This window comes from Pseudophryne corroboree, chromosome 3 (assembly GCF_028390025.1).
Source record: "Pseudophryne corroboree isolate aPseCor3 chromosome 3, aPseCor3.hap2, whole genome shotgun sequence".
Taxonomy (NCBI): Eukaryota; Metazoa; Chordata; class Amphibia; order Anura; family Myobatrachidae; genus Pseudophryne; species Pseudophryne corroboree.
This window is the reverse complement of record NC_086446.1, coordinates 531984857-532046563: the sequence shown is the minus strand read 5'-3', so window position 1 is coordinate 532046563 and position 61707 is coordinate 531984857. Positions and strand designations below refer to the sequence as shown.

The window sequence follows — 61707 nt, the reverse complement described above, 5'->3', positions numbered from 1 at the left end:
CTGTCCCAGCAGATGCATTCGTAACTATGACTTTCTGACTGACCCACAGATGTTCCTGTGTGATTCTTTAATTCAATGCCATTTTGAGTATAGGATCTGGCTGCTATGCTTGTGGGCCTTTTTAATGAACAGACAGGAGATAGAAAATTATAACTTTTTTGTGAATGTTGTTTAATTACATAAATGAATACTAATGATTGTATGTATTTTTGTGTCTGGTAAATTCTCTCAGCTTTGAGGTAACCTGCTTATTTGTGTTGAGAATGGGGAAAGCATTTGCTTCTTTCTGACAGGGAAAGGGTTTATTGCACTACACACAGCTCTCTCCCACTCATCCAGTAGCTGCCTCTCATTCCAATCCAGGCTCACGTTCGGACAAACGCCAAACAAACACCTCATCTCATGGTCCTTGGAGAAGGGGCATGAAAACACATGATAAGAAGTGTGGGAAAAAAATCTGCAACATTGATTATCAGAAAGTCTCTGGTTCTGGAACAGTCACTGGCATTAGCTCATTTAGCTGAGAATGTCATCAACACTGTTTGAGCAGAGCGGTTAAAGACCTTGTGAAATATGAGAGGAATTCCACGGGGTCTCCCATCCACAGAGATAAGTGACAGGAAGGTAGCAGAGCTGGGGGCTGGGTGTTCACTAAGCGCACACCTGTGATGCACTTTCACTCACATTACTAACTGAAATATACTGTTTGAACGATGACTACATGAACAGATGTCCTTAATACAAGGGGCGTGACGAAGCACTGCTTTACAGAAGTGTGACATGGATAGGACTGCATTTATCATACAGGCACAGATAGGCCAAAAGCCTAACACAATAACATTGTGCAAGTTTGGTCTATGCCAATCATTTGTTAAACCAGCTTAAACTATTTATGTGGCATGATCATATATAGTGTGCTTGTAGGTTACTCCCCGTCAGGGGTGGTGTTCAGTATGCCTGCTGCTGGGATCCTGGCACTCAGTATACCAGTGGCGGAATCCCGACACCCGGCATACCAACAAGCATTCTCCCTCTTGGGGGTCCACGACCCCCCCTGGAGGGAGAATAAATAGCGGCAGCGTGGTGAGTGCAGCGAGCCTGCAAGGGGCACATTTGCGCTCGCCCAGCTGCCGGCATGCGGGCATTCGGGATCCCGGCGCCGGTATTCTGGGCGCCTTGATCCCGGCCGCTGGCATAACATACTACACCCCCAGTCAGAACTACTGATTATTATTAGAGATGAGCGGGTTCGGTTTCTCTGAAACCGAACCCGCACGAACTTCATGTTTTTTTCACGGGTCCGAGCAGACTCGGATCTTCCCGCCTTGCTCGGTTAACCCGAGCGCGCCCGAACGTCATCATGACGCTGTCGGATTCTCGCGAGACTCGGATTCTATATAAGGAGCCGCGCGTCGCCGCCATTTTCACACGTGCATTGAGATTGATAGGGAGAGGACGTGGCTGGCGTCCTCTCCATTAGAAATTAGATTAGAAGAGAGAGAGAGATTGTGCAGAGTCAGACAGAGTTTACCACAGTGACCAGTGCAGTTGTTGTTAGTTAACTTTTATTTATTTTAATATAATATATCCGTTCTCTGCTATATCCGTTCTCTGCCTGAAAAAAAACGATACACAGCAGCAGCCAGTCACACAGTGTGACTCAGTCTGTGTGCACTCAGCTCAGCCCAGTGTGCTGCACATCAATGTATAAAAGGCAAAGCTTATAATAATTGTGGGGGAGACTGGGGAGCACTGCAGGTTGTTATAGCAGGAGCCCCCAGGAGTACATAATATTATATTAATTTAAAATTAAACAGTGCACACTTTTGCTGCAGGAGTGCCACTGCCAGTGTGACTAGTGGTGACCAGTGCCTGACCACCAGTATAGTAGTATATTGTTGTATGTATTGTATACTATCTCTTTATCAACCAGTCTATATTAGCAGCAGACACAGTACAGTGCGGTAGTTCACGGCTGTGGCTACCTCTGTGTCGGCAGTCGGAACTCGGCAGGCAGTCCGTCCATCCATAATTGTATTACAATATATACCACCTAACCGTGGTATTTTTTTTTCTTTCTTTATACCGTCGTCATAGTGTCATACTAGTTGTTACGAGTATACTACTATCTCTTTATCAACCAGTGTACAGTGCGGTAGTTCACGGCTGTGGCTACCTCTGTGTCGGCAGTCGGCAGGCAGTCCGTCCATCCATAATTGTATTATTATTATAATATATACCACCTAACCGTGGTTTTTTTTTCATTCTTTATACCGTCATAGTGTCATACTAGTTGTTACGAGTATACTACTATCTCTTTATCAACCAGTGTACAGTGCGGTAGTTCACGGCTGTGGCTACCTCTGTGTCGGCAGTCGGCAGGCAGTCCGTCCATCCATAATTGTATTATTATTATAATATATACCACCTAACCGTGGTTTTTTTTTCATTCTTTATACCGTCGTCATAGTGTCATACTAGTTGTTACGAGTATACTACTATCTCTTTATCAACCAGTGTACAGTGCGGTAGTTCACGGCTGTGGCTACCTCTGTGTCGGCAGTCGGCAGGCAGTCCGTCCATCCATAATTGTATTATTATTATAATATATACCACCTAACCGTGGTTTTTTTTTCATTCTTTATACCGTCGTCATAGTGTCATACTAGTTGTTACGAGTATACTACTATCTCTTTATCAACCAGTGTACAGTGCGGTAGTTCACGGCTGTGGCTACCTCTGTGTCGGCAGGCAGTCCGTCCATCCATAATTGTATTATTATTATAATATATACCACCTAACCGTGGTTTTTTTTTCATTCTTTATACCGTCGTCATAGTGTCATACTAGTTGTTACGAGTATACTACTATCTCTTTATCAACCAGTGTACAGTGCGGTAGTTCACGGCTGTGGCTACCTCTGTGTCGGCAGTCGGCAGGCAGTCCGTCCATCCATAATTGTATTATTATTATAATATATACCACCTAACCGTGGTTTTTTTTTCATTCTTTATACCGTCGTCATAGTGTCATACTAGTTGTTACGAGTATACTACTATCTCTTTATCAACCAGTGTACAGTGCGGTAGTTCACGGCTGTGGCTACCTCTGTGTCGGCAGTCGGCAGGCAGTCCGTCCATCCATAATTGTATTATTATTATAATATATACCACCTAACTGTGGTATTTTTTTTTCTTTCTTTATACCGTCGTCATAGTGTCATACTAGTTGTTACGAGTATACTACTATCTCTTTATCAACCAGTGTACAGTGCGGTAGTTCACGGCTGTGGCTACCTCTGTGTCGGCAGTCGGCAGGCAGTCCGTCCATCCATAATTGTATTATTATTATAATATATACCACCTAACTGTGGTATTTTTTTTTCTTTCTTTATACCGTCGTCATAGTGTCATACTAGTTGTTACGAGTATACTACTATCTCTTTATCAACCAGTGTACAGTGCGGTAGTTCACGGCTGTGGCTACCTCTGTGTCGGCAGTCGGCAGGCAGTCCGTCCATCCATAATTGTATTATTATTATAATATATACCACCTAACCGTGGTTTTTTTATACCACCTAACCGTGGCAGTCCGTCCATAATTGTATACTAGTATCCAATCCATCCATCTCCATTGTTTACCTGAGGTGCCTTTTAGTTCTGCCTATAAAATATGGAGAACAAAAAAGTTGAGGTTCCAAAATTAGGGAAAGATCAAGATCCACTTCCACCTCGTGCTGAAGCTGCTGCCACTAGTCATGGCCGAGACGATGAAATGCCAGCAACGTCGTCTGCCAAGGCCGATGCCCAATGTCATAGTACAGAGCATGTCAAATCCAAAACACCAAATATCAGAAAAAAAAGGACTCCAAAACCTAAAATAAAATTGTCGGAGGAGAAGCGTAAACTTGCCAATATGCCATTTACCACACGGAGTGGCAAGGAACGGCTGAGGCCCTGGCCTATGTTCATGGCTAGTGGTTCAGCTTCACATGAGGATGGAAGCACTCAGCCTCTCGCTAGAAAACTGAAAAGACTCAAGCTGGCAAAAGCACCGCAAAGAACTGTGCGTTCTTTGAAATCCCAAATCCACAAGGAGAGTCCAATTGTGTCGTTTGCGATGCCTGACCTTCCCAACACTGGACGTGAAGAGCATGCGCCTTCCACTATTTGCATGCCCCCTGCAAGTGCTGGAAGGAGCACCCGCAGTCCAGTTCCTGATAGTCAGATTGAAGATGTCAGTGTTGAAGTACACCAGGATGAGGAGGATATGGGTGTTGCTGGCGCTGGGGAGGAAATTGACCAGGAGGATTCTGATGGTGAGGTGGTTTGTTTAAGTCAGGTACCCGGGGAGACACCTGTTGTCCGTGGGAGGAATATGGCCGTTGACATGCCAGGTGAAAATACCAAAAAAATCAGCTCTTCGGTGTGGAGGTATTTCACCAGAAATGCGGACAACAGGTGTCAAGCCGTGTGTTCCCTTTGTCAAGCTGTAATAAGTAGGGGTAAGGACGTTAACCACCTCGGAACATCCTCCCTTATACGTCACCTGCAGCGCATTCATAATAAGTCAGTGACAAGTTCAAAAACTTTGGGTGACAGCGGAAGCAGTCCACTGACCAGTAAATCCCTTCCTCTTGTAACCAAGCTCACGCAAACCACCCCACCAACTCCCTCAGTGTCAATTTCCTCCTTCCCCAGGAATGCCAATAGTCCTGCAGGCCATGTCACTGGCAAGTCTGACGAGTCCTCTCCTGCCTGGGATTCCTCCGATGCATCCTTGCGTGTAACGCCTACTGCTGCTGGCGCTGCTGTTGTTGCCGCTGGGAGTCGATGGTCATCCCAGAGGGGAAGTCTTAAGCCCACTTGTACTACTTCCAGTAAGCAATTGACTGTTCAACAGTCCTTTGCGAGGAAGATGAAATATCACAGCAGTCATCCTACTGCAAAGCGGATAACTGAGTCCTTGACAACTATGTTGGTGTTAGACGTGCGTCCGGTATCCGCCGTTAGTTCACAGGGAACTAGACAATTTATTGAGGCAGTGTGCCCCCGTTACCAAATACCATCTAGGTTCCACTTCTCTAGGCAGGCGATACCGAGAATGTACACGGACGTCAGAAAAAGACTCACCAGTGTCCTAAAAAATGCAGTTGTACCCAATGTCCACTTAACCACGGACATGTGGACAAGTGGAGCAGGGCAGGGTCAGGACTATATGACTGTGACAGCCCACTGGGTAGATGTATGGACTCCCGCCGCAAGAACAGCAGCGGCGGCACCAGTAGCAGCATCTCGCAAACGCCAACTCTTTCCTAGGCAGGCTACGCTTTGTATCACCGCTTTCCAGAATACGCACACAGCTGAAAACCTCTTACGGCAACTGAGGAAGATCATCGCGGAATGGCTTACCCCAATTGGACTCTCCTGTGGATTTGTGGCATCGGACAACGCCAGCAATATTGTGTGTGCATTAAATATGGGCAAATTCCAGCACGTCCCATGTTTTGCACATACCTTGAATTTGGTGGTGCAGAATTTTTTAAAAAACGACAGGGGCGTGCAAGAGATGCTGTCGGTGGCCAGAAAAATTGCGGGACACTTTCGGCGTACAGGCACCACGTACAGAAGACTGGAGCACCACCAAAAACTACTGAACCTGCCCTGCCATCATCTGAAGCAAGAAGTGGTAACGAGGTGGAATTCAACCCTCTATATGCTTCAGAGGTTGGAGGAGCAGCAAAAGGCCATTCAAGCCTATACAATTGAGCACGATATAGGAGATGGAATGCACCTGTCTCAAGCGCAGTGGAGAATGATTTCAACGTTGTGCAAGGTTCTGATGCCCTTTGAACTTGCCACACGTGAAGTCAGTTCAGACACTGCCAGCCTGAGTCAGGTCATTCCCCTCATCAGGCTTTTGCAGAAGAAGCTGGAGGCATTGAAGAAGGAGCTAACACGGAGCGATTCCGCTAGGCATGTGGGACTTGTGGATGCAGCCCTTAATTCGCTTAACAAGGATTCACGGGTGGTCAATCTGTTGAAATCAGAGCACTACATTTTGGCCACCGTGCTCGATCCTAGATTTAAAGCCTACCTTGGATCTCTCTTTCCGGCAGACACAGGTCTGCTGGGGTTGAAAGACCTGCTGGTGACAAAATTGTCAAGTCAAGCGGAACGCGACCTGTCAACATCTCCTCCTTCACATTCTCCCGCAACTGGGGGTGCGAGGAAAAGGCTCAGAATTCCGAGCCCACCCGCTGGCGGTGATGCAGGGCAGTCTGGAGCGACTGCTGATGCTGACATCTGGTCCGGACTGAAGGACCTGACAACGATTACGGACATGTCGTCTACTGTCACTGCATATGATTCTCTCAACATTGATAGAATGGTGGAGGATTATATGAGTGACCGCATCCAAGTAGGCACGTCACACAGTCCGTACTTATACTGGCAGGAAAAAGAGGCAATTTGGAGGCCCTTGCACAAACTGGCTTTATTCTACCTAAGTTGCCCTCCCACAAGTGTGTACTCCGAAAGAGTGTTTAGTGCCGCCGCTCACCTTGTCAGCAATCGGCGTACGAGGTTACATCCAGAAAATGTGGAGAAGATGATGTTCATTAAAATGAATTATAATCAATTCCTCCGCGGAGACATTGACCAGCAGCAATTGCCTCCACAAAGTACACAGGGAGCTGAGATGGTGGATTCCAGTGGGGACGAATTGATAATCTGTGAGGAGGGGGATGTACACGGTGATATATCGGAGGGTGAAGATGAGGTGGACATCTTGCCTCTGTAGAGCCAGTTTGTGCAAGGAGAGATTAATTGCTTCTTTTTTTGGGGGGGTCCAAACCAACCCGTCATATCAGTCACAGTCGTGTGGCAGACCCTGTCACTGAAATGATGGGTTGGTTAAAGTGTGCATGTCCTGTTTTGTTTATACAACATAAGGGTGGGTGGGAGGGCCCAAGGATAATTCCATCTTGCACCTCTTTTTTCTTTTCTTTTTCTTTGCATCATGTGCTGATTGGGGAGGGTTTTTTGGAAGGGACATCCTGCGTGACACTGCAGTGCCACTCCTAGATGGGCCCGGTGTTTGTGTCGGCCACTAGGGTCGCTAATCTTACTCACACAGCTACCTCATTGCGCCTCTTTTTTTCTTTGCGTCATGTGCTGTTTGGGGAGGGTTTTTTGGAAGGGACATCCTGCGTGACACTGCAGTGCCACTCCTAGATGTGCCCGGTGTTTGTGTCGGCCACTAGGGTCGCTAATCTTACTCACACAGTCAGCTACCTCATTGCGCCTCTTTTTTTCTTTGCGTCATGTGCTGTTTGGGGAGGGTTTTTTGGAAGGGCCATCCTGCGTGACACTGCAGTGCCACTCCTAGATGGGCCCGGTGTTTGTGTCGGCCACTAGGGTCGCTAATCTTACTCACACAGCTACCTCATTGCGCCTCTTTTTTTCTTTGCGTCATGTGCTGTTTGGGGAGGGTTTTTTGGAAGGGACATCCTGCGTGACACTGCAGTGCCACTCCTAGATGGGCCCGGTGTTTGTGTCGGCCACTAGGGTCGCTTATCTTTCTCACACAGCTACCTCATTGCGCCTCTTTTTTTCTTTGCGTCATGTGCTGTTTGGGGAGGGTTTTTTGGAAGGGACATCCTGCGTGACACTGCAGTGCCACTCCTAGATGGGCCCGGTGTTTGTGTCGGCCACTAGGGTCGCTTATCTTTCTCACACAGTCAGCTACCTCATTGCGCCTCTTTTTTTCTTTGCGTCATGTGCTGTTTGGGGAGGGTTTTTTGGAAGGGACATCCTGCGTGACACTGCAGTGCCACTCCTAGATGGGCCCGGTGTTTGTGTCGGCCACTAGGGTCGCTTATCTTACTCACACAGCGACCTCGGTGCAAATTTTAGGACTAAAAATAATATTGTGAGGTGTGATGTGTTCAGAATAGGCTGAAAATGAGTGTAAATTATGTTTTTTGAGGTTAATAATACTTTGGGATCAAAATTACCCCCAAATTCTATGATTTAAGCTGTTTTTTAGGGTTTTTTGAAAAAAACACCCGAATCCAAAACACACCCGAATCCGACAAAAATAATTCGGTGAGGTTTTGCCAAAACGCGTTCGAACCCAAAACACGGCCGCGGAACCGAACCCAAAACCAAAACACAAAACCCGAAAAATTTCAGGCGCTCATCTCTAATTATTATGCAGCCTTTGTGCCTAATGCCTCAATTGTGTCACTCTTTCTTAGTTATGCAGTGGCAGGTTTAGAATGTCGAGTTCAAAATTCAATCAGGGGAGCCACACTGCTTGCAGCATTTGGTGGGGAAGGGGGGGGGGGGGCAGTTGGTAAGGCTCCTCTATTTGAATTCTGTACTGCGCTGCATCTGGAGATTTCACTGGTTACAGTATATAATGTACTGACATACTGAAATAGCAGCCTCTGCTGTGCGTAACTACACCCTACACCAGGCCTGTCTAATGCCCATCAGTCCACATTGCCCGTACACATTGGATTGATGTTAATGATCTTGTTTCATCCTGCATTAGCATACTAAAGGATGCTAGTGATATTGTCAGGTTTGATGTACGGCACATCAAACTTGACGTAGCTAGCAACTGCTGGTACCCGTATATCGGGTATACACACTGCTCGTTATATACGCCAATGTGAGCGATATGTCAGTTGTCAGATCTGCCGTATAAGACAACATGTCCTTCAGTGTGTACCCAGCTTAAGAGTAGACATTGCAAGACAAATTGTCATCTTAATCGCCCTATAAGGGTCAGGCAAAGGAAGTGAAAAGAAGTGGATGAACTGGTGCTGTAGAAACATATAAAACTAGAAAATTCACTTACCTTTTCCCCCTTTCTGAGGTACACCCCCCCCTCCCCCTCCCCCCCCCCATTTTATAGTTAGGAAGGGCTAGGAAATAGAGAATTGGTACAATGTTTTGTAAACTTGATGTAAAGTTAAAAAAAAAAGTATAAGAAAAATTGAAATGGAGACCCTCCTTAATGACATGGGTAAAGAAATATAATAAATAAATTACTTGAATATATAATAATAAATATATATATTTTCAAATGTTCCAAGTTGAGTTTGGCTTATTGGTTGTCTCTGTAAAAAGTACAGTTCATTTTTGGGGAGAATGAAAGAACCTGGCTGAGCAGTAATACTAAAGGGTACTCATCCTAAGTATTGAGTTATTACACCCTGGTTTTATAGTTACCATTGGGACAGATGTAGCAGAGAGGGCAAAATATGCAGGGAGGGGTGTCATTGTGGCATTGTAGAGCGGGTGCAGGTGGCATGATCATATATATGTGTTACGATAAAGTGGAGACTAATAGTGTGCAAAACTGCATTAGCGCTATCATAGGGATGCTGTTACATACTCACTACGTAAGGATCTTAGTTTACGTTACAAATAATTTTTCTAGAAAAAATGTGGAAATGTGCATTTAATATGAGATTCATTTTCCTCCCCTTTCGCTTTCTCATTAAAACTTTATGACACGTCTAATCTGAGATTTATTTACCATCCACTGAATGCAAGCAGCGTGCATCCTGCAGAGGTAAATATGCTATATTATGATAATAGAAGTTTATAAAGACATCCAGATGGTGTTTTCTCATGCAGCCACAACAAAGCATCAATACAGGATATTGATAATTTCTCTTGTCCTGTTTGCTGATACTAACTGATATGGAGATTCGTGTTTCCCATAGAAATCTTAAAACCAGACAGTAGTAGATGTAATAATAACATCCCTACTTCCCTATTGCTAGCAATCACATAGGTTCTGAAATTCCCCTTTACCCTGGTGTTCCACCAAATCTTCAGCTTATCCATATAGAAAGCTTCCAGAAACAGGCATAGAGATGGGAGTCCAAAGGCTACATCTCCTACTTCAGGGACCCCAAAGCCTGACCTGCTACCTCATCCAAGCACACAATGTATGTCACACACACACACACACACACACACACACACACACACACACACACACACACACACACACACACACATAAAACACCAAGGAGGTTCATATATGGGACCTGATTCTGAGTCGTACTGAAAGTGCCAGCATATGCGGACGCCCGTAGCTGCCAAATCTACTACTGCATGCTAATGCAGTATCCGTACATATATGTGAGTTTCCGTCCATCTTCATGTGCATGCATCACTCCACCCAGTATTTTCATGCACATCTGTAAGTCTTGGCATAGCATCGGAGCATACATCCACCCCATACTGGTTGCAAAAGATCTGTTGGAAATAGACATCCAATCTCCATCTCCATGCACGTCTTGGCATAGCATCAGAGCTTACATCCACCCCATGCATTATTGCACAAGATCTGTTGGAAATAGGCATCCCATTTCTATCTGCAAAAAGCACAGAAGACTGGCTACATGCCTATGACATGTCCATAGATAGATCTGTTCTGTGCATATGCACGTCAGCCGCCAAGTTGTCACCCAGAACAGCCCTTTTCACAGAACGAGTGATCCAGCCACACACACAGGGTACCGTCCACTCTTCTGTCCTCCATGAAGGCGCATTTGCATGGTGCAGCACATGCGCAGTCTGAAATTGCTTCTTGAAGAACATGTGCAGCCTGCTGATAAGTACCTACTGGTGGACTTGCATCAGACTCAGTATAAGGCCCATAGGGGGAGATGTACTAAACCTTGGAGTGTAACAAAGTGGAGAGCGTTAAAGTACAAGCCAATCAGCCCCTGGTTGTCATTTGTCAAACACTCCCTGTAGCATAGCACTTAGGAGCTGATTGGCTGATACCTTATCTCCATATACTTTATCTCTCTCCAAGGCTTAGTACATCTGCTCAATAGTGTGGTGTATCTGCAGAGTGATGTGAGTTCAAAAGGATTTGTGTCTTCTTGGCACTTAAATTGTCCCAATTACCTTTGTGACAATATTAGCTGGTATGCCAGTCCGGAGTGAATGGGTGAATTTCTAATGCATAAAAATGACACCTGTAATACTGTACAGATAGCTATACATATATTTTGCTACTGCTAATTTTAAATATATGCTCCTTCTCCTTGCATGCTCTCCCGTACGGGACAGGATGGGGCAGAGTGAAGGAAGAAAAGGGTTATTGTTATTATACATTTTTCATTACCAGTAAGAAATGAGAGCCCAGATTTATCAAGCCTTGGAGAGTGATAAATAGCACAGTGATAAAAGTACGTTGCCTGGACCACACACCCAAAGCGGCGGCCCAACGCCGCTGGCCTGCCCCCTCCTGCCCAGCAAATGCCTCTGCTTGTCAATCAGGCAGAGGCGATCGCTTGGCTGAGATGCCGATCGCATCTCTGGCATGCGCAGGTGCCGCAGTGCGCTTGCGCAGTTCAGACCTTATCACCCGCTGTGCAAAAAAAATAGGTTGGGGAAGCTTACTCTGCTGCAAGCTTCTCACGTGAGAAACTTGCAGCACTTTGATGGATGTTTTAGAGTAACCTTCACCCACATATAGTGAAGTTGCAAGCGCTGTTTACTGGTTTTATTTATTCACATTGCCCAGGCATATAGCCTATATTTAAATATTGCTGCATTTCATTATAAAGCTAGGGCAAATAGTGATAAGGATGATCAAACTTATTGCTGCAATATACTGTATGAATAAAGTATACGTAGCAAGGGTACTGTAACTGAGCGATACTCAGCTGCCCTGACAATTTGGCCCAAAGCAGTATGGGTTCATTTACAGCTCCACCAAGTCAGTCTGCAGGGCAGTGTCGGACTGGGGCATGAAGGGCCCACCGGAGGATGCTGTTGTAGGGGCCCATGCTTAAAGGTGTGGCCAGGCTCCACTTGGGCGTGGCCAGCCACAACAGAAGTTTGGCTAACCGTTACAGAGTGCATGTTCTGTTCCCCTTGGTAAATATGCAATAAACCATATTATTGTTAAGTCTAATGTAACATATGTATAATACATAATTCAGGTGCACCTGGATAGAGTCTGGAACCTTATCCCTAGAGGAGGAGGAGGGCCTACAGGCAGTGGGGCCCACCGGTGGTTTCCCCTGTGGGCCAGTCCAACCCTGCTGCAGGGTAATGCCCATGTGTGAGCCAGATCATGCATGTGCAGTGGAACAGAAACCAGATTTTGGGATGATGTATGAAGCAGTGAGAAACAGTGGAGAAATTGGCCAGTGGAGAAGTTACCTATAGCAACCAATAAGCTTTGAGCTAGTACAGACAACAAAAATATAAAAAAAAGATTTAAAAAAAACTGTTTAACATTGAAGAATATCTTATTCAAATAATAAAGCATATATTTATTTCTGTCATTATCACCACCAATCACTCATGGTGTGTTGTGGGGTGGACAGGGGCGAGGGCAGTACTGAGAGAAAAGGTGGTGGTGTCCGAAAGTCCATAACCATTTTAAAAAGGGATGAAGAATAAACTTAATCGTTGATGTTGTTACAGGTGAGATTTGTCATTGCATAAAAGCCTATTAATAGTCAGTGATGATATCTTTAACAAATATGATCATCAATAACACACTCATATAAATATACATTTTTAATTATAAACTAGAATTGAAACATTTAAAATACATACTAATTTCCCCTTAATTTCCACAAATCAGCAGTATTTAACTTAATGGTGGAAAGGGGTATGGATTATTATGTCGACAGTCACTAGGTCGACACCACATGGTCAACAGTGACTAGGTCGATATGGTTATGAGGTCAACAATGTGCATGGTCAACACACATAAGGTTGTCACAGGTTTTCAGGGGTTCTTCTGGGATAGGGAAGGCATCTGGGGTCACCGTCAATTGAAACGCGCCCCTCGCAGGGCTCGCTTCGTTCGCCATGCTTCGGGCACAGTGGCTCGCTATGCTCGCCACAAGGATTATAACCAACTCTATGCCCACTTGGATAGAAAAGGCATGCAAAAGTCCAAAAAACCCCAAGCCCTCCTAAAAACCTGTGTTGACCTTATGTGTGTCAACCATGTACATGTCGACCTAATGACTACGTCGATCTTCCAACCATGTCCACCTAGTCATATGTCGGCCTTCTGTCAGTGTCGACCTAGACACAGTTGACCTAGCAACCAAATAACAGTGAAGAGGGGGGATCCAAATTCATAGACAGCTAGCAATTCTCTCTCTCCTCTCCTCCCTCTCTCCCCCCGTCTCTCCCCCGCTCCCTCTCTCTCTTCTCCTCTCCCTCTCTCGTTCCCTGTCTCTCTCCCCCATTTCTCTCCCTACCTGCTTCTCTCCCCTTATACAGGAACTCCATAAGTTTAATGTTAATGCTTAACTCATTGATTTTTTTCCCGCTAAGCTACATGTACTGAGCAAGAGAGATAACTGAACAGGAGAGATAATTAAATTCTTGCCAATTTGCTACCTGCAACGACTGGAATTTCGATCTATCAGTAATAATGACAGTGGCATAACAAATATGAGAGAGTTCATTTGAGTGCTGAGTTGCCAGAGTAACAGGTATAGATTTACACATTTAAGTTTCAAATCTGAAAATATTAGGCTTGCATCCACCCCACACACATTAACATTTTTATTGTACAGACCTACTGGGTGTACTGAGCAATCATATTGTTACAGCACAGATGCTGAAATCTGATCATAAGAGAAATGCCATCCAATTTATTCTATTGCAATTCTATTTCTTTGGCCACATATACTAATATTTTGGAGCCAATACTGGTCTATTGCCCTGATGTTCTAGTGTTTCATCCTACCAAAGAAAATGGATACTGATGCTCAGATCCAGTGTTCAAGATGTAAACATCTTATACAAAACAATTTTATTTTTCTGTTCAAATAAATGTGCATGGCTTTAACATTTGCAATTTGATTAAATTCCAATGAATTGTAAATTTGGAGAATAAATTCTGTGTTTTAATACCAAGATGTCATACAGCCTCATAGCCAAATTCAGGGTAGAGATGAGCGGGTTCGGATTTACTCGGTTCTTAACGCCAAAATTATCGCAAGTACTTTTTTTCTGGGTTTTTCTTATTAGCTAACCAAAACACATGACGTCCGTGAGCCAATAAGGAGATTCGGGTAAATCTGAGTAAAACCGAACCCGCTCATCTCTAATTCAAGGGGTTTCCAGTTGCCTGGAACTCTTGCCCCACTGGCCCAGTTAGTAGCTGAAATCATGACCACAATAGCAGGGCATTGAAACATTCATTGGACCCAGGTACTGAGGTGGAAGGGCCCCCCTCTGGAAAAAAAAATCATTGTAAAATATTATTATGGGATGTTTAACCTTTTCCTGATAACTTATGTTATGTATATTATATAAATAACAGTGAATGTTTTAATAAGCACCACATGTGGATGTTTTAAATTGTGTCAATCAGAAATGAATACACCTATGTACCAACCAAGAGATCTGGAAAACATGCACTATTGCATGTCTCTGAGGACTGAGTTTGGGAAACAGTGCTTTAAATCTGTAGTATTAATTCTATATTACATAAACTATCTAGTGTGCAAATCGCAGACTCAGGTGTACAAGTAGACTAATGCAGAGGCGGAACTACCGGCAGTGCAAGCAGTGCGTTGCACTGGGGCCCGCCTCTGTTCAGGGGCCCAAGCATGTAATGAGTCAAACTGACTCATTACATGCCGCTGTGCTCTGCGGGCAACCGCTGCCCGCAGCGCACAGCCACCCGGAGAGAGAGGAGAGGAGCGGCGCGCACTGCAGCGGTACGGGGTAAGGTGGAGGACGGAGGTGAAGGAGGGAGCCGCAGCAGCGCTTTGTTACTGGTGGAGGCGCTGCTGCTGCTGCTCCTCTGCTTCACTATAGGCTGTCTCTGAGAACAGCCTATAGTGAAGCAGAGGGGCAGCAGCAGCAGCGCCTCCACCAATAACACAGCGCTGCTGCGGCTCCCTCCTCCACCTCCCTCCTCCTTCTTCTCTACTGCCCGGGAAGCTGCACAAGGAGCCTGAGCCAACAGAGAGGGTAAGTATAATTTTTCTTTCTTTCTTTCTTTCTTTCTTTCTTTCTTTCTTTCTCTTTCTTTTTTTATTTGTTGGGACTGCCTGCCGCAATGTGTAAAAAGGGGGAATCAGCCTGCCGCAATGTGTAAAAAGGGGGGACTGCCTGCTGCTATGTATAAAAATGGGGAATCTGCCTGCCGCTATGTATAAAAATGGGGAATCTGCCTGCCGCAATGTGTAAAAAGGGGGAATCTGCCTGCCGCAATGTAAAAATGGGGAATCTGCCTGCCGCAATGTGTAAAAAGGGGGAATCAGCCTGCCGCAATGTGTAAAAATGGGGAATCTGCCTGCCGCTATGTATAAAAATGGGGAATCTGCCTGCCGCAATGTGTAAAAAGGGGGAATCTGCCTGCCGCAATGTAAAAATGGGGAATCTGCCTGCCGCAATGTAAAAATGGGGAATCTGCCTGCCGCAATGTGTAAAAAGGGGGAATCAGCCTGCCACAATGTGTAAAAATGGGGAATCTGCCTGCCGCTATGTATAAAAATGGGTAATCTGCCTGCCGCTATGTGTAAAAAGGTAGAATCTGCCTGCCGTAATGTGTAAAAAGGGCACGCTGTCTGCCGTTATGTGTAAAAAGTGTATGCTGTCTGCCTTAATGTGTAAAATGGGGATGCTGTCTGCCGTTATGTGTAAAAAGTGTATGCTGTCTGCCGTAATGTGTAAAATGGGGACGCTCTCTGCCGTAATGTGTAAAAAGTGCACGCTGTCTGCCGCTATGTGTAACGAGGGCACGCTGTCTGCCGCTATGTGTAACGAGGGCACGCTGTCTGCCATTATGTGTAAAAAGTGTATGCTGTCTGCCGTAATGTGTAAAAAGGGGATGCTGTCTGCCGCTATGTGTAACGAGGGCACGCTGTCTGCCATTATGTGTAAAAAGTGTATGCTGTATGCCGTAATGTGTAAAATGGGGACGCTGTCTGCCGTAATGTGTAAAAAGTGCACGCTGTCTGCCGCTATGTGTAACGAGGGCACTCTGTCTGCCGCTATGTGTAACGAGGGCACGCTGTCTGCCATTATGTGTAAAAAGTGTATGCTGTCTGCCGTAATGTGTAAAAAGGGGATGCTGTTTGCCGCTATGTGTAACGAGGGCACGCTGTCTGCCATTATGTGTAAAAAGTGTATGCTGTCTGCCGTAATGTGTAAAATGGGGACGCTGTCTGCCGTAATGTGTAAAAAGTGCACGCTGTCTGCCGCTATGTGTAACGAGGGCACGCTGTCTGCCGTTATGTGTAAAAAGTGCACGTTGTCTGCCGTTATGTGTAAAAAGGGGAATCTGTTTGCTGTAAGGTGTAAAAGGGTCTCTACCTGGTGTAGTGGTGCTACTGTGCGGCGTAATTTGAAGAATGGAGACTACTGTGCACCGTTTTATGAATTGGTATTATTTTGTGGACACACCCCTTCCCCACGAAGCCACGCCACTATGTATTTTTGCGCGCGTCTACGGCGCGCACTGCCCATGGGGTGGACTTGGATGGGATGGGGGGGGGGGGGGCCCAAAGCATTTTGTCGCACCTGGGCCCACCGCTTGCTTGTTCCGCCACTGGACTAATGTTACATATATGCATACCTTTCAACTATCCCGATTCCAGCGGGACAGTCCCGCTATTTGGACGCAGTGTCCCTTGGGCGGGGGGCAGTTGGGGGAGCCTTTGATTTTCAGCTGCTCTGCTTTGATCTCTGAATACATGCGCATCTATTCAGTGCTGGGAGGGGAGCAGGGGCTGCCCAGCTGCTTGGGGAACGCTGGGCACGCTCCCAAAATGACAGAAAAATGGTTACACAGAGCAATGCCACGCCCACTGTGCATAAGTCACGACCCTCCCATCCAAGGACATGCCCCTTTTTTGGGGTCGCACGTGGCTTTGCCATGCAAGGGTTGAAAAATTGGGAGGTATGTATATGTACATGTCTTAAGTTCTTCTGACACTCCCCAATGCACTTTGTATGAGGCAGACTATAGCTTGTTAAGTGGCCAAACTTGCTCTAAAGTTAAGGTTTTGGAAACCCACCTCTAGAAATCCTGCATTTGCCCCTACAGGCGTGCATATTGGAGCTTCTGTGTTTATAGAGAATCATAGATTGCTTGACGTAACCCTAAGATTTCTCTAATACTGAAACATCAAACATGGATAAAAAGTAATAAACATTTTATTTGCTGTTCAATTCTATTTAATAACATATATAGGAGAATCCTACTGCAGATTGTCCAACATACAGTAGCCTAACAAATATTCTGTATGAAATGCTTGTAAATCTTCAAAATACTGTATACCAAGTGGTGCTATATAAACATATACAGTATACATAGCATACATACTGTATATACATATAATTAATAGAAGTGTAAACTGTTGTTATAAGTCAATCTGTTGAAATATGAATTCAAATTAACAATTTGTTTTAAATTAAAATTAGTGTTAAAAATTACACCAGGGCATTTAGGGGGTTATTCAGGTTCATTAGCAAGCCAAAACTGCACACTAATGGGCCAGGTGGGGCAGATGTAACATGTGCAGAGGGGTCTATAAACCTGAATAAGGCTCTTAGGGGTCTATTTACTAAAGGGAGGTACTCGCACAGATCGCGCTGTGCTGAGCGGCGGGAGAGATGTGTGCTGAGCGGTTCGCTCAGCACACATCTCTTCCTGCATCGGCTCATCTATATGGGCCTTAAGCTTTGGATGGAGATAAAGTGGACGGAGATAAAGTAGCAGCCATCAGCTCCTATCTGACATTTTGCAAACGCAACCTGTGACATGGCAAGTAGGAGCTGATTGGCTGGTGCTTTATCTCCGTTTACCTTATCTCCATCCAAGGCGTAGTAAATAGACCCCTTATTAATTACTAAGCACTACTTGGTGTGTTTGCGACTGCAATTTAAAAGGGCAATGCTTTTATTAGCAAAACATGCAGCTACTAAGGATGGAAGGGGTTAAGCCGTCTCCAAGCAGATTTGATTTATGTGTCTGATTGGGTGTTTGCTGTAGCCATCTCCCATCAGATTTGGGTAGAGTCCCTGTTGACACTTTCTATTTATCTTTAGGTAAACTTTAAACACTACAGTTCACCTCTGGCACCCTGGGAAGGCCATGCTGACTGCAAAATGTGCCTCTTCCCACCTACGTCACAAGGTTTGTGAGTACCTGCCAAATGCTCTAAGGTCAGGATGCAATATTGGCCTGTAACATTGGGGACTGATACCAGCAGTACAGGCTCTATATTAACTCAAAGCCAGCTAGCTACATTGTGAAATATACAACCTATTGCGTATATAATCAGCCTATTGATTCTGTATATTACTTTTTCATTTCCTTTTATAATGTTTTAGTTTTTAAAAATTAAGGGGTCTATTTTCTAAGCCTTCGATTGAGATAAAGTACCAGCCAACCAGCTACTGACTGTTATTTTTCAAACACAGTCTGTAGCATGTCAGCAGCTGATTGGCTGGAACTTTATCTCTGCCCACTCTATCTCTGTCCAAGGCTTAGTTAATAGACCCCTTTAAGTTTACAAAAAATAAATTAAAATCATTTAAGCACGTGATCCATTCATGTATCTGTTTACACATTGAGTCATAGGCATCTGCTTGTTTTAGGTGTTATATTGTATAAGAGTTCACGTAAAGGCTTTAGGGGCCTATTTATCTGACAGGTGATAAAATCGCCCCAACTTGCACTGCGATAATTGATTACATCACAGGGATGTATCAATTATCGCATGCAGGAACAGAGCCTGCGGTCAAGGTCTGTCTCTGTGATGCCTCGTCACTGCATCATCGGGGTATTTTTCATAAAAAGTACCCTGATGTCCTGCTACCGCCGCTGCCCGGTCGACCCCCCTGTTGCGACTACCCCCATACTCCACGGACCCCCCCCCCCAGAAGATCACTGTCACCTTTCCAGAGAGCCGGTCCGCGCTACTTCAGAAGGCTGCCGGGCGCCGGGTCCTTCTCCGGCGCTGTATCCCCCGGTGCTGTAAAGTGCACTGCAGTTTTGCAGCGTCACTTAACTGCACCGGGGTCACAGTGCAGCATATGAGGGACCCGGCGCCCGGCAGCGCTCACTGGAGCGGCGGACACCGGCTGCCTGGACAGGTGAGTATGTTTGTTTGTTTTCTTTACTTTTTTTTATTTTTAAACTGTGATCAGCTTGTGTGTCCATCCATAGCTGATCACTCCACTATAGGACAGTAGCATTTGGCTATCCTTACTTTCCATAGTCCTCAGTGGTTGTGGGATTCTCATTTACCACCTAGGGGTGTATTCAATGCCTGTAGGATCCGTTCCGATGGAAAGGTTCCAACAATGCATTATTCAATCCGAGAGGACTTGGCCGTTCCCGACAATGCCAATCTGACTTTTTTTTATTTTTTATATCGGACTGACATTGTTGGAAACGGGGCTAAAACCTGTTGGATTTGGCCGCGTTTCCGAAAAAACACGTGGATCCGCGGCTATTCCACCAATCCACATGTTTTCCAACAAGTAGGAATTGCCGACTTGTTGGAAAAACGGCAGGGGGATTGAATAGGTTGGAACAGTTTCCGACCTAAAAAGTTGGAAATGGCCGTCTTTTGGACAAGAGTGTGCAACCTTATTTCCCTGCCTGAAAAGTCCTTAACCATGTCAATAGGCACACATAGGCAAATACAGAATTGAACTTTTGGGCCTTTTCTTTCCCTCGTATGTGGTTTGTAATTTGTCCTAAAGAGAAAGCTTCTACCCACCTTAAAGTTTTCAGTTAGGGTATGTGATCATTGGACACAGGTTTGCAGTGTTCTTGACCACAAAGCATTAAAAAAAATGGACAAAGCATAATATGAGGTTTTTGACTAATATAGCACCACTGCAATGTTTCCCAGGCTAACATTTGCTCTTAGTCAGCTTTCATCATTTATAATTTGGACCCTACTATAATTTAAGGATGCATTCTCATCCATCTACTCTAGACACTTTTGGCTTACTCTCTCATGTTTTACAGAAAAGCAAGACCTGAATTAGCTTAATTGGGAGAAGAATATGAGGGATACTGTCGACTTGGAGGACTGGGAGAAAATTAGAGAGTCACCATCACCAATAATTGCAAGCCATGTATAGTAATGTCTCATTCCAGCTTGTCTATGCATGGTTCCCCTGGGTACATTGGGCCTCTGCTGAAAGACTATACAATCAGATGGACACTGTAGGGTAAATTTACTAAAGTTTTTAAAAATTAAAAAGGTTATGTAGCCCATAGCAACAAATCAAATTCTGTCTATTATTTCTCAATTGCATCCCAGAAAATGATAGACAGAATCTGATTGGTTGCTATGAACAACATCACCTGTTTTAATTTTTAGAAGCTTTAGTAAATTTAACTCTGTGTCTGGTTTGTGCTACTAGAGGCATCTATTCAGAAGAAACTTGAATCTCCATCGATAACATCTCTTATTGGCAGAGTTTGGCACCAATTAAACTCTATTACCAGCATTATACACGATCACCCCAAGAAATGTCAGAGTACCTTGGTCTTTTTGGGTTGTCTACTATTATGCCTCATCCTAAAATATATAATTCTATATTAAGGACCTCTAGTCTGGACACCCTTAATCCCAACCTGCCTTCCTATAACTAAATAGCCATACTTTCCTCTCTTCTCACAACAACCCCATTATCTTTACTCATAAACTAGGAGTTTACACTCTGTAAATCCTTTGGAAACCTCACAGTGTTGTTTACCATTGAGTACTCACACCTGTTGATAATGCTTATCTCCGCCTAGCCTCCATCCTTTTTTCTCTTCTATACACCTTCACCGTCAAATATAATGTTTAGGGCTGGCAACCTGATAAAAGACTAAAATGAGTTAGGGTAAATGTGTTACATTCAGCTACACATAGATCATGTAAGGGTTAAATCCCTGACTGTGCACCTGCAGCAGGTGAAATCAGATAGTTCTTTGCTTTGACCTCAATCTGTGGGCGAAACCCACAGAGTCAATCAGACATCGAATGCTGGATTTAAAACAAGAACGTAACCCTTTAATTATGTTCCTTGTTTTTCTCCCCCTTCACAGTTATCAGTCTCTTTGAAGGGGAGAGAAAGAAGGAGAGAGATCAGTATGAAGGGATAGGCAAATGTGTAGCCTCTTTGTTCGCTGTGAGCAGGTACACTGATGGCACCTTGTCCTCTCCCTCTCCCCTCTTAATAGGCCCCGTCCCGCTCTCTTAGAACCTCTGACAAAAAAATAGGCCTCAGGAGTTTTGCGCTGCACAGCCAAGCAATCACGCTGTCCAAAATAAAATTTTCTTGTAAGCACTTGAGCACAGAGACCTTCAGAATACCAAAGTTTATGGATAAAAAAGGAAGGCTGGTAAGATTAGCGGCCTACAGAACTGTGGCATACAAGAGAACAATCATCATGTTGTTTTGCTGTTATGAATGGATCTTAAGAAAGATGTCCTTGGCCACTATATAATAGTACACACCTTAACCTAGCTCTCTCTATATAAAGTCCTCTTAAGATATAATGGCAATAAGACAAAGCACAATGCACTATAAAAGATAGGACTGTGGCTTATTTAGGCTCAGTCACATTCAGGATGCACTGCACTTCAGCAGATGTTCGTTTGATCACCCAGATGCCACTATACTCAGGAGTCCTCTTTATGCCACACTATTAATATGGAATTAATACTATTTGCTACAGTGTTTGCTGCTTGCTTCGTTATACGCAGGATTTCAGTTTACACAAGTGGAATTTCTTAAATGATTTTAAGGTTAGTTTACAAAATTTTCGCATAGGTGGATACTTGAGGAAAAACAGCCAAACTGATTTGTCACTTATTTTTGAGAGAAGAACTACGTAGGATTTTACAAAAGAAAAAAATTCCATGCACGTCTTTAACAGAAGCAAGCTAAACAAGACGTGTAGTTATGTCATGGATCACTTACTATATTCTCCATGGTCAAAAGATTAAACTCTCAGGTAAGCATCCACTTTAAAGTTTGCTACTTTGGTACTTTATACGTAGTCATAATGTCAACATTGTGAATGTCATCAGTCAGAATGTCAACAACCTAACTCTAAGCCTGACCTTAAACCTAATATGCAGCCTAACTCTAACCTTAATGTAATGCTAACCTTAAATGCAGCCTAACCCTACCCCTAACTTAATAGAAACAAGAGATGCATGTGCTGTTCGCTTTGAAAAAAATTCCGGACCCACAGAATTTGGGGGCTCAAAGTCACACCAAGTTCCAGTTTGAATCTCTTGAGTTTTCGAGTCAGACCAAGTCCTGGTTTGGGATCTTCCCGTAGTGTCGGATCTCGGATCTTAAATACAAATTTTGTGTTTTGGATTACATTATGGAAATTCTTCATGTGCCATTACGGTGGGCAAAATTGATTGGAAATTACTGAAAATTAATGTTATTGATGTTAATAATACTATAGGAACAAAAACAGGCCCAATTGACATGATTTAGCTGTTATTAAAAAAATTAAAAAAATCCAAAACCAAATCCGAACCAAAACAAAACACTTGCGGGTGGGTTTGCCAAAACCGAAAAACAAAACACTGAGGGTGATTTTGGCAAAACCAAATTCAAAACACGAGGGTCCGCACACATCTCTAATTGATACCTAACCCTACAATCATATGTCAAGATTATGGCTGTTTCACAAAGTTGACCTTATGTTGTATGTTAACATTAAGGGGGTAATTCCAAGTTGATCGCAGCAGGAATATTGTTAGCAATTGGGCAAAACCATGTGCACTGCAGGGGAGGCAGATATATTATTTGCAGAGAGAGTTAGATTTGGGTGTGGTCAGGGCCGTAACTAGGGGGGCTAAGGGGGCATGTGCCCCGGGTGCAGGATTTGAGGGGGTGCCAAGGAGTTACAGAGGAACAGGGTTTTTTTTTTTACGTGTTTTTTTTTTTTTTACCGGCAGTGCTGTGCTGCTCCAGTGAGGCACCAGACAGCACCCTTGGCAATGTCTCTGACCCACCTGTCTGCCCACAGCTGGCTCCAATGCTGTGCAGGTGAGCTCCAGTACCTGGGATCTCTTCTATGCCGGCTACTGTATTAAACTCTCTTCTTTGCCACGCAGTGCTGTGACTAGAGTGCAGTGCACTGTACAAGCTATAGAAGCGCACTGTGCTCTCAGTTAGCAGTATTGAGCTCCGCTTTGCCTCCCAGATGGTGGGATTTGGTGTAGCTTATAGGGGATGTAGTGTAGTGATGTAGTGTACCATATAGGGTATGTAGTGTAGTAATGTAGTGTAGCATATAGGGTATGTAGTGCAGAGCATAGGGGCATGTAGTGTAGTGATGTAGTTCAGCTTGTAGGGGATGTAGTATAGTGATGTAGTGCAGTGGATAGGAGAATGTAGTGCAGTGACGAAGTGTTATGATATAGTGCAATGTATGGGGACACACAGTGGATCATGTAGTTGAACATGCTGGCGGGGCATATGATGCATACTGTAGGGCATTTGAGGCACATAGGGGAATAGTGTACAATAGTATCTCCTTTATTCAAATTTCCTGGTAATCTGATATTTTAGTTTTTTTGGGGGGGGGGGCGCAAACGATTGCCTTGCCCCGGGTGATGAAAATCCTAGTTTCGGCCCTGGTGTGGTGAGTTCAATCTGCAATATAAATTGCAGTGTAAAAATAAAGCAGCCAGTATTTACCCTGCACAGAAACAAAATAACCCACCCAAATCTAACTCTCTCTGCAAATGTTATATCTGCCCCCCCTGCAGTGCACATGGTTTTGCCCATCTGCTAAAAAATTTCCTGCTGCGATCAACTTGGAATTACCTCCTATGTGCATGTCGACATACTAACATGACCACATACTGACTACATCTTATTGTAAACATGATTCCTAAGTGTTATTGCACAAAAATATCAGGCAGACAGTAGTTGCTGTTGCAGTTGGTGCAATGGGATACAGTCAAAATCCTGCCAGTCAGAGGGCCGGCAGCGGGATCCCCAGCGGAGGTTTAGGGTTCCTCTGCGGAGGTGGTGGAAGTTAAAGCTGGCCATACACCTAAAGATTTATCTGTCCAATCTGGCTGGTTGTAATGGATGGGAGCAAATGACAATTGACCATTTGCTCTCAAAAACTGGAAAACAGACAAAAATGGTCAATCAGACAAATTGGTTAAATCCATTTGATTTAACCAGCTTGTCTGAATGACCTTTTTGTCAGTTTTACGGCATTTAGAAGCAAATGGTCAATTGCCATTTGCTCTCGTCCATTACCAGGTTTTCATTCCAACCAGCCAGATTGGACAGATAAATCTTTAGGTGTATAGCCAACTTTAGTGCTAGGCTGCAGATGGGGTGGGGGTTGAGTGGTTAGGGCTAGGCTGTGGGAGGAGGCAGTTTGGGCAAGGTTGCAGCAGAGGTGGGCTAGGATTAGGTGTATTGGTAGGGTGAAAAGATGTACCGGGATCCATTGGGGTTCTGGCTGTCTGGATTCTGCTGTCTACTGCCTGTCAGGATCCTGATTGCCAGTATTTCATACCCAACCCGATGCAATGGCATTCCTTTTCTGCAATGAATTAGTCAATATTTATGCAAATGTTTCCTCTATGTACTCCTTGATGCACTCCCAAATCATCCTGGTGCTTGGCAAATTTGGCCTGTAAGCATCGCCCAAAGAAACCTATAGGGGCTGATTTTGCGATCGAAAATGGTGTGTAGTTCCCCATACATACCATCAGGGCTGGCGACAGGGGGGATCAAAAGGGACACCTGTACCTTGCCCCAAGGATCACAGGGGCCCCAAAGATACACTACTTAGTGCCCATCAGGGATGTGAGCTCTTCCGGGTCCAGCTCTGTTGCAGGCAGTGGGACGTGGCAGTAGCTCCAGTGGCCAGGATTCCCATGCCATGCACTGGCATCTTCTGGTGGGGTATGTGGGCCACATGGTACCTGCTGCACGGTGTTTGGGTATTGATATTGAGTAGTGCAGTGCAGGTGAGTCTCTCCCTGGGGTAAGAGTTTCTTGGTGAGGGGAGATAGGGCCTTGGGATGGGGTGGGGGAGCTTGGAATGCAGCATGGAGTCATTGGGGAGAGATAGACTGGGGTGTATGGGAGGAAGGAGAGAGGGAGACAGACTGTGTGTGGTAGGAAGGAGATAGGGAGACACAGACTGTGATATACATATATATATATATATATATATATATATATAAAGTTTCTTATATAGCGCAGCAACTTCTGTTGCATATATGTATATATATGAGGGGGGGGGGGGGGGGGGGGGGCAACAAGATCAACTGTACCGGGCCCCAATATTTCTGTTTCCGGCCCTGCATACCATACATTCAATGGATACTTAATATTTGCGGATACCCCTGAAAATGGGTGTTTTCGGGGGATATTTTGCAAATATTATTTGACCATAAATAGGACCCATTGTATTAATTATTAATACTGTATTACATACACTATTCAGTGTATACCAAAACCAATGTACATATTTATGTCCAGAGCAACTATTAGATTATTCTGCCACTCCTTTAGACTCCAAGATTTGCCTCAGCGCTTCGCAGAGTGGCAATCTTGGATTGTGGAATGGTGCCCGCTGACAAAAATAAAAAATATCAGCATAAGTAGGTGGGCTGGCCATACTGCCATGCTTATCAACTTTCTAAGATCGCTGATCACCTATAGGTCTACAGTATTGCATACGTTGCACTTTGTGTGATAATTAGCACTTGATAAATGCTAAGTTTACCCCTCTATAAGGTGGCCATACTCACTCTATAATCAAGCATTTGGAAAACTGTTTCCTGTACTTGCATATGCCCAAATGGGTGGTCTTCAGGTTGCCAACTGTCGGGATCCCGGCGCACAGTATACTGGCGCCGGAATCCCGACAGCCGGCATACAGACAGATATTCTCCCTCGTGGGGGTCCACGACCCCCCTGGAGGGAGAATAAATAGTGTGGCGCACGAAGCGCGCCACCGTACCCGCAACGTGGCAAGCCCACAAGGAGCTCATTTGCGCTCGCCACATGTCGGTATGCCGGCGGTCGGGCTCCCAGCGCCGGTATGCTGGTCCCAACTAGTCCCTTCAGCTCTCTTATAGACCTGCCCTCTCATCTACTCTAATTACAGTACCTGCTCCAATTTCTGATCACTTTTTTGGAGCTGCACTCACTCCCCCTTACATGACCTTCCCCAGGCTTACCAACTTGTTAATTTACACTTTACCTGGTGGCACTTTCCTCATGTTCCTCCTACTTTACTAGAGATTTTAAGCTTTCAAGCACCTTGTCTGTCTGTTTTTAGTCAGTCTTGTTGTTTTATTACTGTGTTTGTCTCCAGTTGTAAAGTGTTATAGCATATGCTGGCAATATATACATGGCAATAATAATTAGAATAATAATATCTATCATGTGCTCATGGTTTGGAGAATAGATGTGTGACCCATTAGACAACCTACTGCACTCTGACTGATGGATCGTTCCATCTATTCAATCAATTAGTATGTGACTGATTACCAGATACTCTGATGCTGAATGGCCAGCCTTATAGGTGGATTGTGTTGTCATCACAAATATATTTTTGTCAGAAAATGTTTTAACTATAATTTCTGGCAGTAAGACTGTTTTTTTTTATTTTTTATTGAATCATTTAAAAATCCGTTATAGTTACAATTTAGTTCACAGGGATACTGGACTGGGGCAGTAAGTGACTGAAACAGCAAGTGTTAATGTACCACAGCACTTGGCCAGTATTTGCCTGTATGCACATACAGTATGTGAGACAACGGATGAACAGAGAAAAGTGCTATGGTAAGCAAAAATACTCAGCTTTTACTTAATACTAGACTCACCTTCTGGGGCCTATTAAAATTCTTGTTGCAATAGCTAAAAGTAATATTATTTATTATTATTATTATTATTATTATCCTTTATTTATATTACGCCACAAGGGATCCGCAGCGCCCATTTACAGAGTACATAAATGAAAAATCAAAACAGGACAATAGTGACTTACAGTTGAAGACAATATAGGACAAGTACAGGGTAAATAACACTGACATAAGTATCAGGGAGGCAGAAAACCACAGGATTAGGTGCTGTCGAGGATGTTTACGTAAGAGAAGGATTAGCACATGAGGGTTGAGGGCCCTGCTCGTGAGAGTTTACATTCTAAAGGGGAGGGGTAGACAGACAGGGGTGACACAGATGGGGTAGACAGTGAGCGTCTATTATTTTATTACCCTCAGCGAATTTATTTCTGGATGGCGAGTTTGAGCTTTCTGTTAATCATCAATGTTAAAAAAAGAAAAATTATTTTTATATATAACAATACATATATAATATATGTACTGCCCCCTCCACCGCAGGATAGACTGTTACTGTATAAATGTATGGTAAGAGCCAGTGATACTTAACAAGTTGAGGATTACAATGTGATTCAAGCACAGTTGTGCTAGAAACCCACTGATCCTGAATTCAACCACAAGAAGATTCAGGTGATAGCAATACATTGCATGTGAGATAAAGTGATAACATGTACATGCAGCAATTTGAATAGGACTATTTGCACCTACTCTATACCTTCTATGGGAAAAGCACACATCAACTGCATACTTCCCAACAACATGACCTCACCGGGAGGGACACAGTGCTCTGCTTCTGGACTTTTCTCTAAATTTATGATTGCCGGCACCTGTGTTGAACAGGCTAATGCAGGGGTGGGGAACCTTTTTTCTACCAAGGGCCATTTGGATATTTATAAAATCCTTCTGGGGCCATACAAAAATTATCAACTTAAAAATTAGCCTGCCCCCCCATAGTTATGCCCCCAGTAGTTATTCCCCCAGTAGTTGTGCCCCTTAGTGGTACTGAGTGCGTGCGCCAAAAAATGGGTGCGGCCAATTAAAATGGGACGTGATACACATATGCCTCCAATAGTGCAGTGCCAGATACACATATGCCAGTATAGTGCCAGATACACAAATGCCCCACAGAGCCAGATACACAAATGCCCCACAGTGCTAGATACACAAATGCCCCACAGTGCCAGACACACATTGCCCCACAGTGCCAGATACACATTGCCCCACAGTGCCAGATACACATTGCCCCACAGTGCCAGATACACATTGCCCTACACATGCCCTCCACCCTACTGTGCTGCTCACCGCTGTGTGTCAGGGGAGGAGAGCGCAGCGTGCGCCTCTCCTGCCCCTTAGTGCTCAGTCCGGCGGCAGCAGCATGTGTCATCTGTCAGGGACCAGGCAGGAAGGAGAGCGCAGCTATGTCGGGCGGTAGCAGCGTGTAGGACTTCAAACCAGCCGCCGGTTTGTGAGCCAATCAGAGCTCGTGGACTGGCAGCGGCTGCTCCTGAATGGCTGCCTGCTGCGAGCTCTGATTGGCTCACGAACCGGTGGCTGGTTTGAGATCCTACCCACCGCTGCCGCCGGACATAGCTATGCTCTTCTCCCTGCCCAGACAGCTGAGACACGCCGCCGCCGGACTGAGGGGTGGTGTGTCTCACTGACACAGAGCAGCGGGCCGGAACAAATGGCTATGCAGGCATTATACGGCCCGCGGGCCGGAGGTTCCCCACCCCTGGGCTAATGGTTAAGAAAGGTGTTTCACCACAGGTGATGGCAATCATAGATTAAGAGGGAAGTCCAGGAGCAGAGCATTCTGTCCCTCCTGGAGAGGGTCATGTTGGGAGGTATGCAACTGTACTACTTTTAGTCACAGGAAAACAGTAATTGAATAGGCCCCTAAGGTATTATGAAATAATGTAGGTTACGCTAATACATTTTTAAAAAAGGCATATACGATAAATTCTGATATTTCTTTATAGACTTTCTGTTATGAACTGCAGCAGAACTGTAATAATATTGAACTAAGAGACGCGACATTGCCAGCTGTGACACACTATGAATCAGAAACCCTTCCTGGTTTGACTGGCAGGTGACTGTTAACCAGTTACTTTCTGCAGGGTTTGAGGGAAGGAAATCTGTGCAGTCAGTTTTGAAATCCGCTGTTTAACATCTTGCGGTTAATGATTCACGATGAACAAGTATAGGATTAATTCATGGCACTGACACTTATTTTTAGGTTGTTTTTCTCTCTACTGATGGTACCCTGGCAAGAGTTTAGAGTATTTTTTGGACCTGATGTCTATTTAGGCTTTACAGCCCCACGGCTACTTGTCATTTTATCCTGTTAGCTAAGATACAGCATTTTGTTTTTATTCTTAAATGTCTGGCAATTTGCTACATCTGAAGTCACAATTAATAATTTGAGATTTTGCTGTGCATAATGAAGTTCATGTGTTTCATTGCTCTGATTTTACATCAAATCACTAAATGGCCTTATATATCCAGAGCCGGACCCAACCAATAAGATGCCCAAGGCAAGATTTTGGATGGTGCCCCCTAGCACCGCCGCTAGTTCCGCCTCCGCCTCTGACCCTGCACCCCATTCCCAGCACCATCACCCCTCACCCATAGCAGTCCTCATTTTGGTGCTCCTACCCCCTATATTTTAAATAGGAACATTGCGCACATTTGGCGCACAGCCCGAAAAGGGGCATTTTCTTGCTGGGAAGGGGCATGGCCACACAATAGTACCCCCAACTCAAATTATGCCACACAGCAACTTTATTCACATTTTATCATGCGATAGCGTCCCTTATTCACATTACATCACACAGTAGTACCACTTTACCTTATATACATTACTCCTTACAGTAGTGTCCCTTATTCACATTACATCACACTGAATTGCTCCTTATTCACATTACATCACACAGTAGTACCACTTTACCTTATATACATTACTCCTTACAGTAGTGTCCCTTATTCACATTACATCACACTGAATTGCTCCTTATTCACATTACATCACACCATATTGCTCTTTATTCACATTAGACCACACAGTAGTGCCCTTTCTATAAGTTACACCACACAGTAGAGCACCTTATACACATAATGCCACACATTAGTAATGCATTTATACACATAATACCACACAGTAATGCCTCGTACACATAGGACACACTTTATTAATGTCCTTATAAACATAATAGGGGTATTCAATTGTTTGAAAAGTCAGTTGGGGGTCTGTTTTTTCCTATATAATAGACTTGGAAAAAACAGACACCCAACCGATTTTTTAAACAATTGAATATCCCCCAATGTGCCTTACACATTATGCCAACCTTTATTAATGTCCTTATACACATAATGTCCCTTACACATTTGCCGCACATTATTAATGCCTTCTACACATGATGACACACATAATGGCCCTCATTTCGAGTTGTTTGCTCGCTAGCTGTTTTTAGCAGCATTGCACACGCTAAGCCGCCGCCCTCTGGGAGTGTATTTTAGCATAGCAGAATTGTGAACGAAAGATTAGCAGAATTGCGAATAGAAATTTCTTAGCAGTTTCTGAGTAGCTCCAGACTTACTCAGCCATTGCGATCAGTTCAGTCAGTTTCGTTCCTGGTTTGACGTCACAAACACACCCAGCGTTCGCCCAGACACCCCCCTGTTTCTTCAGACACTCCTGCGTTTTTCCCAGAAGCGCCAGCGTTTTTTCGCACACGCCCAGAAAACGGCCAGTTTCCGCCCAGAAACACTCACTTCCTGTCAATCACTGTACGATCACCAGAACGATGAAAAATCCTTGTTATGCCGTGAGTAAAATACCTAACTTTTGTGTAAAATAACTAAGCGCATGCACTCTGCAAACCTTGCGCATGCGCAGTAAGCGACTAATCGCAATATAGCGAAAATCGGCAACGAGTGAACTACTCGGAATGACCACCAATGTCCCTTACACATATGCCGCACATTATTAGTGCCCTTATACACATAATGACACACATAATATTCCTTTCACATATGCCACACATTATTAGTGCCCTTATACACATGATGACACAAACAAAATGCTACATTACAGTGATTTCCAGGAATACACTGTAACGTAGCATTTCATATGCAGATACAGCCGTAGTCACACACAGAATATAGACATGCCGCATATCATTTTAATCAGCAGAAGCTGCTTGTGCCTCTAGATATATCAAATGCCCTAGGCATTAACCTAGTTTGCTTATGCCTCCGTATATATCACTGTCACTTTAATAAGACATGTTATGTACAGACAGTACAAGCAACCCAACTGCACCGTTTTATTTATTTACTTTTTATTAGTAGCACACCAGGTCCTATTCACGGCAGATTATTTCCTGGCAGGAGGGGGTAGGGGAGGGATGTCACTGCACTCAAAGTGTGCCTAGAGCCGCCCATTGGACCGTAGATTAGCGAGACTCCCCACCCATGCTGAATCATAAACACACTTCAGTCCTAGTTACCTGAGCGGGGAGGAAGGATGTTGGCTGACTGTGTATCAGGGACATGCGGTGAGGTAATTGGCTGAGGAGGAATTGGGTAGTACCCAGGGGCGTCGGAATAGGGGGGGCAAGGGGGCAGCTCGCTCCCCCCAAACATGAGAGAGGCGCCTCTGCAAAGCAGGGAGGCGCTCTCCCTGCTTTGCTACTCTGCAGCTGCTGATTGCCGCTGCGCCTGTCACACTGCATGACAGGCAGCAGCGCTGGCAGTACAGGGATGGGAGGAGGGGTTAGCTTGTACTCACTGAGAGCAGCAGCAGGGGAAGTCCCTGCAACTCACTGCGGTGCCTCGTCTCCTCCCCTCCCTGGTATCAGCAATAAGGTCAGAAGAACATGTGCCGAGCAGTGATTGGAGGAGCTTGGCACATGCTGATTAGAAGAGCCCCTGATTGGAGGAGCTGTCACATGCTCCTCTGACCCCTGGAACACGGAGGATGTCACACAGCATGGCCCTTGTCTAAATGTGAGTAATGTATTCAACCTGACTCCTCTGTCTCCATAGCTCCTGCCTGTCTCTGCCACCCTCTCTATGCAGCTGCTGTCTCTCTCTCTCTCTCTGACTGCTACATGGTTTTCTCTCTGTCAAGCATCTGCCTCCCCTCCTGTCTCTCTGCCCAGCATCTGCCACCCAGTGGCGTAACTACTGCCCCCGCAGTCCTCGCGGTGGCTTGGGGGCGAGGGGCTGCGGGGGCGCCACTGATTACAGCAGACTGACATGCGGACGAGCGCCCGCATGTCAGTCTGCTTTCTCCTTCCCGCCGCCGCTTGTTGGAGGGACACGGACGGCACAGCGTGTGCCTCTCCTGTGTCCCTCCTGCATCATCTCCGGCGGCCGCGGGTCTAATAGGGGGAAGTGCCGTCCGTGAGCTCTAATTGGCTCACGGACGGCACTTCCCCCTATTAGACCCGCCGGCCGCCGGAGATGATGCAGCAGGAGGGACACAGGAGAGGCTGTACCCTCCGTGTCCCTCCAAAAAGCGGCGGCGGCACTGGGGGGGAATATCTGGCACTGGGGGGGGGGATGTCTGGCACTGGGGCATATATGGCACTGGGGGGGAGATGTCTGGCACTAGGGGGGATATCTGGCACTGGGGGCATATATGGCACTGGGGGGGGGATATCTGGCACTGGGGGGGGGGATGTCTGGCACTGTGGGGGGGATATCTGGCACTGGGGGGGGATGTCTGGCACTGGGGCATATATGGCACTGGGGGGGAGATGTCTGGCACTAGGGGGGATATCTGGCACTGGGGCATATATGGCACTGGGGGGGGATATCTGGCACTGGGGGGGGGGATGTCTGGCACTGGGGGGGATATCTGGCACTGGGGGGGGGGATGTCTGGCACTGGGGCATATATGGCACAGGGGGGGAGATGTCTGGCACTAGGGGGGATATCTGGCACTGGGGCATATATGGCACTGTCTGGCACTGGGGGGGGATGTCTGGCACTGGGGGGGATATCTGGCACTGGGGGGGGGGATGTCTGGCACTGGGGCATATATGGCACTGGGGGGGGGGATGTCTGGCACTGGGGCATATATGGCACTGGGGGGGGGGATGTCTGGCACTGGGGGGGATATCTGGCACTGGGGGGGGGGGATGTCTGCACTGGGGCATATATGGCACTGGGGGGGAGATGTCTGGCACTAGGGGGGATATCTGGCACTGGGGCATATATGGCACTGGGGGGGGATATCTGGCACTGGGGGGGATATCTGGCACTGGGGGGGGGGATGTCTGGCACTGGGGCATATATGGCACTGGGGGGGGATGTCTGGCACTGGGGCATATATGGCACTGGGGGGGGATGTCTGGCACTGGGGGGGATATCTGGCACTGGGGGGGGGGGGGTGTCTGGCACTGGGGCATATATGGCACTGGGGGGGGATGTCTGGCACTGGGGGGGGATGTCTGGCACTAGGGGGGATATCTGGCACTGGGGGAATATCTGGCACTGGGGGCATATGTGGCACTGGGGGGGAATATATGGCACTGGCGGCATATCTGGCACGGGGGGAATATCTGGCACTGGGGGCATATGTGGCACTGGGGGGGAATATCTGGCACTGGGGGCATATGTGGCACTGGGGGGGGGGGGGTATATGTGTACCCCTGGCACATGGGGGGGGGCTATATTTGGCACCGGGGGGCATGTGAGTACCTGGCACCGTGGGGGAATATCTGGCACTGGGGTCATATGTGGCACTGGGAGCACAGCCCTAGCATCAAGGACTACCTCCTAGCAACGAGCATGACACCCAGTGCATGAAACACCTGACAACGAGCATGACACCCAGTGCATGAAACACCTGGCAACGAGCATGACACCCAGTGCATGAAACCCCTGACAACGAGAAGGTAATTGAAAAGTAATTAGAAGCCTTACTGTAGGACTTAATGTGTAATGGGCATTACGGTGTGTGGCATAATGTATCACGGACATTGCGGTGTGTGTCATAATGTGTCACAGGCATTACGGTGTATGGTATACTATATCGCGGGCATTGTGATATGTGGTATAATGTCTCAGGGTCATTGCAGTGTGTGGCATAATGTATCACGGACATTGCGGTGTGTGTCATAATGTGTCAGGCATTACGGTGTGTGGTATACTATATCACGGGCATTGTGGTATGTGGTATAATGTCTCAGGGTCATTGCAGTGTGGCATAATACATAACGGGCATTGCGGTGTGTGGCATAGGGTATAACGGGCAGGGCATTGCGGTATGTGTCACAGGCATTACAGTGTATGGTATACTATATCACGGGCATTGTGGTATAATGTCTCAAGGTCATTGCGGTGTGTGTCATAATGTGTCACAGGCATTGTATGTGCTATAATGTATCAGGGGCATTGCAGTGTGTAGCATAATGTATAACGGGCATTGCGATTCCTGTCATAATGTGTCGGGGGCATTACGGTGTGTGGCATAATGTGTCACAGGCATTACGGTGTGTGGCATAATGTGTCGGGGGCATTATGGTGTGTGGCATAATGTGTCATGTGCATTATTGTGTGTGGAATAATGTCTAAGGGCCATTGCAGTATGTGGCATAATGTATACTGGGCATTACTATAAGGAGGAAAAATGACAAATAATGTAAGGGGCATGAATCAGGATTATTTTTCTTTCCTGTGGTGGCCAACGTCTGGGCGTGCAGGTTGCAAAACTGGGGTATAAGGTAGTATTTTCCTGCAATACCACGCCCCTTTATGAGAAACCACGCCCATTCCAACAAAACCACACCCCTTTTTTTGCAGCGCGCGCCGAAGGCGCGCGCATATTTATCCCTTTCTTGCTCCCAATTATGCGGCGGGTGGGGGTGGGGGTGGGGGGGGGGGCGCCAAAGAATTTTTTGGCTTGGGGGAGAAAAATTTCTAGTTACGCCACTGCTGCCACCCCTCTCCGCAGCAGCATCTGTCCCCACCCCTCTCTGCCCATCATCTGTCCCCCTCTCTGCAGCATCTGTCCCCCCTTCTCTCTGCCCAGCATCTGCTCCCCCTCTTTCTGACCATCATCTGCCCCACTCTCTGCAGCATCTGCCTCCCCTCTCTCTGCCCAGCATCTGCCCCCTCTCCGCAGCATCTGTCCCCCCTCTCTCTGCCCATCATCTGTCCTCTCCACAGCATCTGTCCCCCCTTCTCTCTGCCCAGCATCTGTCCCCCTCTTTCTGCCCCCCTCCCTGCAGCATCTGTCCCCCCTCTCTGCCAATCATCTGCCCCCCTCTCTGCAGCATTTGTCCCCCCTTCTCTCTGCGCAGAATCTGCTCCCCCTCTTTCTGCCCATCAACTGCCCCCCTCTCCGCAGCATCTGCCCCCCCTCTCTCTGCCCAGCATCTGCCCCCTCTCCACAGCTTCTGTCCCCCCTCTCTCTGCCCAGCATCTGCCCCCCTCTCCGCAGCATCTGTCCCTCCTCTCTCTGCCCAGCATCTGCTCCCCCTCTTTCTGCCTATCATCTGCCCCCCTCTCCGCAGCATCTGCCCCCCCCTCTTTCTGCCCATCATCTATCCTCCTCTCCGCAGTATCTGTCCCCCCCCCCCTCTCTCTGTCCATCATCTGTCCCCCTCTTTCTGCCCATCACCTGCCCCCCTCTCCGCAGCATCTGTCCCCCCTCCCTCTGACCAGCCACTGCCTCCGCTCTCTCTGCCCATCATCTGGCCCCCTCTCCGCAACATCTGTCCACCCCTCTTTCTGCCCATCATCTATCCTCCTCTCCGCAGCATCTGTCCCCCCCCCTCTCTGTCCATCATCTGTCCCCCTCTCCGCAGCATTTGTCCCCCCTTCTCTCTGCCCAGCATCTGCCCCCTTCTCCACAGCATCCGTCCCCACTCTCTCTGCCCATCATCTGTTCCCCTCTCCGCAGCATCTGTCCCCCCTTCTCTGTGCCCAGTATCTGCTCCCCCTCTTTCTGCACATCATCTGCCCCCCTCTCCGCAGCATCTGTCCCCCCTCCCTCTGACCAGCATCTGCCTCCGCTCTCTCTGCCCATCATCTGCCCCCCTCTCCGCAGCATCTGTCCACCCCTCTTTCTGCCCATCATCTATCCTCCTCTCCGTAGCATCTGTCCACCCCTCTCCCTGCCCATCATCTGCCCCCCTCTCCGCAGCATCTGTCCCCCCTCTCTCTGCCCAACATCTGCCTCCCCTCCTCTCTCTCTGCCTGGCATCCGCCTCCCGCTGATGGTGCTCCTGTATACCAGCGCCTCTGCCCCTGCTCACGCCGGCACTGGGAGCGCTGCGGTTGGATACCTGCCGCGCAGCGGCGGAACTACTGCACCGGGGCCCAAAGCAACAAAGGGGCCCACAGCAGTAGTATGAACAGTACTAATAATGAGTCAAACTGACTCAGTCATTATAGTACTCCAAGTACGCAGCCGGCTGCAGGACATGACAAAGAGGAAGGAGGCGGTCCGGGGGCTTCTGTTTCCTTCCATCCCCTCCTCTCTCCTCTGACCTCCTCCGCTGGTGCTGACACACTGCTGCTTCTGGCTGAGGTCTGACTGTGACATCTGATCTCATAACGTCCCCAGTGCAATTGAGGAGAGGACACCCACTGCAAGGTACCTGCTTTTGCAAGTTTGGCAATATACCAGAAAGCAGCCAGTGCTTACCAAGCACTATGAGATATTAACTTATGTACTGTATGTGGGGCTGAACTGTCAAGCTGACACAGAGACCAGCCAGGGTACAGTATATATTATTCAACTGCCTGCACACTGTCAGAACACCTAACGCTGCATCCCTATGCACAGAATCCGACACCTGGGAGTTATGTGTCCTAACCCTCCCCCTCTACCCCCCTAACCCTCCCTACCTGCAGCCTCACCCTAACCCTCCAATCCCCGCAGCCTAACCCTACCTCACCGCAGTCGAACCCTAACCCCCCGCCCCTCTTTAGTGCCTAACCCTCCCCCCTTAGTGCCTAACCTTCCCTCCCCTCAGCCTAACCCTAACCCTCCCCCTTAGAGCCTAACCCTCCCCACCCCGCAGACTAACCCTCCCCGGGGGTGCATAACCCTAATCCCCCCCACCCTTCCCACTGCCTAAACCTAACCTCCCCCCCTCCCCGCAGCCTAACCCTAACACCCACTTCCCGCAGCCTAAACCTAACTGCCCCCACTTCCACCCTCCACGGCTTACTTCTCTGGTTGCACATCACACAGACATCTAGGATCCGGCGTCGGGATTGTGATCCTATTCGGGATGCCAACGCCAGCATTCCGAGCAGTGTCGGGATTCCGGTGTAGGTATTTCAAATGCCGGGATCCAAACCAGATCCCATTTCTCTGACGTCCTAGTGGATGCTGGGAACTCCGTAAGGACCATGGGGAATAGCGGCTCCGCAGGAGACTGGGCACAAAAAGTAAAAGCTTTAGACTAGCTCGTGTGCACTGGCTCCTCCCCCTATGACCCTCCTCCAAGCCTCAGTTAGATTTTTGTGCCCGAACGAGAAGGGTGCAAGCTAGGTGGCTCTCCTGAGCTGCTTAGAAGTAAAAGTTTAAATAGGTTTTTTATTTTCAGTGAGTCCTGCTGGCAACAGGCTCACTGCATCGTGGGACTAAGGGGAGAAGAAGCGAACTCACCTGACTGCAGAGTGGATTGGGCTTCTTGGCTACTGGACATTAGCTCCAGAGGGACGATCACAGGTTCAGCCTGGATGGGTCCCGGAGCCGCGCCGCCGGCCCCCTTACAGAGCCAGAAGAGCGAAGAGGTCCGGAGAAAGCGGCGGCAGAAGACGTTCCTGTCTTCAAATAAGGTAGCGCACAGCACTGCAGCTGTGCGCCATTGCTCTCAGCACACTTCACACTCCGGTCACTGAGGGTGCAGGGCGCTGGGGGGGAGCGCCCTGAGACGCAATAAAAACGATATAAAAACCTTATATGGCTAAAACAAATGCATCACATATAGCTCCTGGGCTATATGGATGCATTTATCCCCTGCCAGTTTCCTGAAAAAAGCGGGAGAAAAGGCAGCCGTGAAGGGGGCGGAGCCTTTCTCCTCAGCACACGAGCGCCATTTTCTTTCACAGCTCCGCTGGAAGGACGGCTCCCTGACTCTCCCCTGCAGACTACTACAGAAACAGGGTAAAACAAGAGAGGGGGGGCACTATTGGCAGCTAATATAATACAGCAGCTATAAAGGGAGTAACACTTATATAAGGTTATCCCTGTATATATATAGCGCTCTGGTGTGTGCTGGTAAACTCTCCCTCTGTCTCCCCAAAGGGCTAGTGGGGTCCTGTCCTCTATCAGAGCATTCCCTGTGTGTGTGCTGGGTGTCGGTACGATTGTGTCGACATGTATGAGGAGGAAAATGATGTGGAAGCAGAGCAATTGCCTGTGTTAGTGATGTCACCCCCTAGGGAGTCGACACCTGACTGGATGGTAGTAATTAAAGAATTACGTGACAATGTCAGCACTTTGCAAAAAACTGTTGACGACATGAGACAGCCGACAAATCAATTAGTGCCTGTTCAGGCGTCTCAGACACCGTCAGGGGCGCTAAAACGCCCGTTACCTCAGATGGTCGACACAGACCCTGACACGGATACTGAATCCAGTGTCGACGGTGACGAGACAAACGTAATGTCCAGTAGGGCCACACGTTACATGATCACGGCAATGAAGGAGGCATTGAACATTTCTGACACTACAAGTACCACAAAAAAGGGTATTATGTGGGGTGTGAAAAAACTACCAGTAGTTTTTCCTGAGTCAGATGAATTAAATGAGGTGTGTGATAAAGCGTGGGTTTCCCCCGATAAAAAACTGCTGATTTCTAATAAATTATTGGCACTATACCCTTTCCCGCCAGAGGTTAGGGCACGTTGGGAAACACCCCCTAGGGTAGATAAGGCGCTCACACGCTTATCAAAACAAGTGGCGTTACCGTCTCCTGATACGGCCGCTCTCAAGGAACCAGCTGATAGAAGGCTGGAAAATATCTTAAAAGGTATATACACACATACCGGTGTTATACTGCGACCAGCGATCGCCTCAGCCTGGATGTGCAGCGCTGGAGTGGCTTGGTCGGATTCCCTGACTGAAAATATTGATACCCTGGATAGGGACAGTATATTATTAACTATAGAGCATTTAAAGGATGCATTACTATATATGCGAGATGCACAGAGGGATATTTGCACCCTGGCATCTAGAGTAAGTGCGATGTCCATTTCTGCCAGAAGAACGTTATGGACGCGACAGTGGTCAGGTGATGCGGATTCCAAACGACATATGGAAGTATTGCCGTATAAAGGGGAGGAGTTATTTGGGGTCGGTCTATCGGACCTGGTGGCCACGGCAACGGCTGGAAAATCCACCTTTTTACCCCAGGTCACCTCTCAGCAGAAAAAGACACCGTCTTTTCAAACCCAGTCCTTTCGTCCCTATAAGGGCAAGAGGGCAAAAAAGGCCGCTCATTCCTGCCCCGGGGCAGAGGAAGGGGAAAAAGACTGCACCATGCAGCCTCTTCCCAGGAGCAGAAGCCCTCCCCCGCTTCTGCCAAGTCCTCAGCATGACGCTGGGGCTCTGCAAGCAGACTCGGGCACAGTGGGGGGCCGTCTCAAGAATTTCAGCGCGCAGTGGGCTCACTCGCAAGTGGACCCCTGGATCCTGCAGGTAGTATCCCAGGGGTACAAATTGGAATTCGAGACGTCTCCCCCTCGCCGGTTCCTGAAGTCTGCTCTACCAACGTCTCCCTCCGACAGGGAGGCAGTATTGGAAGCTATTCACAAGCTGTATTCCCAGCAGGTGATAATCAAGGTACCCCTCCTACAACAGGGAAAGGGGTATTATTCCACGCTGTTTGTGGTACCGAAGCCGGACGGCTCGGTGAGACCAATTTTAAATCTAAAATCTTTGAACACTTACATAAAAAGGTTCAAATTCAAGATGGAGTCACTCAGAGTAGTGATAGCGAACCTGGAAGAAGGGGACTATATGGTATCTCTAGACATCAAGGATGCTTATCTCCATGTCCCAATCTACCCTTCTCACCAAGGGTACCTCAGGTTTGTGATACAAAACTGTCATTATCAGTTTCAGACGCTGCCGTTTGGATTGTCCACGGCACCACGGGTCTTTACCAAGGTAATGGCCGAAATGATGATTCTTCTTCGAAGAAAAGGCGTATTAATTATCCCTTACTTGGACGATCTCCTGATAAGGGCAAGGTCCAGGGAACAGTTAGAGGTCGGAGTAGCACTATCTCAGGTAGTGCTACGTCAGCACGGGTGGATTCTAAATATCCCAAAATCACAGCTGATTCCAACAACACGTCTACTGTTCCTAGGGATGATTCTGGACACAGTCCAGAAAAAGGTGTTTCTCCCGGAGGAGAAGGCCAGGGAGTTATCCGAACTAGTCAGGAACCTCCTAAAACCAGGACAAGTGTCAGTGCATCAGTGCACGAGAGTCCTGGGAAAAATGGTGGCTTCTTACGAAGCGATTCCATTCGGAAGATTCCATGCAAGAACTTTTCAGTGGGATCTGCTGGACAAATGGTCCGGATCGCATCTTCAGATGCATCAGCGGATAACCCTATCTCCAAGGACAAGGGTATCTCTCCTGTGGTGGTTACAGAAGGCTCATCTTCTAGAGGGCCGCAGATTCGGCATTCAGGATTGGATGCTGGTAACCACGGATGCCAGCCTGAGAGGCTGGGGAGCAGTCAAGCAAGGCCTCTGCTTCAGGGTCAACCGGTATTGATCCAGTCGGACAACATCACGGCTGTCGCCCACGTAAACAGACAGGGCGGCACAAGAAGCAGGAGGGCAATGGCAGAAGCTGCAAGGATTCTCCGCTGGGCGGAAAATCATGTGATAGCACTGTCAGCAGTGTTCATTCCGGGAGTGGACAACTGGGAAGCAGACTTCCTCAGCAGACACGACCTCCACCCGGGGGAGTGGGGACTTCATCCAGAAGTCTTCCAAGTGATTGTAAACCGTTGGGAAAAACCAAAGGTGGACATGATGGCGTCCCGTCTTGGACGCTCTGGTAACTCCGTGGGTTTTCCAGTCGGTATATGTGTTCCCTCCTCTTCCTCTCATACCAAAAGTACTGAGAATCATAAGAAGGAGAGGAGTAAGAACGATACTCGTGGCTCCGGATTGGCCAAGAAGAACTTGGTACCCGGAGCTGCAAGAGATGCTCACGGAGGACCCGTGGCCTCTACCTCTAAGGAAGGACCTGCTCCAGCAGGGACCTTGTCTGTTCCAAGACTTACCGCGGCTGCGTTTGACGGCATGGCGGTTGAACGCCGGATCCTGAAGGAAAAAGGCATTCCAGATGAAGTCATCCCTACCCTGATCAAGGCCAGGAAGGATGTAACTGCAAAACATTATCATCGCATTTGGCGAAAATATGTTGCGTGGTGTGAGGCCAAGAAGGCCCTACGGAGGAATTTCAACTGGGTCGTTTCCTACATTTCCTGCAAGCAGGATTGTCTATGGGCCTAAAATTAGGATCCATTAAGGTTTAAATTTCGGCCCTGTCGATCTTCTTCCAGAAAGAACTGGCTTCAGTGCCTGAAGTTCAGACGTTTGTCAAAGGGGTACTGCATATACAGCCTACTTTTGTGCCTCCAGTGGCACCTTGGGATCTCAATGTAGTTTTAGGGTTCCTAAAATCACATTGGTTTGAACCACTTGCCACAGTGGATTTGAAATATCTCACATGGAAAGTGGTAATGCTGTTGGCCCTGGCTTCAGCCAGGCGCGTATCAGAATTGGCGGCTTTATCCTATAAAAGCCCTTACCTGATATTTCATTCGGATAGGGCGGAATTGAGGACTCGTCCTCAATTTCTCCCTAAGGTGGTTTCAGCGTTTCACATGAATCAACCTATTGTGGTACCTGTGGCTACTAGGGACTTGGAGGACTCCAAGTTGCTGGACGTAGTCAGGGCCCTGAAAATATATGTTTCCAGGACGGCTGGAGTCAGAAAATCTGACTCGCTGTTTATACTGTATGCACCCAACAAGCTGGGTGCTCCTGCTTCTAAGCAGACGATTGCTCGTTGGATTTGTAGTACAATTCAACTTGCACATTCTGTGGCAGGCCTGCCACAGCCAAAATCTGTTAAAGCCCATTCCACAAGGAAGGTGGGCTCATCTTGGGCGGCTGCCCGAGGGGTCTCGGCTTTACAACTTTGCCGAGCAGCTACTTGGTCAGGGGCAAACACGTTTGCTAAATTCTACAAATTTGATACCCTGGCTGAGGAGGACCTGGAGTTCTCTCATTCGGTGCTGCAGAGTCATCCGCACTCTCCCGCCCGTTTGGGAGCTTTGGTATAATCCCCATGGTCCTTACGGAGTTCCCAGCATCCACTAGGACGTCAGAGAAAATAAGAATTTACTTACCGATAATTCTATTTCTCGTAGTCCGTAGTGGATGCTGGGCGCCCATCCCAAGTGCGGATTGTCTGCAATACTTGTATATAGTTATTGTTACAAACAAATCGGGTTGTTTATTGTTGGAAGCCATCTTTTCAGAGGCTCCTACGGTTATCATACTGTTAACTGGGTTCAGATCACGAGTTGTACGGTGTGATTGGTGTGGCTGGTATGAGTCTTACCCGGGATTCAAGATCCTTCCTTATTATGTACGCTCGTCCGGGCACAGTATCTTAACTGAGGCTTGGAGGAGGGTCATAGGGGGAGGAGCCAGTGCACACCAGCTAGTGTAAAGCTTTTACTTTTTGTGCCCAGTCTCCTGCGGAGCCGCTATTCCCCATGGTCCTTACGGAGTTCCCAGCATCCACTACGGACTACGAGAAATAGAATTATTGGTAAGTAAATTCTTATTATTTACCATGTTGCTGGTAATGCTAATAATCATAATGATGCACCGACACATATGCCTTTCATGTCACCCACTGTCACACTGTTCTGGGAATTTAGGGGCGCCAAACTCAGATTATATCTTGCCCCCCCCAACCTAAAAACGTTCTGACGCCCCTGGTAGTACCAGAGCCAGATTTACACACAATACAGTATATGAGTCAAAGGGTACATGTGGGCATTATACACAGGTTCAGCAGTATATAATGGTGGAAATTTGGTGAGTTTTGATCAGAGATGTGTGGAAAAGATAGACAGGTGAGCTACTGCCTCATCTGCTATAGACTTTTTGCTCCAGAGTTTTCACTATAAAAACAAATAGAATAACACAAAGAAGATATTTCTGATATATCCTTTGCATTTTTCATACACTTTATATAATTAAACCTCTGGCATATACATTAATATGACAGAAAAGGCTCTTCCTTACCTCACCCCACGTCACTGCTGTGTACTACGGTGCGGGGAGAGACGACACGATGGACGTCTGTCTATATATTGCTAATGAGGAAGGGGTGTTTGCGGGTGCTATTCTGTATTGCGGAGGGGGGTTGCCATCCTGCTGTCTACCGGGGAGGTTACAGCATAGCAGCACTGCTCTGTACAGGCTACTGACATCCAGGAATGCATTGCGTGGCTGTGTTGCAGGTGTGTGGGTGTACGGCAGGTGCTGCAGGTGTGTGTGCTGTGAGTGGGAAAAGGGATGCTGGTGGCCACTGGTGTGTGTGTCCGGGGCACGGGGGCTTGTAGGGTGTAGGATGGCTGCATATGCGTTTGCCATTATGAGTGGGGTGTACTGAGAGGCATAACCACTCTGGTGGAGACCTGTGTTGGGGGGCCACATATAAATTTTGCTTTGGGACCCACATAGTTCTAGTTACACCCCTGCTGCTGCCCCTGTCTCTCTCCCGCAGTCCCTGCTGTTTCTTTCTGTCCCTACAGCCCTGCTGCCTCTCTCCATCGCTGCTGCTTCTCTCTCTGTCCCTGCTGCCTATGTGTCCCTGCTGCTCCTCTCTCTGCTCCTGCTGCCTATGTGTCCCTGCTGCCTCTCTCTCTGTCCATGCTGCCTATTTCTGTCCCTAAGTCCCTGCTGCCTATCTCTGTCTGGGATGTGGTCACGTGACCAGATCTCGGGATGCCGGCAGTCACCGTTATGAGCTGGAATCCCGGCTGATCACAATGCCGCCCGACAGAATGCCGACACACAGGGTCTATTCCCACTCGTGGGTGTCCATGACACCCTTAGAGAGAGAATAGAACTTGTGGCGAGTGCAGCGATCCACAGAGCCCGCTGTGTGGCTAGTGCAGTGAGCCCGCAAGGGGCTCTGTTGCACTCGCCCCCCCTCCCACCGGCATTCTGCTGCTGGGATCCCGCGGTCGCGGTATGCTGACCGCTGGGAATCCAGGCGCCAGAAACCCCTCTGTCCCTATGTATTTGCTTGCACTCTCTCTGTCTCTGCATCCCTGCTGTCATTTTCTGTATCCCTTCCGCCACTCTATGTCTCTATGCTCCTTCCGCCACTCTCTCTGCTAATCTGAGTTGGGGGCTCCTTAAAAATTTTGCTACGGGGCCCACAAGGTTCTAGTTACGCCCCTGCCTGCACCCATGATAGATATGCCACTGGGATAACATGACATCTGGAGATGACAGTCACCACAGTGCTTTTTTGGAATCTGAAACTTAATATGACCTTTACCTTTCAGTCACAAATTGTTACACTGTGTTATCCTAATCTGTGCGTTCTTTTCCCACCATATGATTAGGAACATGACTAACTGGTAGTTAGCAAACCAGTCTTAAATACATTTTCTGACCTGTAAAAAACAAGGTAGGAACAACATGACAGAGTTTAGGAATATCTAAGTAGAAAGTAATCACAAAATGAAGGCTGACAATTATAGTGATGAGTGATTTTGTTTTATAAAAAAAAAAATCGGTCCCTTTACACCAACAAATTTATTTTAGGCTGAAACTAAACTGCTGAAAACGATCGTGAGGCTACTGTCATGTTTCAGAAAACGGGCATGCTAGGCTGAGTTTGGTCTGGCATTAAAGGACAACCACACCCTGGGCCGGATAGGTCCTGAAGGAGACTGTAGCATAGATGGTAAACTTTCACAGAAGGTAGAAGCACATAAAGGTCAAAATGACTAACATACAAATAGAATAATGAATCCACAATCTCCCCAAAGCCAGAACTCACAGATACTGTGCTAGAATTTTACATCTAAAAAAAAAAAGTAAATAAAAGATTTAAGAAATAAAGTCAAATGATGTAAAACATGAGTCCATATGGAGTATTTACATTTATCCCCCCGGCTCTGTGCTGCCCATCAGATTTTGAGACTCCATGAGATAGAGGACGACTCACTTCTAGACTGCAAACAGAACCATGTTGACCCCGCCTTCTACACTGCTCATAGCGTTGCTGATGTTCCAGATCCCAGAGCCAATGGATCTAACATTAGCACCATTGTATGGAGGCTTGAAAAGTTGAAATGATGCGGCAGGTGGTGGGGCTGACTTTACTTTTTCATTTATGCCAAAATTGCAGAAGACTATATTTACATCAAGTCCAAGTCAATACCTAAAACTTTTAGCTGTACCTGAGGTCACCTCAAAGCTATGAGCTATGGATAGCTGCAAAGATGTATAAAAAACCAACAGCAAAGTGAAGAAGGTCTAATCAATCCCATGTTGAATTTATGACACTAGACAAAGGATTTTCAGTATCTAGGGTAATGAACACCAGTAATAAAGATAAAGAAAGCTTTAGTGTTCTGTACAGTGCCATCCATGCCTCTCCTTCTGTATTTCAGAGATGTACAAGAAATTTTAGATACGATCATCCATCCAAACTTTAGATACGATCATCCTCCTAAACAGACGTGTCAGCTATAAACTACATTTTAAAACAGTAAAATTTTGGGTTCAGTATATGTCAACATTTATTGTGTCGGTATGAGAATCTCTACATTGTTGTTATGTACATGTTGACATTGGACATTCAGCATTAGAATGTTGTCATACTGTTCTTCTTCATTCTGGCTCTAACCCTAATGCTAACTCTAACCATTATGGCAATCCTAATGGTAACCCTAACCCTAATGGCAACCCTATCTCTAAAGGCAGTGATCGCGCTGAGCCTAAAAAAAAGTGGGTCCCAGGGACCCCTCACTTTTAAAAATTGGGGTCCTACCTGTCCTATTCTGGGTCCCATCGGAATGAAGGTTATTATTAATCTTATTAATGATTCAAATATGAAACCCCACAACTTGATTTGGACACTACAAAAGTGTTGCAAGGGGAAGAAGGGGGTGACAGTGCTGCTGGGCTGTGTAGTATACAGAACACTGCTCCAGAGCTGTACCTAGACATTTTGGTGCCCTTTGGCAGAAAGTAAATTGGTGGTCCCCCTCCCATATTGGAAAGTATGGACAGTGCGCGCCTTCGGCGCGCATAAAAAATGTATGGGTCTGGCTTTGTGGGGAAGGGGCTTGGCCACATAATAGTACCAATTCACATTACACCACAGAGTAGCGCCGCTTATACACATTACACCATGTAGAAACACCTATACACACTGCGCCAGGTAGAGCACATTAATACACATTGCACCAGTTAGAGCACATTATACACATTGCACCAGGTAGAACCGCCTATACACACTGAGCCAGGCAGAGCACATTATACACATTGCACCAGGTAGAGTACATTATACACTTTGCGCCAGGCAGAGCACATTATATATACACATTGCACCAGGTAGAAGCACCTATATACACACTGAGCCAGGTAGAGCACATTATACTCATTGCATCAGGTAGAACCACCTATATACATTGCGCCAGGCAGAGCACGTTATACACATTGCGCCAGGCAGAGTACATTATACACTTTGCGCCAGGCAGAGCATGTTATACACATTGCGACAGGTAGAGAACGTTACACACATTGCGACAGGTAGAGAACGTTATATACATTACGCCAGGTAGAGCACGTTATACACATTGCGCCAGGTAGAGCAGTATATAATGGCCACTGTGGGTGTGCATGTGATGGTCACTCTGTGGGTATGTGTGGGGGGTGTATGTTGCCCACAGTGGAAGAATTTGGTGTGTTTATAATGGACACTGAGGAGGTATGGGCAGAGTGTATGATGGGCACTGCCCCATCCTCCATATCTGCATCATTAGCTGCCGACACTCTCTTCCCTCCCACACACATACGCTCCCTATGTTAGTTGATTATAAGTATAACTTACTTAATCCCCCAGGGAGTGCAGCCGTATGCAGCCAGAGAGACACAGGCTTCCTCAATGATTGCGCTGCGCTGGCTAGTGAGCAGCCACTGTGTGTCATAACACAGCCCGCCCCGGCGCCTGCTCGCAGCTGCTTCTTACTGTAGTTTGGAGCAGAACGGCGAGTACGCTGGCGGACAGGGAGGAAGGACGTCACGTCTCAGCCGCACTTGAATGGGGAGACATTGCCGGCAGCGCGATTGGATGGGGAGAAGCTGCGGGCAGCGCGATTGGACGGGGAGAAGCTGCGGACAGCGCGATTGGACAGGGAGAAATTGCCGGCGGCGATTTAATGGCGAGAGAGGCACTGAAGAACGGTATTGGCAGAGACGCACTGGTCAGTTAGAGACAGCGCGTCCTACAGGACCCGCTCATTTTAAAAAAAACAGTCCCCCTCTGCTTGTAGCACGTAAAAACACGCCATAGCACGTATTTTGCAATCACTGCATTATACACATTCCACCAGGCAGAGCACAGGGGAAGGGGGGAAGTTATTACACACACAGGGGAAGGGGGGTGGGGGGGAGGCAGTTATACACACAGGGGAAGGGGGGAAGTTATTACACACACAGGGGAAGGGGGGAAGTTATTACACACACAGGGGAAGGGGGGTGGGGGGGGAGGCAGTTATACTCACACAGGGGAAGGGGGGAAGTTATTACACACACAGGGGAAGGGGGAAGGGGGGTGGGGGGGAGGCAGTTATACACACAGGGGAAGGGAGGAGGGGGCAGTTATTATACACACTGGGGAAAAGGGGAGGGGGGCAGTTCTTATATCCCTCCAGTATTACCCTGCTCCTGTGCCCTGTGGAGCTTCAACAGAGTATCGTGGAAGAGGGGAGCGGGTGACAGGGTTTAGATTACAATACAGAGCGGCAGGTTAGAGGGAATGAATGGGGCGGGTCTGGTCCTGCAGGAGCTTCCCCCTACTCCTCTCCAGCCCATATGACCCTCATGCTGTAGCACCCGCAGCCGCCTCTTGTCCCGCCACTTACCGCTGGCATCTTCCTGCTTCCTCCGCCGTCTGACTCCTGTAGCTCGCTGGAGTGGCACCGTGGATTTCCTCAGCCCGCCCGCGGAGGTCACAGCCCTAGCTACGGCCCACACACACACAGCAGGATGATTCCTGTCATGTGCGGCGCGCGCGGAGCAGACCGTGAGGGGAGGCGGGGCGGGAGAACACACACACACTCTCACAGGGTCTCCTCCCCTTCCAAGTCCCTCCCTCTGCTGCCGTGGAGACGGAATCTGACTGACAGCGCTGCTGGTCAGAGCGCGTCCTGAGGGACCCTGGGTGTTTTTATTTTTGAGTCCCCATAATCAATTATTGGGTAAAATACGCGCCATAGCGCGTTTTTGCGATTACTGTAAAGGTAACCCTAGCGTTAACCCTATCCCTAATTACAACCCTAGCCCTAAAGGTAACCCTAGCACTAACTCAAACCCTGGCAGCAACCCTAGCACTAATGGTAACCCTAGCTCTAATCCTAACCCTAATAGTAACCCTAGCGCTAAACCTAACCCTAATGGCAAACCTGACCCTAATCGCACCCTAGTGCTAACCTTAACCCTAATGGCAAACCTGACAGCAACCCTAACCCTAATGGTAACCTTAGCACTAACCCTAACCCTAATACTAATGGAAGTCCTAGCGCGAACTCTAGTGGCAAGCCTTTCTCTAATGGTAACCCTAGTGCTAACCCTAATGGAAAACCTAACTGCAACCCTAGCCCTAATTGTAATCTTAGCGTTAACCCTACAGGCAACCCTAACCTTAATGGCAGTGCCGTAACTAGACATTTTAGCGCTTTGTGCAAGAAACAGCAACGGCGCCCCCCCTTCATATACAAATCAGGGCCAGTCCGCGCTGTAGCTGCGCTTAAAAATATATAGAGGCGTGGCTTCACAGGGAAGGGGCATGGCCACAGATCTCCTTTTTACACATTACAGCAGGCAGAGTTCCCCTTTTTACACATTACGGCAGCAGAGTCCCCTTTTTACAGATTACGGCAGCAGAGTCCCTTTTTACACATTACGGCAGGCAAAATCCCTCTTTTTACACATTAGGTAGGAAGAGTCCCCCTTTTTTACACATTATGGCAGCAGAGCCCCCTTTTTTAAACATAAAGCAGGCAAAGTCTCCTTTTTACACATTACAGCAACTGAGTCCCCCTTTTTTACACATTACAGCAACAGAGACCCCCTTTTTTACACATTATGGTAGGCAGTCCCCATTTTTTTTTATAGATTATGACAGGCAGTCCCCCTTTTTTCCCCCATAGATTATGACAGGTAGTCCCCTCTTTTTACACATTATGGGAGGGAGGGAGGGAGGGAGGGAGGGGAGAGACAGGGGGGAGAGAGAGAGAGAGTTAGAGAGAGAGAGAGTCATACTCGCCTGCAACGAGCCGGCATGCGTTTCCTCTGTCATCTTTTTGTTCTTGCTCTACGTTGCGCTCTGCCGGCTTCTGTTCCCCTACTGGAGGTGCAACAGGGGTTGGGGAGGCATGGGAAGCACACTCTCTGCAGGACACGAATGCGGGACATGAGGTAGTGAGTGGGCCTAGCTTCGGCTGCCCACTCACACTAACAAGAGTTACGGCTGGAGAGGGGGACCACGGAGGGGGCGGAGCCTGCAGACACTCTGCCCGTGCAGCAGGACATGGATGCGGGGGGGAATTTTAGCTGCCGGCTTCTGTTCCTCTCCTGGAGGTGCCGTGGTTGGGGCTTGGGGGGCACAGGAAGCACACTCTCTCCGTGCAGGGAGGTGGCGGATACTGCGGACGGGCAGTTGCAGCACTGCCCGGTGTCATGTAGATAAGCGGGAAGACACGTGGGAAGGCTCAGCTAGCGTCAGAGGATTTGGAGCTGCCTTAGACAGTAGCGGCCCTGTGGGTTGTGCCGGCAGTCCTGCGCCCACAGTGCACATGCGCTGTGTGCCAGGCACCGCTGGCACACACCTAGTTACGGCCCTGCTTAATGGTAACCCTAATGCTAACCCTAATGGCAACCCTAGACCTAATGGTTACCTTAGTGCTAGCCCTAACTATATTGGCAAATATAACTGCAACCCTAACCCTAATGGTAACCAGTCACTTATCCTAATCCTAATGGCAACCCTAATGGTAACCCTAGCATTAACCCTAACACTAATGACAACCTTGCCTCAGTCTCCCCTCAGTGATCCCAGCAGCGCTGTCATGGCAACTACACAGCAAGTTCCTTCTGTCACAGTGAATGACGTCTCCTGCCCTCCGTGGCCCCCGCCGCCATTAATACAGATTCCCACATGTTAGTTCAGACAGATTTTCCCTCCAGAACCAAACATGGGCGCAGCCATGTTTGGAATCATCACATGTTACTTCACAGCCTATCCACTGCACTCTAAGCTCTGCCTGATTGCTCAACCAATACCTGCTTTCCAGCTGGTATAAATATCCTGCATCAAGGCTGCCTAATAGTCAGTGCTTTGGTTGTCTTTCCCAGTGATACATGTCTGTTCTGTCTGTGGTTGTTCCAGCTTGTGCTTCCAGGTATTCCAGCTCCTGTGACCTTGCTCCACTTAAAGAGACTCCGCACCAGTTACCACCCTGCGGTGCTGCCTGACTCCAGCAGTGTTCCTACACTGTCCCGTGTGATCTGCAGTGACTCATCACCGTCTTCCAGCTTAGAGCGTTGTCCAGTATCGCTTTTAGCTTCCAGCGGTGTTACAACATCACTCCTAATTATCATTGGTGTATCTACATCGCTCCCCGCAAGCTACAGTGATTCTTCACCGGCTTCCAGCTCTCAGTGGCTTCCCAGTAGCGCTTCCAGCTTCCAGCGGTGCTCCTGTGTCACTTCATCTCTCAGCAGAGTTCCTGTATCACCTCTAACTCTAAACTATCGCTATCCGTTCCTTGCGGTGTTCCAGCATCAATCCATCTGTCGGCTCTTTCTCAACATCGAACCACAGTTCACCATCGGTACTCACCATCGGACTCGACCATCATCGGTGAGTTCCGCTGCACCTTTCCATCTGGACCGGTTCCATCCGGCATCCCTGGCAGTTCTCATGAGTTCTTTTCAACCTCTGTGCATCCATTTCAACTCAAGCTTCCAAAGTATCATCTGCTGGTCAGTACCTGCTCGTTCCCCTCTACAGTGGTTAGCTGTAGCCAACGGACATTACATCTCTGGGTCTAGCAGAGACTTTATTACCAACTCATTCTATATTGCCACAGTATCTCGGAACTACCACTGCGCTAAAGGAACTGTACTGTTATCATTGCACAATCTACCGTTGAATTACCTGAACTGCATAGGTGTATACGAACTGTGTGTTTAATAAAGACTTTTATTTTACCACGTTGTCCTGGTCACGCCTTCGGGCTTTGGTGCCTAATCCTCTGCATGTCTAAGAACCCTATTCAAACATCCTGGATCAAGTTCACATCCGCCACTACGCTTGAGGCTTCCCTAGGTCAGCCTCAGCCCTCAGTTGTGACAAAGAGCTACAATAATTATTTATTCACCACATATAGCGCTCCTTTTATTAACCTCTTCTACATTACACACTCCTGGCAATTACATTTCCCCTAGCAACGAGCATTACACACTCCAGGCAACAGGTATTACCACTGGCAACGAGTATAACACACTCGTGGCAACGACATTACCCCTGGAAACTAGCATTACTTACCCAGAGCAACAGGCATTACCCCTGGCAACTAGCATTACACACCTCTGGCAACTAGTATTACACACCCCTTGCAACGAGCATTACCTCTGGCAACGAGCATTACCCCTGGCAATGAGCATTACACACCCCTGGCAACGAGCATGACACCCGTCCCTGAACATGAAGCCTCTGGCAATGACCATGGATCCCAGAGCATGAAACCCCTGGCAATGAGCAAGACACCCAGCGCATGAAAGCCCTGACAACAAGCATGACACCTAACGTGTGAAACCCTTGGCAATGAGCAGGTAATTTAAAAGTAATTAGAAGCTTTACTGTAGGGCATAATGTATCACGGGCATTGCAGTGTGTGGCATAATATGGTGGGGGGCACCCTGCACCATAATATGCCACATACCATATTATATGGTGGATTTTTTTTTCTCCCTGTGGTGGCCGAGGTCTGTTGGTGCAGGCTCAAAAACTGGGGTGTAAGGTAGTCTTTTCCTATGAAGCCACACCCATTTTAGCGAGGCCACACCCCCACTGGGAGCTAAATTGTCTAGAAACAACCCTGCCCTAATGTTAACCCTAGCGCTAACCCTAATGACAAGCCTAACCCTGATGGCATCCCTAGCGCTAACCCTAACGGAAAACCTGTTGGCAACCTTGGGGGTCATTCCGAGTTGTTCGCTCGCTAGCTGCTTTTAGCAGCATTGCAAACGCTAGGCCGCCGCCCTCTGGAAGTGTATCTTAGCTTAGCAGAATAGTGAACGAAAGATTAGCAGAACTGCTACTAAATACTTCTTGCAGTTTCTGAGTAGCTCCAGACCTACTCCTAGATTGCGATCACCTCAGTCCGTTCAGTTCCTGGTTTGACGTCACAAACACGCCCTGCGTTCGGCTAGCCACTCCCCCATTTCCCCAGCCACTCCTGCGTTTTTACCTGCCACGCCTGCATTTTTTAGCACACTCCCTGAAAACGGCGAGTTGCCGCCCAGAAACACCCACTTCCTGTCAATCACACTACGATCACTCGAACGTTGAAAAAACGTCGCTCGAGCTTGTGTAAATCTCCAAAGTTTTGTGTTAAATTACTTAGCGCATGCGCGCTGCGTACCATGCGCATGCGCATTTTCCACCTAATCGCTGCATTGCGAAAAACGACAACGAGCGAACAACTCGGAATGACCCCCCTTATCTCTAATGGTATTTCAAGTGCTAACTCTAACCCTAATGGCAATCCTAACCCTAATGGTAAGCCTAGCGCTAACACTAATGGCAACACTAACCCTAATGGTAACCCCAGCGCTAACCCTAACACTAATGGCAGCCTTAACCCTAATGGTAATCGTAGCGCTAACCCTAATGGTAGCCATATTGCTAAACCTAACCCTAATGGCAAACCTAACCCTAATGGTAACCCTAGCACTAACCCTAATGGCAACCCTAATGGTAACCCTAGCGCTAACACTAACCCTAATGGTAACCTTAACACTAATTCTAACCCTAATACCAAACCTAACCCTGATGGTAACCTAGTGGTGGTTTTAGGTGCAGGCTAGCAAGGTGGTCACACCTCGCACAAAAAAACAGCTGCAGCATGCTGTGTGAGCACCTGCCGGCAGCCGACACCAAGGAGGCTGGTTCGGGGCTTGCATGCTCTGGGTCTCCCCTGATTGGATGCGTGAGATGCCAGATCACCAATCAAGAGACACATGGCTTCACAGAAATGCATGATGACAGGTCTCCTCTGTCTTGATTGGATGTTTCCGTGTCAGCAAAGTGTACCGGTGTCTGATTGGCAAGCACGGTGATTGGCAGCTTCGTGTGTGTGTGTGTGTGTGTGTGTGTGTGTGTGTGTGTCTGCGTTTCCCACCAGGAGAAGTGCTGCTGCATGACTGGCTCTGGTGTATGTGCATTGCAGAGAGGACAGAGGATGCTCACACAATAGCAGATCTGCAGGATGTGCCACAGGTCTGGATCAACACCAGCATGCTGGTCCATCTGCATCGTAGGGCAGGTGCTCACCTGCTTAGAGGCACACCTGCCTTCAGCTACACCACTATTGCACATTCCATATGGCACCCCATAGCTCTCCTGCAGCTCCCATCATGCTCTGCTAGCCTCTGATGGATGGGACATGCTGGGACTTGTAGTTAAGCATCCATAGAGGGTTCTTCCACTGCGACAAGGAGGTTATGAGCTTTGGACCCAGCTGGGTCCTAGATCCATATTGGCTGGAGAGGTGAACCATGAATGCATCTCGGGATAGGGATCACTGATCCCTATGGAGAATTTCCCTATAAATTTTGTATTATACTGATGTGAGGTGACTAATGTGTATAGTGGGTACTGTTTACACTGGAGTCAGTGGTCCGTATTCCCCTGGTAATGAGCAGGAAACCCCAGACAGCAAGCATGAGACCCCTGAAATAAGTAATAAACCCCTGGCAACGAACATTGAACCCAGAGCATGAAACCCCTGACAACAAGCATGAAACCCTTGGAAACGAACATAAGACCACTGACAACAAGCAGGTAATTTAAAAGTAATTAGGAGCCTTACTGTGGAGCATAATTTGTAAGGGACATTATTGTGTGTGGAGCATAAAATGGTGTCAGGAGCATAACTGTATATGACATAATATGTAATGGGCATTACAGTGTATGGCATTATGTGTGGTATAAGGTGTAATGGGCAGTAGAGGATTTACCACAAGGCAACCAAAGCGACTGCTTAGGGATCTGTGGGTCCCATGGGGCCCACCAACAAAGAAGTATAAAGGGCATTTCTGGTGGACTGCGAGCTCCGCCAAAATCTGGACTGGCTGAATACTCCTGGCAAGCTGTCTGTGATTAGACATCTGTAGGGTGCCAGTTCCAGTGATGCAGTATTGTGCATGTGACTTGTCATGACATGTGTGTATGATGTCAGACGGGCAGAGAGAGGTGCTGGGACGTGCACAGAAAAAAACAAGGTTTTTCTTGACTGGTCGTATAGCAATATGCTGTTTATACTTTACGCACTACTGTATAGGAGATGTCTGCTACAATCAGTGGGGCACTGATATATAATTAATGCAGTCACAGTGACTGAGGGGTGTAATAATGGGTATTATTAGGGATGGGGCACCTGCTAGGCTGCCACAATCAGTAAGTATTCAGTCAACACTAATTTGATTGTGTGTAATAATGATAAGTATTATAAGGTATGGGTTCCTGCATTATATCAGTGCCCCCTCCCCCACTAATGGTAGCATGCCCCCAACCCTTATTAGCCGGTCCCCCATCCCAGCCCCACTGATATATAATCAATACAGTCACTGACTGAATATTTTAGGCGATGGGGCTTGCTACAATCAGTATTCCTGGGTCACTCATATACTGTACAATGCAGTCAGTGACAGAGGGTGCAATAATGGGGTATGGGGACCTGCTACATTCAGTGAGGGGAGCACTGATCTAAAATGCAGTAACTGAGTGGTGTAATAATGGAAATAAGAGGTGAGGGGACATGGTGCAATCAGAGACGAAAGAAAGCAATTTACTATAAAAGAATATAAGTAGTAAAAACAACAAAAAATGTAAGGGGCATAAATCAGGAATTAAAATATAGTGTTATAGATTGTTTAAAGGAGGGGGCCCCAAAATTGGTATCTTGCTTAGGGCCCCATGAGATCTAAATCCACCTCTGGTAATGGACGTTACAGTGTGTAGCATAATGTGTAATGGGCATTGCAGTGTGTGCCATAACAGAACTTTTTATCTTACAGATTATGTTTTTGTAATGAACATGTCATAAATACTGCGCAACATTCTCTGTGCTCATTCCAGTTATTCCAAAAATCAGCACCTAAGACATTCACATTGCCTCACATGGATTGAACAGAGCCTTTTCTGCATTTCCCACTGTTCCTGTGTTTGGTTTAAGATCTAGGACCAAATGTAATAGAGTGAGAGTTTCAGAAAGTGAGAGATTTGGTAAGGTTTTGCAGTTTTTTTTTAAAGTGGCAATCATTTACACAGCAAGATCAACCTAGTTTTGCAGTGTAAATGATTGCCACTTTAAAAAAAACCTGAAAAACTTTACCAATTCTCTCACTTTCTGAAACTCTCACTCTATTACATTTGGCCCCTATTGTATCTTGCTCTCTCCTTTCCACTCTTGTCCACAATTTTCACTGTAACTCTCCATAACATTTATATAATTGTTTCTCAAACTCAGTCATCAAGACACTGAACAGTTCATGTTTTCCAGACCAACTGTTGATCTTTGAAAATGTGACAGTAATGAAAACACCTGAGCACCAGCTATGAGATCTCGAAAATGTGAACTGTGCCTGCAGACTTTGAACAGATTTATACATGGGGAAGTATGCATTAAGCAGGTTAGATTGGTATAAATAGAAAGATGCATTTTACCTTGTAACTGGCCACTGGTGGTATCTGCAGGGCTTAAAGTGCGGGGGCGGGATGGGGAGGAACTGAGTTCCATCACCTGTAATGGTAGCTGGAACTAGTTCCACCCCCTTCAAGGCCTTGCACAGTAAATCCAACAGAAAAGCTCAGCCCACTACCCACATCAATAGATGATGCAGGCGGTGTTGAGCTCTCTATCCCTTTCTCAGGTCCTGGTGGCTCCATGGTCCTCCTTCACCTGCAGCCCACCCCTCCTGGTACTCACAAATGCCGTGTCTGTTGGACAGCATTCATCCCATACTCAGGTCCCATCGGCTTCCTTTTGTGGCATGGCGTATGTGATTTCATGCGGTGAAGAAGAGCCATGAAGAGTAGCAGGCTCTGTACATGCTAAAGACAAAATGAGTGTGGGCCGGAGGAACTCAGAGAGGTGAAAAAATTGATGGAGGGACACAGGTGGTGAGTTGCTGGAGTGACAGAGGTGCATATAAGGGGCACTACTGTGGGCATTATGTGTATAAAGGGGATCTACTACTCTGGGATTGTGTATAAGGGGCACTACTGTGGGCATTATGTGTATAAGTGACACTTTTGTGGGCATTATGTGTGTAAGTGGCACTACTATTGTGGGCATTATGTGTAAGGGACACTATTACAGTGGGTATTATGTGTATAAGTAATACTACTACTGTGGGCATTATGTGTAAGCGCCACTACTGTGTGGCATAATGTGTATAAGGGGCACTACTGAGGGACAATGTGACTAAGGGGCATTACTGTGTGGTATAATATGAATCATGGGCACTACATGCAGTGTAATGTGAATAAGATAGTGCTACTGAGTGGCATAATTTGAATTGGGGGTGCTATTGTGTGTCCATGCCCCTTCCTTGTGAGACAACTGTTCCTTTATAAAGTATGGGAGGTAGGGCACAAATTTATGGATTGCAGGGCATGCCAAAAAGCCTAACACTGGCCCTGGCTACACCTAATGAGGGGGATAGGGGGTACGTGGCAGGGGAAATGAGTTCCACCACCTCTCCATGACCACTTTAAGCCCTGGGTATCTGGATGATAGATCTACACTGTCTAGTTAGACAATCAACAGGTCAACACCATATGGTCATCATGCATTATTTTGACTGGTACAAAAAATTGACAGGTACAAAACGTTGACATATGAAAGGTCGACAGTGCTTAAGGTCAATAGGTACAAAAGGTCAACATGCAATGGTCGACACATGTTGTTGTTTTTTTACATGTTTTCCCAACATTTGCTCAATTTACTAGCCACGTGGACTACAGTAGGGAACAGTAACCTTGCCCAAAGTGTAGTAAGCAAAGTAAGCCCGGAAGGGTTTCTACTGATGTTGGTCACAGAGCAGAAAATATACAAGATGTGGTAAAAAACAACCTATAACATGTGTCGACCAATTCTGCGTCAACAATTGTCATGTCGACCTTTTGATCACTTCAGCCTGTACCACTCACAACCTTTCATTTGTCAACCTTTTGTACCTGTCAACCTAATGCATGCCGACCATATGGTGTCTACCTATTGACTATCTAGACAGTGTAGATCTTCTGTACCACACCCCAACTGATAATAGGGTCTATTCATAAAGAAGTGAAAAGTAGTGAGCCAGTGGAGATGGTCCCCATAGAAACTAATCAGCTTTGAAGTAACATTTATCAAGAGCATTCTATAAAATTATACACAGCAGCTGATTGGTTGCCAGTGGCAACTTCACCACCGGCTCACTTCTCCACTCTTTTCACTGCTTCATGAGTAGACCAGAATGGCCCTCTTTCCAAGTTGATCGCACAAATATGCTTTTTGCAGCCCGTGCGATCGACCAGTTGCCGCCTATGGGGGAGGAATTTTTTACATAGCAAGTCTGCGAACGCTTGTGCAGCCCTGCTATGCGAAAAGAGTTTGTGCAGTTTCTATACTCACCGGCTGCGATGTCTTCAGCGTGACTGGTCCCGGAGTTGACGTCAGACACCCGCCCTGCAAACGCCTGGACACGCCTGCGTTGGATTCACCACTCCCAGAAAATGGTGAGTATCCGCCCTGAAACGCCTTCCACCTGTCAATCTTCTTGCGATCGCCACTGCGACGGCCCAATCACACAGCTGCGAAAAAGTGCAGCGTGCGATCGGGTCGGAATGATCCCCAATGACGTTTGCTCTATGCATTTTTGTGTTTATTAAATTGAGAGGTTGTTAAATATATATTTTATATATTCATCACATTCAGTAGGTAGCCTGCTGACAGAGGTAAACTTCTCTATGGGTATCTCAGGTCTAAGCAAGCCGGACATCCAAGCTTTCTTATCTCTTTGCCTTTGGCACAGCATGCAATAACAAAGAGTGGATTATGTTTACCGTTTCCTTGTCATCACCACATTGTTACTGTCTTTACATTATATTTGGCAAGAATCTCATACCAGCACAGAAAGAATCTCTCAGTTAACAAGAAGCTAAGAAAGATGCACTCTACCTGCAAGTGAACCACAACACTATACAAATACAAAACTGCCTTCTCAAAACAATCACAGGAAATTAATATTCCTTTGCTGTTATTATTTGCATTTATTTTTACAGTGTCAGCAGAACTCATGAAGGGAATCACAAAACAAACAAAGGCATGAAACAGGTAGTAAAAAGATCTGCTCAAATAAATTTACAATCTAAAATCTGTTGGGAAAATGATTAAATTAGGTAGCAGAATCCCATTTGCAGCTGTTTGTGGCAAATTTGTGGCTGGCTAAGATTGAAATGTTATCAGTCTACAATATATAAAACAGCCCTTGGTGACTGGCATTTTATGCAGCTTCTGCTGGTGTGGTACAGTTTCTTACTAGAACCCTGCAGTCTGTGTAGGACACCCCAACCAGCACTGCAGCTGATGAAGAGTTCCAAACTTCCAATAAAGGTGGGTACACACTAATAGATATATCTGCAGATCAATTGATCTGCAGATATATCTATGGACGGATCGGGCAGTGTGCTGTGCATACACACTGCCCGATCCGTCGGGGACTGACGCCATGAACTGGGCGGGCGTGTACACACGCCCGCCCAGTTCAGCTGTCAATCACCGCCGGCCGCAGCAGCATGTGTACAGGCGGTCAGCCGACCGCCCCGTACACACACAGCGATGCGCCAATATATCGGTAGATATATTGGCCGACGCGATACGTCTGTGAACGACGAAGTTCACAGACGTATCGGCCGTACACACTGGCCGACGGTCCCGCGATATATCGGCCGTTCAAGAGAACGGCCGATATATCGACCAGTGTGTACGGGCCTTAACATTATTGTAAGCACAAAAACTGGGCGGCAGGAGCTTAATGGAATGGGTTTCCATGGCCAAGCAACTGCATGCAAGCCTCACATCACCAAGTCCAATTACAAGCGTCAGATAGAAAGTGGTGTAAAGCACAAAGACACTGGACTGTGGAGCAGTGGAAACGTGTCCTGTGGAGTGACGACTCATGCTTCTGTGTTTGGCAGTCAGGTGGGCGAGTCTGGGTTTGGCGGATGCAGGGAGAACGTTACCTGCCTGACTGCATTATGCCAACTGTGAAGTTTGGTGGAGGAGGGATAATGGTATGGGGCTGTTTTTCAGGTTTTGGGCAAGGCCCCTTATCTCCAGTGAAGTCAATCTAAATGTTTCAGCATACCAAGACTTTCTGGAGATTTAAAACTACTTTACCTCTGCTGTGTTTGTCCTGGCTGGCTATGAGGTCTGTCTGCACTGTGCCTGCTCAACGCTCCCAGTCTGGACATGGAAACAGCGCTCCACAGCGCTCTGTTCTCAGTGTATTTGCACAGCATGCTGCTCACCAAACTTCCCTCCAAAACTCAGATATGGATGTTGCCATGTTGGATTCAGTCAGCTGACTCTCCACAACCAATCCAGATGCTGCTCTAATATCAGCTGACCACAGCATCCAATCACTGTAAGGCTCATATTTACTAGCCGATTTTGATCTCAAAGTAGCTCACTTTTGGCGTTTTGAGCTACTTTGAGCTCAAACTCGACCAATGTGTATGGGCAGGCGGTGAGCGCTGATGCACGCCTCCGCATCATCACTGGTTCGCCAAGGTTCATCGGGCTGTTTGAACAGCCGAGTGAAGCACTTTCCACAGTCTCCTTCTGTGGAAAGTAGAGATGAGCGGGTTCAGTTCTCAGAGAACTGAACCCTACCGGACTTCACGCTCTGAGCCCGGATCCGAGTCAGGCTCGGGTTTTCCCACCTGACTCGGAAACCAGAATGAGACAAAATGTCATCATCCCGCTGTCGGATTCTCGCGGGATTTGGAGTCCATATAAGGAGCCACGCGTCCCCGCCATTTTCACTCCGGCATTTGGAGAGAGCAACGAGAGGACGTGTCTCTGTTCTCTCAGTGTCTGTGCCTTGTGCTGTATTTGTCCAGTCACAGTGGTTGTGTCCTCTTGCTGCCATATGTCTGCTGTATAAGTCCGGTCCAGTGGTGCTGTGTTGTGCTGCATCAGTTCAGTGGTGGTGTAGTGTCCTGTGCATCAGCCATCAGTCATTCCAGTGACCAGGCAGTCACAGTGGTATACTCTGCTGCCATATGTACAGTGCTGCTGTATACACTGGCGTTTCTATAATGGGTGCAGTGGGTGCGGTGCACACGGGCCCTGAGTCCAGAGGGGGCCACCACCGCACACACTGCATCCATTTTTTTAATACTCACCTCTCTGGAGTCCCGCGCAGACATCACCGGCGCTGTTAACACCCCATGAAAATGGTGCAGCAGCCATTTTCACGGAGTTCTGCGCATGCGCTGTTGAGAAATCTCTGGGAAAATGGCTGCCGCGCCATTTTCCCGGAGATGTGCGCACGCGCAGTAGAGTCTGAGCCCTCTAGTGTTCAGACTCTACAGCGCTCCTGCAGAGAGGAGGGGGCCCATACGGAGGAGGCAGCATACGGGCCTCCTCCTCTCTTAAAGCGCCCCTGGCTGTATAATAATAACAACAAGTCCCTTACAGTGTTGCTGTGTTGACCTGCATCAGACCAGTGGTAGTGTCCTGTGCATCAGCCATCAATCATTCCAGTGACAAGGCAGTCACAGTGGTATACTCTGCTGCCATATGTCCAGTGCCGCATATTGTTTTATATAACTCCAGAAAAATAATGGAGAACAAAAATTTGGAGGATAAAATAGGGAAAGATCAAGAACCACTTCCTCCTAGTGCTGAAGCTGCTGCCACTAGCCATGACAAAGACGATGAAATGCTATCAACGTCGTCTGCCAAGACCGATGCCCAATGTGATAGTAGAGGGCATGTAAAATCCAAAAAAGCCAAAGTTCAGTAAATAGACCCAAAAAAAGAAATTTAAATGGTCTGAGGAGAAACGTAAACTTGCCAATATACCATTTACGACACGGAGTGGCAAGGAATGGCTGAGGCCCTGGCCTATGTTCATGACTAGTGGTTCAGCTTCACAGGACAATGGAAGCCCTCATACTCCCGTTAGAAAAATTAAAAGAG

General features: G+C 47.2%; 1 long non-coding RNA gene across 1 annotated transcript; it reads left to right on the top strand.

Moving 5' to 3' along the window:
- Positions 1–18089: 18089 nt before the first annotated feature.
- LOC135057981 (uncharacterized) lies at positions 18090–51436 on the top strand. The gene is made up of 3 exons (XR_010244506.1): positions 18090–18171; positions 21822–22005; positions 50613–51436. It is a non-coding gene; the product is annotated as an uncharacterized LOC135057981 (long non-coding RNA).
- Positions 51437–61707: the final 10271 nt, after the last annotated feature.